At 42.8% G+C, this 72,089-nt stretch overlaps 1 protein-coding gene and 2 pseudogenes across 1 annotated transcript; 1 reads left to right on the plus strand and 2 right to left on the minus strand.

Annotated features, from left to right (window-relative positions):
* Positions 1-8,111: 8,111 nt before the first annotated feature.
* Positions 8,112-29,485, minus strand: LOC131481749 (vomeronasal type-2 receptor 116-like; annotated as a pseudogene).
* A 201-nt stretch (positions 29,486-29,686) lies between these two features.
* On the plus strand, positions 29,687-39,280 carry LOC101517538 (vomeronasal type-2 receptor 116-like). Its single transcript, XM_058671877.1, is given in 6 exon segments — positions 29,687-29,889; positions 33,207-33,498; positions 35,067-35,873; positions 36,531-36,758; positions 37,051-37,174; positions 38,322-39,280. Coding segments are annotated over 6 exon segments (2,613 nt in total).
* Positions 39,281-52,345: 13,065 nt separating this feature from the next.
* On the minus strand, positions 52,346-62,591 carry LOC131481750 (vomeronasal type-2 receptor 116-like; annotated as a pseudogene).
* Between the last annotated feature and the right edge of the window lie 9,498 nt (positions 62,592-72,089).

The raw sequence follows: 72,089 nt of genomic DNA on the forward strand, positions 1-72,089 counted from the left end.
TTTGACGACATCTCTTTGGTCTGTTACCTCAGGTGTATAAATTAACTTTAATACTCAGTCAGTACCCTGAGTTTAGGAAACACAACTGTCCTAAATAATTGCTTTGCGTGGCGCTGATTTTATAGGCAGGACTGAGCTTATTACCCCCTGCTAGCCAACACGTCTAATTCCCTCTGAGGTCGTCCTGGGCGAACTTGGTGGCCAGAAAGATCAGGGGGCTGTTGCAGTCAGCTCCAGGGACTACACAGATCCCCCAGGCTGCAAGACTATTACCATGGGCTCAACTCTGCGCAATCAACCAACAACACACCCACTCTGGATCTCCACTCAGGGTTCACACCTGCTATCCTGCCACCCGATATGGCTCCAGGTGGAGAACCGCAGCTGCTAGCTTTCAGCTCCAGGCACCACACCGACCCCACAGGGAACAGAGCCAGTGCTCCCCTCCACCCCAGCCAGATCCGCACAAACACTCAGAAAGGGGCCCATGTGCCGTTCTGTCAACTCCGCCCTGCACCTCTCCACACAAGGCGGCCCCCCGAGTCCCCGATTCCCTCCACGTGCAGCTGTTCCCAATCACCAAGCTCAAACTGTCAGGTCCCGGACTACACTCGCCCTCCCAACCCCGCACACAGACCCAGGCTCCAACCTGGCAGTCACAACGTCCATGCGGAGGCCACCGGCGGATGTCCAGCCGGCACTGGAAATGAATCGCTGGAGTTCGGACCACCGGAGCCCACGGCCCCGAAGGCTAGCGAGTCCCCAGCCGGCCACAAGGTCAGTCACGAGAGCTCTTTGTGCCAGGAAAGCCAGGTGTTCGCCTGCTACCACCGCCCAGCGCAGGGACTCCGAGTCTTAAGATTCCATTCTTTATGTTACCAGTCTAAGATGTTTTGTTGTAGCAACCCACAAATAAGATGAGGGTGGCATGAACTTCTGTCGCGGGCAGCAGAGCCGGCAATGTGGGCACGGCAAAGGTCCGGGGGTCCGTCGAAGGTCCGGGGGTCTGGCATAGGTCCGGGGGTCAGGTGGAGGTCCAGGAGTCAGACAAAGGTCCGCGGGTCAGGCGAAGGTCCACACTGGTTTTTCTAGGGTTCTCTTGAGATACTCAAAGGTATTCTGTGAAGTCCTTTGCCAAGTCCCAGTCTCACGTCTCTCAAGTTGGGGTCCACTCGATTCAAAAGCTGTATCGCTTCAAGTGCTCTCAGAAGCAGATGCCGAAGCAGAATTCCATGTCAAGGAAGAGGCAGCAGGGACCATTACAGATTTTAAAAGACCAAATACGAGTTCGAGATCAGGTGACCCAAGAGGCCAATTTTGCAGTCCAAGATCTGAACATCAAACACGTCCACGGATTTGGAGATCGTTCTGGACCCTGGAAGTTCAAGATCAAGGGGTCAGCAGGTTCTTCTCTGTTATTTTGAATGGTAGCTTGTTGGTTAGGTCTCCTTCCATCTTGCGGCCGTTTGCATACACTATGGCTGTTGATTTTTGTTCATTTATCTTGTATCCTGCCACTCTGCCAAATTCTCGTATGAGTTCTAGGGGTCTTTGTATTGAGTTTCTTGGTTCTTCTATATAGAGAATCATGTCATCTGCGAATAGTGAAAGCTTGACTTCTTCATTTCCAATTTGGATTCCTTTGATTTCTTTGTCTTGTCTTATGGCTTCTGCGAGTACCTCTAGGACTATATTGAATAGCAGTGGTGATAGTGGGCAGCCTTGCCTTGTTCCAGATCTCAGTGGGAAGGGATCCAGTTTTTCTCCATTTAGTATGATGCTGGTATTGGGTTTTTCATATATTGCTTTGATTATGTTGTGGATTGTTCCTTCTATCCCCACCATGGTTAGGGTTTTTAACATGAAGTGGTGTTGAATTTTGTCGAAGGCTTTTTCTGCATCTATTGATACTATTATATGGTTTTTGTTTTTCAGTGTTTGGATGTGATGTATCACATTTATGGATTTCCTTATGTTGAACCATCCCTGCATTCCCTGGATGAAACCTATTTGGATGATCTGTCTGATGTTTTTTTGTATTCTATTGGCTAGGATTTTGTTGAGAATCTTAGCGTCAACATTCATCAGGGAGATCGGTCTGTAGTTTTCCTTCTCTGTTAATTCTCTATTCGGTTTGGGGATTAAGGTGATATTGGCTTCATAGAATGAGTTTGGAAGAGTTGCTTCCTTTTCTATTGTTTTGAAGAGCTTGTAAAGCATTGGGGTTAGCTCTGGTTGGAATGTTTTGTAGAATTCTGTGGTAAAACCATCTGGGCCTGGGCTTTTCTTTGTTGGGAGCACTTTAATCACTGATTCTATTTCTGATTCGGTAATGGCTTTATTCAGGTCTTCTGTTGCTTCTGGGGTGAGTTTTGATAAGTGGTGGGAGTCTAGGAATCTTTCCATTTCCAAGTGGTTATCAGATTTGTTGGCATATAGTTCTTTGTAATAATTTCTAATTATTTCCTTAATGGTAGTAGTGTCTGTTGTTATATTGCCTTTTTCATCTTTGATGCTGCTAATTCTTGTTTTGTCTTGTTTTTTCTTTGTCAGTCAGGCCAGTGGGGTATCTACTTTGTTTATCCTCTCAAAGAACCAGCTTTTTGATTCATTTATTTTCTGAATGGTTTTTTAAATTTCTTTCTGATTTAGTTCTTGTCTTGTTTTGATAATTTCTTGTTTCCTCTTGTTTGTGGGGTCCTTCTGCTGTTGCTTTTCCAGTTCCTGGAGGTGTGTGCTTAATTCCTGCATTTGTTGCCTTTCTTGGGCTTTGACGTGTACGCAAATTGCAATAAACTTACCATGTAACACTGCTTTGGCAGTGGCCCATAAGTTTTGGACGTTTGTATCTGGGTTTTCGTTGGTTCCATAAATTTTTTTATCTCGTCTTTAATTTCTTCTCTAACCCATTGTTCGTTTAGCAGCATATTGTTCAGCCTCTAGGAGTTTACATGTTTCCTGGGACATTTTGAGTTGTTGATTTCCAGTTTCACTCCGTGATGGTCTGAGAAGGTACATGGTATGATTCTGATATTTTTGTAGTTAGTTAAACTTGCTTTGTGTCCTATTATGTGGTCTATCCTGGAGAAGGTGCCATGCACTGCTGAGAAAAAGGTGCAGTCTGTGGCCTTAGGATGAAATATTCTGTAGATGTCTACTAGGTCCAGTTGTTCTATTGTTTGTGTGAGTTCTGTGGCTTCTCTGTTGAGCTTTTGCTGCGTTGATCTATCTATTGGTGTTAGTGGGGTGTTCAAATCTCCCAGAATTATCGTATGTTCATCTATGTCTCCCTTTAAGTCCAAAAGCAGTTGTTTTACGAAGCTGGGTGCATCCGGGCTAGGAGCATAAATGTTAAGAATGGCGATTTGTTCTTGGTGGATCCTCCCTTTCAAGAAGATGTAGCGCCCTTCCCTATCCTTTTTGACGTTCGTTACCTTGAAGTTCGTATCATCTGAGAATAGGACTGCCACACCAGACTTTTTTTCTCGTCCATTGGCATGGAATATTTGTTTCCACCCTTTCACTTTTAGTTTCTTGGAGTTTCTTCTGGTTAGATGTGTTTCTTGCAAGCAGCATATAGTTGGGTCCTGATTTTTAACCCAGTCTGCTAATCGTTGCCTTTTGAGTGATGAATTTAAGCCATTTGTGTTGAGGGTTAATATTGAGAAATTATAATTATGCCGTGCCATATGCCTGTGTTTTTGAGGTTGTTGGTGATTGATTGTCGTTTCCGTGGATAGACATTATTGAGATCTCCCTGATTGCCATCCTTGCTTATGGCTTGCTTCCTTTTTCTCTGGGAGTAGCGCATTTCTAAGGAGATTTTGTAGAGTTGGTTTTGTGTTGGATATTCTTCTAATTTCTCTTTGCTGTGGAAGTATCTAGTTTCGTTCTCGTATACAAATGAAATCTTTGCTGGGTAGAGTATTCTTGGTTGACAGTTGTTCTCTTTCAGTACTTGAAAGATTTTGTTCCACTCCCTTCTTGCCTGGAGCATCTGTTCTGGGAAGTTGGCAGTGATTCTGATGGTCCTACCTCTAAATGTAAGCTTCTCTTTGGTTCGTGCTAACCTTAGGATTCTTTCTTTGTATTCACTGGAGGGTAGCTTGATTACCACGTGTCTTGGGGAGAATCGTTTTGCGTCCACCCTGTGGGGAGTCCTCTGGCCTTCCTGAATTTGGATTGGGTTCATGTTCCAGGTATTTTGGAAGTTCTCCTGCATAATTTCCTCAAGTACTGGTTTTATGCCTGTCTCTCTTTCCACTCCTTCTAGGAGCCCCATGATTCGGATATTTGACTTCTTGATGTTGTCATTCATCTCCTGGATCGTCTTGGTCGCCTTGTGTAGTTGTGACTCTAATTGGTTAATAATCTGCCTGCTTTCATTCTGGGAATCTTCCAAGTCAGATATCCTGTCTTCTGCGGCTGTAATTCTGTTGGCTAAGCTCTCAACTTTGTTCTTCAAGTCTAGGATCTCGTTTTTGAGTGATTTTGTTTCTGTGATTATGTGGTTTTTAAAATCTTTGAGCTCGTCCCATTTTTCATTGTCTCTGAAGAGTTTTAGAATTATTTTTATGAACTCCTTATCAGAGACGTCTTCAATTTCTTCATCTGTAATCTCTGCGATTGACCAGGCTTTATGGTGGCTTTTTGGGGTGGAGCAAGCTGCATCTAGGTCACTAACTCTCTTATTGCGCTTCATATTTGTGGCCCAAGATGTTGCTGAATTCTCTCTTGACCTCTGTTGCCACCTAGTGGGTATCCTGAGGTCTTGCTAGCCTAGGTTTTTGTTTTCCTTCTGGCCCAGGGAGTTGTTTTTGCTTCCCTTCTGGGTTTCAGGTTTCAGCGCCTTAGGTTTCAGCGCCTGGATTTTTTTGTTTTGTTTTGTTTTGCTTTGGTTTTTTGTCTGAGGCAAGGCTTTCCTTTGGCCTGGGTTGGCCCAGAATTTAGTTTAGCTGTGATCCTGCCGCAGCTGCTGGCAACCGCACTTCAGGGTCCTAGCGCCCTTCCGGTACCGTAGTGCTTCGTTATGGGGGAATGTGTGTTACTTAGCCGTCCCTGTCTTTGCCTGGGTCCCGCCAAGGTTATTAATATCGCCACCAGTGCTAGAGGTTTTAGCACTCCTGCAGTCTCCCACCGTCACTGGAGGGGCCTTGTGCCACAATCTCCCAAAATTGCCTGTATATTTTCTGTTCAAAACTCCTGCCGGCCTTTCCCCTGCTGGGTTCCCAACTCACCGTTTTCGAGCTGCGGTGCCGCTGAGCTGGCCGCTGAGCGCTGCCTTGATTTTTTTGTTGTTGTTATTTATGGTTGATTCTCCAAATTGAGTGGATCTTGTTGATTCCGCAGTGTCCTGTGGGATTCGCACACCTGTTTATACTATTTTTAACTAGAGTTGCTCCTTCTTCTGGCACTTTTTGGCCCTCTCTCTTTGCCTTCCCCTTTATATCAACCCTGCATGGTCGGCCATTTTTTCTCTCTCCAGGACTCTTAATTGACTGGGATGATAGTCTACCAGCTCTAACTTCGGACCAGAAATCGTCTCCCCAAGAAACTTTTCAACCCATCTGGACAATAAGTAGCTGGACTCTATGCTTGATATATGTTTGCAAGGAAAGAATCTTGATTGAATTTGAACTGTAATGCTGCATCAAGGTGGAGGAATCCACCAGGGGTGAGGGGAGTTGGGAGGGGTGGGGGGATTCCCAGAGCCTATGAAACTGTCACATAATGCATAATAATTAATAAAAAAATAATTTTAAAAAAAGGTGAGCTAGTTGATAATCACGCAGCTTGTACCTTACTGATCAGGCTTCCTACTTGGCTTTTCAGATAGACACACACATATAGAGACATAGATATAAATATAGAAAGTTTGGAATAGCCAGGGAAAAGGCAATTAGCCTATAACTGTACAGCCTGTACTTGCTGGTCAGGCTCCTAATCGCTTCTCCTGGACTTTACTAGGTATGATATAGAGCTAAATTCTTCCTCACTTATGGGGTTGTGGGGAGTTCCCTGTTCACCTGCCTAAAATTTTTCTATTCTCCAAAATGCAAAGTTCTATAAAACCATGCTTAATCACTATATACTGCAAAGTTTAAATTGTGACTTAATTTTCTTCTCCAAAAAACTTTATCCATTTATGACTGTTAATGCTAAATAAGATGTAACAGTATAGAAACTTTGATGTTCAGTTTGTACTCAGCTATTACATATCTGATGGATGTTAATACTGATGCTTCCACTGTTCATGTGCCATTCTGATTTAGGTAAAACTCAAAAACATGTTAGCTTGGGAAGAAAAAAAGGTTTATAGCAGCTGGTTGTGTATATACTAAAATTGAGATGTCAAGGAAGTAGTTACAGGATGTGCTTAAGAAGTTGCATTTCCTAACATGTAGGTCACTCAATACCATGCTAATTAACTTCATGATGTGGTTAGTTTCGATGTTTTCTTCTGTTGTTGAAAATGTGTAGTGACATCTCATTGGAGAAGATAATCTTCTACCAGCTCTACTTTCAGACCAAGGATGGGCTCCCAATGAAACTGCTGAATTTATCTGAACAATAAGGTGCTGGACTCTCCACGTGGTCCATAACCAAACTGAAGGAATCATGACTGAATATGATCTTTACTACTGTAATAATTGGTTTCTTTAAAACAAGCCATTATTCACTCTTCAGAAGTAGCCATTAGGTGACAGTCAGACCTCCAATTCAAAGTACAGATGGTTGCACACTAATCAGTAAACCATTCTTACTACATTTTATTTTCACAATTTATCTGTCACTGAATAGGAAAAAATCATCAAAAGAGGAACAAAAAACATAAAGATTCAAGACAAAAATTTCAAATATTAAATCCCCCTAAAACTGCAGGCTCTAAAACCTCATAAACAATCAAATAATAATCAAAAGCATATCTCTATGACGTTAATAAAATCATCCTATTGTTCCTCTAGCTAAACGAATATTAAAAGAGCTGAAACAACAACATTTTCTATGCTCTAAAGAATTGCAAGGACAGGCTAAACTTTAAGGTCGCTGTAACTATATAATTTTGCCATAGCAGTTTCTGCTCATACTCCCATCACTTTAGTTAGTTTGCTAAATTCTTAAAAAGCCATTTCCCAGAAGGCATGTTATTTGTCTGGGCCAGATTTCAGGGCAGTGGGCAATAAATTGTCCAGAAATGGCATAAGCTTAGTTGTGCTGCTGTGCAAAGTTAAAGGCCCACTCACCAAGACATCATCAATAACATTAATTCTCAAGCTCACTTTGCTTGCAAATGTCATCTCACAGGGACAAACAACAAATCCTCAATAGATTACAGAATTCTTAGGGGGATGGTTGAGTGTCCATGTAAAAAATGGGTGAGACCACATCAAGGTGGTCAGAGAGAAATCTGCCATGCCCTTCCAAACAACTGGAAGCTCCACTAGGCACTGAAAAACAGGGGAGCTCTTCTCTTCACACCTTTGTATCATCCACACCTACTGCATGGTTGCCAGCAAGATGTCTTAGCATTATGTAAACACTAACATTATCTACATAGGATATATGAAAGAGAAAGAAAATTCAGACTCTGATATTGCCAGAAGAGCCATGCTAAAATAAAGGGACATGGCAATTGTATTTTTATGCTGACCTGAGATTTGCATTATGCCATGATTGTTTTCACTCAACCTAGATTTTAAAACTCTAGCATTAACTCAGGAGTGTGTGTTTGTGTGTGTGGGAGAGAGAGAGAGAGAGAGAGAGAGAGAGAGAGAGAGAGAGAGAGAGAGAGAGAAGGTTAATGATAAAACAGTTCCCATTTTTGCATAAAATTTCTCCATTCCAATGCCTGTTTCTAAAGCCAACAATAGGAGTTGCACACGGTTGGGTGGCTGGAACCAGGATGTCCCAGAGGAGATCACAAGCACAGATCTAAGCCTGGACCAGACATTGACCTATGTACTCAGCTACGCGAACATTACTACCTTCAAATAGTTTTCAAGAAGAAAGACATTCTTATGATTCCATACGCGTGAATGCAATTAACTATCATTTAGAGTTGCAATCTCTTCAAAAATGATAGTGAAAACTGAAAAAATATCTAGACATGCTTAGGAACTGGTCTTTTTCATCAAGCTTTTTGAAGAATTCTTCTCAGGCTTTATCAGAATAATGTAGCACTTGGGGGCAAAAATGCAGCCCAGGAGACCCACACCAGAGGCCAAGATGGAGAAGACCTCCACAGCCACCATGACCTTCCCCTTGGTGCTGTGGTACACAGGCAGGAAGGTCACCCACACACTGCAGAACACCAGCATGCTGAACGTCAGGAATTTGGCTTCACTGAACGTGTCAGGCAGGTTCCTGGCAAGGAAAGCCACAGTGAAGGTGCCCCAGGGCCAAGGAGCCCAGGACGCCCAGCACACAGTAGAAGGCAATGATGGAGCCCTCGTTGCACAAGAGGATGATGTGTTCATGCTCAGAGTGTGCATCTGTGTCCACAAAGGGAGGCGATGTTGCCAGCCAGATGCCACAGAGAGTCAGTTGGATGAGGAAGCAGATGGGAATGACAGCGTTTGGGCCTTCTGACACCAGCAATTGCCTCATGGTCCTTCTAGGTTTCCTGGCCTTGAAATCCAGAACCACAGTGATGGTTTTGACCAGTACAGCAGAAACAGCCAGTGTGAACACAAGGACAAATGTGATTTGTCTTAGGAGGCAGGTGACTGTGTTATGATGTCCAATGAAGAGGAAGGAGCAGAGGAAGCAGGGGAGGAGTGAGATGATCAGGATGTAGCTGAGGTTGTGGATATTCGCCTTGACAATGGGAGTCGATTGGTGCTTCACAAAGGTCCCCAAGATGGCAGCTGTGAACACAGACAGGGACAGAGTCATGCATGCCAGAGCAGTACCCAGAGAATCCTCTAAGGCCAGGAAGGTCACCAGCTTCGGGAGGCACTGATTTCTCTTCCTGTTTGAGTATTCCTGCTCTGGGCACTAAATGCACTGCTCTGCCATGAAAATTTTCACTCTACTATAACCTTTTTTGTACAGATTGCTTGGGTGTTCTATTATGCCACACACGAGCAAGCTTCTGCATTTCTGACCATTGGAGAATTCTCATCTGAAGGTGAAAAAAATCCATTCAGGCATACTGTTCCTTGGTCATGGATTTAAACTTTTCAGTTAGATGGAGAATTAAATGATCTCTGATTTCTATGATATCCACACTCTAAACAGGACTCTAAATCTAACCTTGGACTCATTCTGGCGGTTCTTTCATTCAGAGGCTGGGATTAAATGGTTGAAATAAAGTGTAGCTCTATTGTTAACATGAGATTATTTGGTTAGTGATATTTTCATCACCATTATTGCATTTTATAATTATTAAATCTTTCCTTCTGTGTTCACGTGGAAGCATGGTTTATTCAGCTTTTTGGTTCACATCATGTATCAGGAATCTCAGAGTGTGGGACAACATATTATGTCTTGAAACAGATCACTAAGGCTTCTATAACATGAATGACACTATCAAGGACAGATTAGTAGGTGGGTGTGTCCCTGCTTCAATGAAATATCAATGAATTGTTGAGAGAGTTGTTACTTGGGTAACATTACTTTGTAGTCTTGCTTCTGTTTTAAATATTTTCACTGCTGGGATGATTGGCATTGGGACATTGAATGAAATCTCATAATTTGTCTATTGATGCATTCATCTATGATATTTTAGGCCATAAAGGTCTTTATCAATGAGTCATAGTTCACTTTCATGTTTTTCAATGCATTTGATAGTGATAGCTTATTCCTGAAGTCTTGAGCTTGTGCAAAAATATTAGGATGACCAATACACGTTTTGCCATGTTGCACATTCATTTTTCACTGTGTTTTATTTTTCTCTTGTTCTGTTTCTTGCCTCCAAAGAACAATCTTAGGTGTAGGCTCTGAGTACTTCGCATGTGCACAATGTCAAGGATGTAACCAAGAAGCAATGCAATAGTTCCCTAACTATTGCTATAGTATATGTGCAGTAGCTCCGTGTTTGTCAGTAGTGTATGAAAAAATGTTGATTTCATTCCTTCTATGAATCCACACAGTTCTGATAAACACCTGCTGCTACTTGTTTAGACCTCAGTGTGATCTACTCGAAGGACTTGGTTGAGACTGTGTCATGCAGCAGCAGATGGTAATGGAGGCTTCTTAACCGATCAATGTGTCAGGTGAGCACTGTCAGGTAGTAGGTCATATGCAATGAGGTGGCAATAGTAACTAAAGCACCTATATTGAGAGAGTGAGTGAATGTGTGTCTGGAGAACAACAGTACACTATGATGCCAATGCATATATTCTTATGACAATGGAGTTCTCATAGGTAAGTTATATGTTTTATACCTGTCTGATTGGAAATTTTGCCCTCTGCACAGGAAACACAAGTGTAGCAGCAGACAGCCCTTCCTTCCTCTGGCATTTTCCTGAATCCTGGCTCACAGCTCTGGCTACACACAGATGTTGGAGTCTGAGGCAGCATAAAGAAGCACTGGTCAGGGTTTGGCACATCACTACACACTTTGAGAAGATGCCACTGTTTCCCTCATCACCATCACAAGACTGGCCTGCATCACTATGCTTCTGCTGTCTTGGTCCTGTTAACAGAATGTAGAGCTAGAATTTAGTGTTTCTTGATGTTCATTCAAGATTTACAACTCATAACCAGATAGTGTTAGGATATTTGATCACATTCATTTCATTCATCTCCAGACAAATGTCTTTGGCAATTTTGTCTTTCTGTTGAACTGTTTCAATTGAAATGATACAGGTCTGGTTGTAGCCATGAAGTGCTTGAAGTAGTGTGTGCTGAGAAATGGTCACTGGGCTCTGAATCTTGGGAGGAATACCTTAGGTCTTTGGGAGTGCTTGGAGACAAGCCCCTGAAGGCAGGCACTCGTGGCCCTTGAAACATTGCCTATGTTACAGGCTCTGCCAGAGTGCAAACTTGGCATACTCCCCCTATTCTTGCTTTTGTCCTTGGAAAGGAACTGTAGCTTTTCACCTAGATAAGGAATGAAAGTTCATGAGACTTAGGTTGCAATTTAGAAGTAGTGACTTGTTGTTTATAACTATGCATAGTGTAAACTATGTCTCCGTGTAAACTTCCTAGAAGACAGATGTCCCTGGAGCCCTTTAATCCCAGGATTGCCTATTTTCGCTGGTTGTTAAGAGGCCCAGGGAGAATGGATGTAAGGAATGATGGCAGTATGCATTTCCTTGGACTCATGTAATTTAGTTCCCTGTGACTATTTAACATATCATTGCTGCACATCTGAAGTTGTGAGATCCTAGGTGATCCATGTCCATCCTTTTGAGCATGTCTGGAATTTTCCCCAGAACCATACCTCCTTGAAAGCAACAGGCCATTCTATCATGTCTTCCCTGATGAATAGGCCTTGGTCTTGGTCACGTCCACTTCCAGAGGAAAACTTTATCGATTGGAGACCTTCAGGAAAGTTTACAATGTTCTGAATATTAGAGTGTGCCTGATGAGGTGATGCTTTGTGGAGGGACACATCATCCCCAGCATTGTTGGTGAACTGTGCTGTCTTCAGAAGTGGATGTAGCTGGATGGGCAGCATATTTAGAAACAAGAAAGCAATCAAATTAGAAGTGGGACGTACATATATGCTAGGAAGTTCTTCCTTTGCCTTCACTTTATGCCCTGAGAGGGTAATTGCTGTAGGTTTGGTGGTCTGAGCCATCATTCTGCCATGGGTTCAGGTCAGGGGAATTTGCTGTCATGATGTCTCCACTGATGTGAACTAAACTTCATAAATGTTCCATTAGCTTATCTATGGTCACCTTCATAATCAATTAACTTACTCCTTTCCATGTGTAGGTAGCATGTCCCAAATTGTATGTGAGCTCTTATTGCAAGTAGGCTTAGAAATATTACACAGTAAAGCAAATTACACAGATACATACATGAAAATAGGTGAGCATGCCTTTGTGAGACATTCCATTTGTGTGAATGCCTCAACTAATTAGATTAGTACAATTTACTGTATATGCATGAAGATCATATTAATTCAATTCTCTCACATGGTAATAGGTTGTAATAAGGCAGGATTAAAATCCAGAGGAATCCATGTATAAATCCTCAGAGATGCATTGCAGTTACAAAAGCTCAAAGATCTCATATTTAGCGAATGGTCTCTTAAAAGCCAAACTGGATTAAAATGTAAGCTGTGAAAATTGCATTTCCACATTCAGATGTTGGAATTTAGGCTTCTGTTTCAGACCACATCTGAATTTCATATCAAGATTTATGGAAAAACTAAACATTACACCTTAGGCCATCCAGTTAAAAGAGAAAATCTTATGAAATGCATGAGGATTGACCTCAAACAAGATCTCTTTGGTACTACCTCAGACACAGAAGCAATAAATAAAACCATACACATGAGCTTCCTCAAGCTAAGTAAATTGTGTGACAGTACTCACCAGAGTGTAGCAACAATTCCATGAATTGAAAGGTAGACATCTTTATATGTGTTCAACCAGAAATGATATCACAAAAATACCACAACCTACAAAAACTCAATCATAACAAAAAGATGATTCCATTAATATGTGGGTTAAGGATATGAATAGACATTTTTATGGATGAAACAGAAATGACCAGAAATACATCAGCACAGTGAGATTTTGCCTCACCGTATTTACAAGTCTAGCAGGAAAAAAAAATGATAAACCCTAGTAATGGAAACACGCCTTGAGCAGTCCACATCAATGTTGAAATATGGACACATTCTATATGTCCATCCATATATGAGTGGATAAACAAAAGGTGGTGTATTATCATGGTGGAATGTTACTCAGCCACCAACAGAATAAAATCTTCATGTTTGAAACAATGCAATGAACTGGAGATTAGTAAACTTTGTGAAATGAACCAGACTCACAAAGGAAAACAGTCATAATTTATCATGTTTGTAACTGAAGATAAAACCTCTGTGGCAGTCAGATGATTTACAAAGCAGTTATAAATATTGCTTCCCTGAATATTGCCAGAAAATACAGCACACTGAGAAAGAATACAATTTCTTTCATGACTTATCATGCTGATATCAAAGTGAAACAATTTTAATGACATATTACTGTTGCCTGTTGCTGAGAGTATGTCCTGTTGTAGAGGAGGCTTACCTGCCAGGCAAGAATCATACGGTGAGCTCTGTCTTCCGGGAAAACCATTTTTACTTTCTCCAGAAACACCCGATGCAGTGCATGGGCCACTGCATACACAGCATTGTACACTAAAATAGCTGGAATCAGACATGGTCAGCATGTCAATGTGTCGTGGGAAAAATTCAAAGAAAACATTGGGAGGGCAGACATTTATTTGCCTACAACCTGACCCAGCAGGTAGGCAGTGAAAAAAATCAAATCACAATTCACCAAAGTGGAAGTCTTCTGGGTAGTGGGAAAGGATTCACTGTCTTGAGAAAAGTTTTGAGTCCTGGGATTTTTCCCCTTGTGGGGTGAGAAGGGAAAGCCCCCATGGAAAGATTGCACCATGTGATGTGTCTCATTCACAACAATGCCCCACTTGGTTGTCATGAGCCACACCTTCCTAAGGGTTAGATAGTATGCACCTAGGTGTTCCATGGTAAACAGGCCCCTGATGTTATCGCACAGGATATGCACATTTGCAGAGGAAATGCTGACCCTATGTGGGAAAGAGATATCAGAGTTTTCATACATTGTCCTTGTCTCAGGGAGCTTGAAGGCAAAGGCCAAGCAGACTCCTCTCTTTATCATCTCAGCTCAGATGTCCTGATTGAACTGTTCTCCTTTCATGTCATCAGACACCAAGAGTCTCACCCATATCCAGCCAAAATGCAGCAGCAGGGAGATCATGGCAAGGGTCAGAGAGCTGTTGCTGGTGGCCATCTGACAGAGTGAGGGGAACTGCTTCTCATCATTTAGCATGGAATCAAAAGGACCATAAGTGAGCTGAAAGAAAACCAGCATTACCTGTCATGACAAATATGTGAAAAAACATGTCTCACAAACAGAACATAATATTCTTATTGGGTGAGGAAAACCTCAAGTTGAGATGGCTACGATGTAACCTGTGGGCACAGAAGAGGGCAAGTTTCACATGAGAAACCTCATTTGTGTTATTGGAGGAAATGTGTGAATTCATCATGTCCAGGGTAAAAACAGATGGTGCATGAATTTTGGATACAAGAACCTGAGTTTATGCCTTATGAGGGCAGAAGCCAGGAGCCTGTTCAGGCAACCAGGTATTTGAGACACCCTCTGTTTGCAATATTTATTTTTGTTTCTCAGCTTTCAAAGATATACACAAACACACAGGCATACGCACACACAGGCACAAACATACAAACATACTGTTCATTTTGAATCAAACCTGTAATGTTAACTACGAATCTGATTTGAAATCTGCTTGGGTGGACATGAAGAGGGCAGAGTTAGGCAGAAGGCATGAGGGACATCTGATCTACCTGGAGCTGTGGGGTCCTTTGAAACTGTCACGGTCCTAGGAGAGTTCCAAATGGAAGCTGGATACTTGCACTTTATCACTTCCTGAAACATGTCAGAGTGACTTGGGAGGAGATGAAAATTTTACTCAAGAAAATTCACATTCCACTCACCTGTTGAATTTTTGTAGACCTCCAAAATGGTCCCCAATTCAGCAGAAAACACTGAGGTTGTTCCAGCAAGGACGACAACTGACTTACTCCGTGTCTGGCAGCTGTAGCTTGGAGTCAATCTATGGTCCCCTGTGAACCGGTACAGGGCATTCAACAGTGTGAAGCTGTTACTGGCCAAGGTACTTTACAAGTGGAAAGCCAAGGACTTGTTTGGGAGCAGGTGGTGGTCCCTATTGATCTCCTGGATGGCAAAGTAAAAGGCCAGCACATATTGCTAGTTCTTCCACAGTCACCTAAGCAGAGGGGCAGAAACACAGAGGAGGATCAGACCATGAAATTCAGTGCATCTGCACAGCAATGCTATTGAGCAACAATACACAGAATCAGGAGCCATTCTGGAGTACCTCAGCTCTGGTCCATGGAGCTGCAGAGAGGAGCTAAGCAGAGTTATACAGGATTTCAGAATGGCTCATGGACACCTCTGCTCATGCACCTCCATGAACCATTTAGGAAAACCTCAATGTGCCCCAACCAGGACAAACAGAAAGTTGAAAGTGTTTCTGTTATCCCTGATTTCTGGAATAGTTTCAATACATTCTGGCTTGTTGGTTCCTCCATTATATGAGAGTATTGTCCTCAGTAATAGATCCAACAAAAAAATCATGCTGAGCCCTTTCTGAAAGTTCACCATCTGTCACATTCAACTCCAGTGAAAGCAACTGTTTAATTAATATTTGCTGACAAATTAACATTTAGCTCATGATGTGAGAACATTCATAGCATTTGCTTCACTTTCTTTTACTCTTTTTCTCCTGCACTGAAATCTAATTTTTCAGTTTTATATTAGATTCCAAAATATTTCTCTTTTTTATTGTTTTTGTCTTGAGTGGAAGGATCATGTTTAACAATAATTCGGGATTGTTACAAGTTGGAGTGGGAGTTTTGTTATCTCACAATAGGCACCTTTTCTTTTGCTTGTATGAAAGTCTTCGTGTATTTTAATGCAGTACTCTTTTGTGAAAATATTGTCCATTTTAGAAAAACCGTGGCAAAACTCATGTGTGTCATTCTCAAAAAATTAAAATCAGAATGATGACATGAGGCATTGATTCTAGAATCCAATGCCTCAATGGAACAACATAAATTGCTCCACTGATTATTTTCTTGCAAACATTGAAGTTGTAGATGATGACATGCTTAACTTTGTACTCAGAATGCTGAAAAACACACTTTTCATAACACTGTCATGTGTAATAAATGTCCAAAATTATTTTAATGCCAAATATAGATCTAGATACAAAATTACTGTGAGAAACCAATACTACAAGGCACAGTCTGGAAAACACACAGACATATCATGCAGTGATTGGTGCCAGTTGCAAAAGATCCTAAATACTATGAATCAGTTCATATGAAATGTTTCTCAGAGGAGGATCCAAGACACACAAGGCAGATTGGTGGTATCCTGGGCACGATGGAAAGACTGAGGAATGGGGATGCACTGAAAACAGGCATGGGCATTGTGACAGTGATGGGCAAACTTCAGGCTGACAGCAAGTCTTTGTCATCAGATTAAAAGATGTTGAAAAGAGCCCATCTCAGCATCCAACAATGTGCCCCATAATTCCAACCAGTAAATCATACAAATAAAAGTTAGCATTAGTTTAATCCACAGAGTTGTGCAAACTAAGTGACACTTGAATTGTCCAACATTGCCTGAAGATGTGGGAATAAGACAAACAGAATTGGACTGGGTGTTTATGGACACAGTAACATGAAGTGCATCAGATATCGGAACATACAGCTCTAATGTAGTACCTCATATGGCAGTGTAGTTAAAGATGGAGTAAGAATTTTGTGGCACAGAGAAATTTCCCAGGTCTAGGCATAGAAAGTTCAAGGATGTGATGACAAATGCTGACACTGGCATACATTATCAACAAGTAATGTGCAGTTCACATTTGAGTTTATGTAGCCTTAACTTTCAGATAATTGGAGTAACCGATAAAGTTATTCATTTTATCCATGTTTCATGTTTCTTTGAAAATAATGCATATTCTCTGCTACTTGGACACAGTACGTGAACACAGCCTAATTGTGTTTTCAAATATAGTTTGTGTATTTGATTTATTTTTCTTTATTCAGTCGTGGAGGCTGTGACATTTTCCAGTGTGGTTATACATTAACGTTCTTTCTGCAATTCTGTTCTTTCAATTTACATACTTTATGTGCTATAACCACATACAGGATTAGATATCTTCAGGTAATTTGTTCTTCATGAAGGGACCATGTTTTTACATAGAAAAAGATTATATTAATAAGACATAGTGAAAAATTTATACAGCACTTCCCATAAAACAAGCACTCTTCTAATTCCTTATGAGGATTAGTGACTATACATCACTGTACTATTGTTATTAATAATTACCTTATTTTATTATCATCTATAATATATAATAATATGTACATTCATTATCCCCATGTTATGAATGAGAAAGAGACTGTGGTGTACTCTTCACTGACTTATAACTGATACAATCCAGATTTGAAACCATAACAGGAATGTTCAATACATTTCTGTATGTCAAGTAAAGCCTATCATGACCTGAGTGGGTGGTACAGTGTACCATGTGAATTTATGTACTAAAACTAGGCTTAGCATGCAGAGGGCCAAAACCAGCAACTGTGACTAGAGTAGAAGAGCTGAGGAGGGATAGGCCATGTTGTTTTCAGAGATATGATGGCTCCTAATCTTGCTGGATCACTGTAGGGATGTAATTTTCGATCAGTTGGCTGACCAGAGTCCCAGGAGGCAATGGTTGATACCCTCTGAGTAGAACAATTCAGGTAGAGATTTCATAAAGTGGTGATAGAGTTGTGGATAGGATACAGGCAAGTCCCAACTATAGTGAAGTACTAGGTAACTTATTGATATCTGAACTCTGAAGAAATCAGTTGAGGGAACAATTGCCCAAACCTGTAAATGAGAGGGTGACATTCCGGGAGTTTATTTTGAGGTCATGTGGCAACCAGTACTAGATTCTTCAAGATATAGTGAAGGCAGACTGAACACTTCATCCTGATGGAGTCAATGCCTGGGCTTCCCAATAGGCAGAACCCAAATCGAAATCCATGGACAAAGAGGTAACCTTCCTAGATAAGCAGGGTAGAAAATGTGAACCATTAGTAAATGAACTGAATCTAACCAGTAGCAGGTACGCTTTTTAAGTCTAAAAATCTTTTCTTATCAATCACCTGGGTGAAAAATTCCATGTACCTTCTGAGGAATTCTTGTCAGCTCATTGGCTGTCCTAGGATCCTCTCCAGTGTGTTGATGCTTCCATTTGAAGCCTAAAAGGTTTGCTACTAGTACCAGTGTTCTTCACGCAGGATGGTAAATAAGACTCTAGGAGGAAAAGTGTAGCAATTAAGCCCAAATCTTTGGATCCAGAAGAGGAATGCTTTGACCAGGCAATCTAGTGAAAGAGTTCTGTTGAACTTTAAGCTGTCATGGTTGCCATACTAACATATGTGAATATGCTATACCAGCATTAGTTAATCTTACCTGAATTATTTGGGGCTGTTTTTTTTTTTATTAATTATTTTGCATTATGTTACAGTTTCATGGGGGCAGGAAGAAAAACGTTTGATATTCAAATCTTCTTTCCCTAATTAGTTCTCTTGATGTTCTTCATACTTTAATTTTTTATGGTAAAGGGAGCAGCTGGATCCTAAGAAAGGCATGGTGAAGATGTGTCCAGACCTGTAGGCGTGAGGATCTGGATTGGTCCTTCAATTATGTGCTGGGAATAGTCCTGGTTGGGAATATAAGGGGATTCACCGGCTTGGTTGTAGTTGCCACTGGTAAGCATGCTGGGCAGAATGGGGCAACGATCTGGGCTGAACATGGCCACAGTGTCCTTTGGCATAGGTGTGAACTGGGTGTGAGAAGCTTCAAAATGTGCTAGAATCCTCTGGTGCTCATGAGACCCATGCTGGTTTAGTGTAGGATGGGCTGGGCTAGGTCTTGGCTCCCACTGAACCACAGGACAACTGAGTCAGGGGTGTGGACCAGGTGTCCCTGGGATGAAACACCTTAGAGTAAGAACCAGAATGGTTGTGGGCTGGTTGGGTGGGGCCATTGTTCTTGCCAGGACAAGAAGTAGACTAAACCTGGGCCGAGGACCCACTATTGTGCTTAAGATCTGTCATTGGGGGGAGAGCTGATAGAAGAGCTGGGGCAACTCCTTTGTCAGAACACAGTCCCTGCAGGTGAGCAGAAGAATGAAGGCAAATAGTCCAGACCAGGCCTGATTACAGTATATGCCAGCATACATGTGGGCATGCCAGGCTGGGTCTGTTCATAACACCTACTGGCAGATCTGAGAAGAAGCAAGGGGTGCAGGACAGGCTGTTTTGGGCAGCAGCACCCAGCAGCAGAATCTGGAATTGGGGACAGACCAGGCTGGGCTACAGCACCCATCAGTACACGTGAGCCTCTTGGGGGAGCATGGTTGAGCCTTGTAGGGGAGCTCTGGGGACTTCCCTGATTTGAGCCACTGCTCCTGCTGGTGAGTGTAAGATCTGCCCCTAGGGCAGACCTGGGTAGGCAAGGCTGCTACTCCTCTTGGCCTGCATGTGACCTGGGTTAGTGGGAGAGCCAGACTGGGGTAATTGACTGTACCCACTGATGGAGACTTAACATGAACCAGAGTAAGTCCATAGGACCCTGTGGAGCACATTTGGTACCATAGCAGAGGAAAAAGGGCAGAACAAATTGGTTCACTACCCCAGCAAAGCTTGACAGCAAATTTCTGGGTGAGTGGAGACTCTGAGGTGGACTATGTCAGCCAAAGGAACTTAGAAGGATCTACGAGATTAACAGCATGTCAGAACTACCAAAACCACTTGAACAGAACCCTCAGAACATGCTCCACATCAGGAACCTTGAGAAAATGTCAGGTGACCATTCTCCATACCTGGGTACAGAGGTGGTTGGGAGGCTGGGTTGGCTTCTCCCCTTATCTCTCCTATTCCCCTAAGATACTGGAAGACAAAAAGGATGATGTGGAAATAATGATCTTACCCACTTTCCCCTAATCCTCAACCCCTCTTAACCTAATCAGCTATTTAAACATTATCAAAAATAAGAGTAAAAAGTAAATACATAAAAGCAAAAATAAAAAAGAACCTAAAACTCCTCAAAGTATGCATTTTAAAGAACCAGCAATCTTTTAAAGAAAAAGACATTTCTTTTAAAGATTCAACAGACTAATGATAACTTTGAAAGGAACCTAAAGCAATGAGAAGTATTGGAACTTATAAGGCAGATGCCATGGCTACCTCAATTTTGAAAAATTTTGAAAAATATCTTACAAAAATGAAGACAAACATTTTTTTCAGTAGGACTTTCAAAAACCAAACTCGACACACTGAGCATTATGACAACACGGGGGAAACCACTAGAGTTTGTCATGCTGAATGAAAATGATGTTCTGTGGAGTTCAGGCAATAAAAAACATAAAACAAATAAATACAAATGAATATTTACTGTTTAACATAACCTTGTATGGAATTAAAACATTTTTTTCTAGTTGAGGGTGGGTACATCTAGGCCTTTTCTAAGTAAAATGCTCTTTTTTTAAGCCTATTTTTTTTTGGCAATCTTGATATAATTAGGATAAAAAGATTCAAACACTACAGGAAGATGGGCAAGGCAATTAGTTCCCTATTGCTTCCTTAATATATCTGATATAAAAAAGGAATTTTAAGGGAGAAGCCCCACCAAGTCTCACACCCAGCCCAGGTCCCAGATGCGGGCCATGCTCCGAGGGTCTTGCTCAAGAGGTTTTGATAGTTCAACAGTTCTGAATTGCTGCCACTCTCACCACTCCAAGCATGATTAGGTTGTGGCAGAATCAATTGACTGACATAGTCCATCATACAGTCTCTGCTTCCCCAGTATTTTCTTTTTTATTATTATTAATTATTTTGCATTATGTGACAGTTTCATAGGCTCTGGGAATTCCCCCACCCCAGCCCACACCACTCCCCCCCCCCGGTGGATTCCTCCACCTTGATGCAGTGTTACAGTTCAAATTCAATCAAGATTCTTTCCTTGCAAACATATACCAAGCATAGAGTCCAACTACTTATTGTCCAGATGGGTTGAACAGTTTCTTGGGGAGACCATTTCTGGTCCGAAGTTAGAGCTGGTATAATATCATCCCCCTCAATTAAGAGTCCCAATATAACATCAACAGCAATTTGCAACATTATGGAATTGACATGGTTTTGAGTAACCAGTATGTTAAAAAAAAATTAAAAAAAAAAAAGCAAGTCCTAACCACAACCTATGATTAGCTCATTGACATTTCAATTTTAGTTTATATACAGGACCAGCTGCTATATACCCTAAAATGGCTATAAGGTACCATTCAGCTGTCTCATGTCTATTTCATTTTAGTATTTAGTCAGTTGTTGTGTTGAAGTATAATTTTGCTGATCTTGGCAGATTTTGGGATAATCTAGACTGGCTTGTAACTCTAACAAGACATTTGTCGACATTTAAGGTGCAGAACATATTTTTTGGGGGGGGGTGTGTGCAGGGAAATGCTCAACACCACGGTGAGGAGTAACTAATCTTTGTGTCCCACCCAGCGAGGCATTAACCAATCCATGCCAGCTCTTTCCTGTCAGATTTCAGGCTCTACTTTCTGTTGTTTGTGTATTTATTTTAGGTTTCTTCAGTTTGTATGATTGTTTGCTGTGAGGGGTTTTCAAAAGATCCCGATGGTCATTGCGAGGAAGGGTGGGGGTCCAGAGGTGGATCCAGGCTCGGACCAGAGAAAGCTCTCCTCCATGGTCCCAAATGACATTTATTGTTCTTCTGTGTCTGCGGACCGCTCAGAGATTCAGGTTTTCTTTCCAATGACATTGGTTTCTGTGCGGTAGTGTTTGGACTTCTTCCATCCCCTGTGGAAGCTCCGGTTGGGGGTGGGTGACCTCAGAGTACTCGGCCTCCGAGGGCATCCAATTCCCTGTGGCCTCCTTGGCAGTTGGGATATAGTCCTTGTTGCTCGTATTAATAGTTTGTGGTGAAGGTCTGGGAGTCTTCATGGTTGGGATCCAGGCTTCCTCCTTACCCCCTGCTCCACTCTGGAGTGCCCCCCTGCTCCACGCACATGACCTCCTGTTAAGAGGTTGTCAGGATCGCACCTGATTCCCCCCTCATGCATTGGTGTAGTAGTTTTATTGTTGTTTAGTGCCGCTTTGAGTCTGTTGTCTATGAATTACCAGATTTGATCTTGATAGACTATATTGTACTTTTTTCTCACTCTTTTTATGGTCCTGAAAGGCCTTCCTGCACTCCCTCCCCATTACAGGTTAACATAGTGTATTGAGGGTATAGTAGGTTTTACAGTTTTTCGATGTAGATCATAAATATTCTAACATTAATTGTTGGTTTATAGATTATATCACATTATCTTATTGCATTGGATACAGGTTGTTAGAGATTGCACTAATATTACAATATACAGGTACTATCTTTCAAGTTGTCATGTTTTCATCTCAGATTAAGGCAAACATGTGGTATTAACCTTTTGGGATTGGTTCATTTCTCTTAGCATGATGGATTCCAGTCGGGCCCATTTGACCACAAAGAACTGCATTTCGTTTTTTTTAATAGCTGAGTAGTGTTCCATAGAGTAGATGAACCAAAGCTTTCTTATCCAGTCTTCTACTGATGGGCATTTTGGCTGCTTCCAGGTTTTTGCGATTGTAGATTGTGCTGCTATGAACATAGGCGTGCATGTTGGTTTCTTGTGTAGGAGATGTTTTGGATATATCCCTAGGAGTGCTATTGCTGGATCATATGGTATGTTGATTTTCAGTTGTTTGAGTATTCGCCAAACTGATTCCCATAGAGGCTGTACAAGTCTGCAGTCCCACCAGCAGTGGAGAAGGGTTCCCTTTTCCCCACATCCTCACCAGCAAGCGTTGGTGGTATTATGTATGTGTGCCATCCTTACTGGAGTTAGGTGATACCTCATTGTAGTCTTCATTTGGATTTCCCTTACTGCCAGGGAACTTGAGCATTTTTTCATATGATTGTTTGCCATTTGGGTTTGTTCTTTTGTGAAATATCTGTCCATTTCCCATGCCCATTTCTTGAGCAGTTTTTGTTCTGGTATTTTGGTTTCCTCTGTAGCTCTTTGTATATTCTGGAGATCAGCCCTCTATCGCCTATGTAGTGTGCAAAGATCTTCTCCCATTCTGTAGGTTGTTTTTTTACTTTGTTGATTGTTTCTCTAGCTGTACAGAAGCTTCTTAGTTTGATGAGGTACCAATTGTTTATTTTGGTCTCGATTTCTACTGCTTTTGGAGTCTTTTTTAGGAAGTGAGGGCCTACCCCTAAGTGTTGCAGTGTGTTTCCAACAGTTTCTTCCAAAAGCTTGAAGGTTTCTGGATGTAGGTTTAGGTCTTTTATCCATTTAGATTTGATCTTGGTGTATGGTGAGAGAAGTGGGTCTATCTTTTGTTTCTGCAGGCTATCAACCAGTTGTCCCATCAGCATTTATTGAACAGACCTTTCCATTTGCTTGGGTTGTTTTCTGTCTTTTTGTCAAAGATTATTTGGCTGTATCTGTGTGGGTTTCCTTCTGTTGTTTCTATTCTGTTCCACTGATCTTCCTCTCTATCTTTGTGCCAGTACCAGGCTGTTTTGATAACCACTGCCCTGTAGTATGTCCATACATCCGATACTGTGATTCCCCCTGTTAACTTCCTGTTCTTCAGAGTGGTTCTGGCTATTTGTGTTTTTTTTGTGTGTTTCCAAATGAATCTGTGTATCATTTTTTCCAGTTCAATGAAGAATGCTGTGGGTAATTTGATTGGGATTGCATTGAATGTATATATTGCTTTTGGTAGTATAGACATTTTGATGATATTAATTTTGCCTATCCAGGAGCATGGAATGTTGTTCCATCTTTTGAAGTCTTGTTCTATTAGTTTTTTGAGTGTTTTGTAATTTTCTTAATAAAGGTCTACACTTTTGGTTAAATTTATTCCCAGATATTTCATGCTTTTCTCTGTTATTTTGAATGGTAGCTTGTTGGTTAGATCTTCTTCCATCTTGCGGCCGTTTGCATACACTATGGCTGTTGATTTTTGTTCATTTATCTTGTATCCTGCCACTCTGCCAAATTCTCGTATGAGTTCTAGGAGTCTTTGTGTTGAGTTTTTTGGTTCTTCTGTGTAAAGAATCACGTCGTCTGCGAATAGTGAAAGCTTGACTTCTTCATTTCCAATTTGGTTTCCTTTGATTTCTTTGTCTTGTCTTATGGCTTCTACAAGTACCTCTAGGACTATATTGAATAGCAGTGGTGATAGTGGGTAGCCTTGTCTTGTTCCAGATCTCAGTGGGAAGGAATCCAGTTTTTCTCCATTTAGTATAATGCTGGTATTGGGTTTTTCATATATTGCTTTGATTATATTGTGAATTGTTCCTTCTATCCCCACCACGGTTAGGGTTTTTAACATGAAGTGGTGTTGAATTTTGTCGAAGGCTTTTTCTGCATCTATTGATACTATTATATGGTTTTTGTTTTTCAGTGTTTGGATGTGATGTATCACATTTATGGATTTCCTTATGTTGAACCATCCCTGCATTCCCTGGATGAAACCTATTTGGATGATCTGTCTGATGTTTTTTTGTATTCTATTGGCTAGGATTTTCTTGAGAATCTTAGCGTCAACATTCATCAGGGAGATCGGTCTGTAGTTTTCCTTCTCTGTTAATTCTCTATTCGGTTTGGGGATTAAGGTGATATTGGCTTCATAGAATGAGTTTGGAAGAGTTGCTTCCTTTTCTATTGTTTTGAAGAGCTTGTAAAGGATTGGGGTTAGCTCTGGTTGGAATGTTTTGTAGAATTCTGCAGTAAAATCATCTGGGCCTGGGCTTTTCTTTGTTGGGAGCTCTTTAATCACTGATTCTATTTCTGATTCGGTAATGGCTTTATTCAGGTCTTCTGTTGCTTCTGGGGTGAGTTTTGGTAAGTGGTGGTAGTCTAGGAATCTTTCCATTTCCAAGTGGTTATCGGATTTGTTGGCGTATAGTTCTTTGTAATAATTTCTAATTATTTCCTTAATGGTAGTAGTGTCTGTTGTTATGTTGCCTTTTTCACCTTTGATGCTGCTAATTCTTGCTTTGTCTTGTTTTTTCTTTGTCAATCGGGACAGTGGGGTATCTACTTTGTTTATCCTCTCAAAGAACCAGCTTCTTGATTCATTTTTTTTTTTCTAAATGGTTTTTTTAATTTCTTTCTGATTTAGTTCTTGTCTTGTTTTGATAATTTCTTGTTTCCTCTTATTTGTAGGGTCCTTCTGCTGTTGCTTTTCCAGTTCCTGGAGGTGTGTGCTTAATTCCTGCATTTGTTGCCTTTCTTGGGCTTTGACGTGTACGCTAATTGCAATAAACTTACCACGTAACACTGCTTTGGCAGTGTCCCATAAGTTTTGGACGTTTGTATCTGGGTTTTCGTTGGTTTCCATAAATTTTTTGATCTCGTCTTTAATTTCTTCTCTAACCCATTGTTCATTTAACAGCATATTGTTCAGCCTCTAGGAGTTTACATGTTTCCTGGGACATTTTGAGTTGTTGATTTCCAGTTTCACTCCATGATGGTCTGAGAAGGTACATGATATGATTCTGATATTTTTGTAGTTAGTTAAACTTGCTTTGTGTCCTATTATGTGGTCTATCCTGGAGAAGGTGCCATGCACTGCTGAGAAAAAGGTGCAGTCTGTGGCCTTAGGATGAAATATTCTGTAGATGTCTACTAGGTCCAGTTGTTCTATTGTTTGTGTGAGTTCTGTGGCTTCTCTGTTGAGCTTTTGCTGCGTTGATCTATCTATTGGTGTTAGTGGGGTGTTCAAATCTCCCAGAATTATCGTATGTTCATCTATGTCTCCCTTTAAGTCCAAAAGTAGTTGTTTCGTGTAGCTGGGTGCATCCGGGCTAGGAGCATAAATGTTAAGAATGGCGATTTGTTCTTGGTGGATCCTCCCTTTCAAGAAGATGTAGCACCCTTTCCTGTCCTTTTTGACGTTCGTTACTTTGAAGTCCGTATCATCTGAGAATAGGACTGCCACACCAGACTTTTTTTCTCGTCCATTGGCATGGAATATTTGTTTCCACCCTTTCACTTTTAGTTTCTTGGAGTTTCTTCTGGTTAGATGTGTTTCTTGCAAGCAGCATATAGTTGGGTCCTGATTTTTAACCCAGTCTGCTAACCGGTGCCTTTTGAGTGAAGAATTTAAGCCGTTTGTGTTGACAGTTAATATTGAGAAATTATAATTTTGCTGTGACATATGCCTGTGTTTTTGAGGTTGTTGGTAATTGATTGTCATTTCTGTGGATGGACTTTATTGAGATCTCCCTGATTGCCATCCTTGCTTATGGCTTGCTTCCTTTTTCTCTGGGAGTAGCGCATTTCTAAGGAGATTTTGTAGAGTTGGTTTTGTGTTGGCATATTCTTCTAATTTCTCTTTGCTGTGGAAGTATCTAGTTTAGTTCTCGTATACAAATGAAATCTTTGCTGGGTAGAGTATTCTTGGTTGACAGTTGTTCTCTTTCAGTACTTGAAAGATTTTGTTCCACTCCCTTCTTGCCAGGAGCATCTGTTCTGAGAATTCTTGCCCAGTATTTTCATTGTCAGCATATAGCTGAGGTGGGTGATTTACTTGTTCTGTCTGTCATTTCATGGTTTGGGTTCTGAGTCCAGAAGCTTGATTGGGGAGATCCCCATAGAAACTTTGTTTGAGGTGTTCCCAGACCAGATTCTTGTATGTACTAGCAAGTATAGGGCCCAGTGCAGTCCATTTCCCTGATCAGCTGGTGGTTGCAGTTGCTGGGTAAAATGCTCTTAAAAATACATCAAACTGTTGCTCTCAAAACAGAGAGAAGGCAATTCAAGAGAAACTGAGCCCTTCCTACAATGTAAGTCTTCCTAGCAGAATGTTATCTATACCAGTAGTAGAGTTGACAGAAGTCCTATCACGGGACTACCAAGCCTCTTCAAAATCAGAGACCACAAACCAGTGGATCAGAGCAAGCAAAACTTCTATCCAGATAAAACCAGGGTTGATGAGAATTTAAATCAGCATCCAAGTCATATCTACAATGAGAAATGGTAGACACACCCTCAAGGGGCTTTTTAAACTGCCTCTCAACGCTAGAGAATGGAGATTTCATACCCTGTGGCCTATACATTGCATGCGAAATAGATAACCCAGTGACTGCTAGTCCCTCACAACACCACATAGAATAGAAGTTATTGAAGAGATCCTTCTTGTTCCAGTGGCTAAAGGTTAAACCAAGCCCCTGGAATAACTACCCTACCTTCTACCATCTTCCCAGACTAGACAGAGGGTTAGCCACATCAAGTTAACCTACAGAGCCACAAAGCCTACTGTGGAGTTGTCAAGGGATATCTCCACCATGTGACACATGTAAAAGCATCAGCGTGAATAAACTTTCTATTACCACGCATATATACAATTATATTTCCATATACATTTCTGTCAGCCTGCACTTTATCCACTGGAGAGATGATAGGACCATCCCTTGATGAGAATATCCACTGTCTTCCTGTGTAAAGAAGCCAGAAGGGAAGTCCCTGCATTTCCAATGAAGCCATAGGCTGTGAGCATCTCCACACTGAGGGAGCAAGGCCAGTGGTACAGGAGGACTTGAGGCCAACTTTTCTCCACCTCAGCCCTCTCTGGTGAGTAGAGAAACCCACAGGGATAGCAAGAACATCCACCCATATCCCTTTCCCTTCATGTCACTTTGACTTCATCCACCTTCTTCTTTTTCTGTATCTGTGGTATGCAGGTAGGCAAAAGGAGAAACTCCACCCCGCCTCCCACCCATCCCAGAGCCCTTGACTTGGGGCATGCTCTGAGGGCACTGTTGAAGTGATTCTGATAGTTCAATAGTTCTGAATTGCTGCCAATCCTGCCATTCCATTCACAATGGAATCTCTCTTAGATACGCTGGCTGACATAATCCGCCTCAGAGTCTCCATTTGCCCAGATTTTCACTGCCAACACATGGCATGTTCTCCATCCTCTGATGTGGCACCAGGTGTCTTCTGCAGGTTCAAATGGTCTGCCATATCATCCATGTGCACCTGGATATGCTGTCCACTGCTCCGTCTGAGCTTCTGAGGAGGCTCAGCTTCTGACACCTGCACTCCATAGTCAGACCATGGAACCTGCACTTCTCTTCATGGTTGGGGTTCTGATTTCAGCAATTGAGTTGGGTGAACTCCCAAAGAAACTTAGTCTGAGGTGATACCAGACCCGATTCGTGTGTGTGCATGCCATTAACAGAATTTGGCACTGTCTGTAGCCCAATCAGCTTATGCACATGCTAGTGATTGCAATTGCTGGGTCAGTTCTATTTCCAGCCCTGTCTTCCAATGAACCAATGGGTACTGCCATCCAGCCTGCTCCTGCCAACCACACACTTGGCCCTCACTCAAACCAGTGGGAGCTGTAGTCAGAGTGACCCACAATAACCCCCACCATGCTTCCCCCTTACTTAAGTCCCATGCTTGTCAGTATGTAAAGCAGACTGGTCCAGTCTGTCCCACATCCCATTCAGCTCTCATACATGGCCATGGGCATTGAAGCTTAGTCATGTGAGGGATTTTCAGAAACAGAGTATTGGTCTATTATATAAAGTCTAATGATTTCCTCCTTTTTGAAGATTTATTTATTTTTATACTAAAGGTGGATATACAGAGAGGATTAGAGACAGAGAGGAAGATCTTCCGTTCGTTGACTTACTCCCCAAGCAGTCGCAAAGGCTGAAGCTGAGCCATTCCAAAGCCAGGAGCAAGAGCTCTTCCAGGTCTCCCATGCGGGTGCAGGGTCCCAAGCTTTGGGCTTTCCTAAACTATATTCCCAGGCCACAGGCAGGGAGCTGGATGGGAATTGGGGCCACTGGGATTTGAACCGTCATTTATGTGGGATCCCGGCACTTTCAAGGAGAGGAATTTAACCAGTATGCTATCATGCCGGGCCCATGATTTCCTTCTTTTAGAGAGAAATAAATAATAAGAACTCCAAAGCCATCCTTTTGTAACACTCAGTATTCTGCTTGTAAGCAGTTCTCCATGAAGCTATACCCTTTCATCTTGCATATTGACATTATATTGGATATTTAAGCATTTGTGCAAACATCACTGCTATGTACATCCATAACTATTTCACCACCCCATAGCCTGCCCGTCACCCATGAAGCAGGCCCTGGTGAGTCCATGAGACCACAGTTAAATCCTATGATCTGCCTCCTTCAACTTCTATAGATGAAGAAGCATGAAATGTAAACTTCTCTGCACATGCCTCATAATCTATGACTCTAAATACCATTTTCCCAGCAGGCACTGCAGACAAGTGAAAGATGTCAGCCAAAGTCACGAGGACAGGCTGGGGCATGCAGAGAGGAAACAATGATTGCCATCAACCCCTCGCTCCATATGCAATGATGCATTTGGCTGCTCCCTCCATCTCAGCATCAACTCTCCCTAAAATCGCCAAGCCCACTCAGCAGTGTACGGCCCACACCTCCCATGGTTCCTGTGAACACAAGTTCACAGAGCTGCTGTCCAAGCCTGAGATGGTCTTCAGGGCCCTATTGGTCCATGGTGCAATCAAAGAGAGCAGCAAGCAAGGAGAGTTCACAACATGTTTTTCTAAAGTGTGATTCCCAGAACGGATGATGACAGGTGTATAGCTGCAAGGCATGACAATCCCTGGAGTCTCCCATGTGAGAAATTCAGGGCTGCAAGTGTATGCTGAATATAGGGCCAAAGAGGTGACATTATGATAGTGGAGATCAGCTAGACTCTGCCCTAAAAGCAGTTTCCACTCTATCCAATCCCCTATTCATCGAACCTGCACCCACACTCAGTATCTGTGTCTCCACCACAAGGGAATCCTGACAAGATGTGGTCTGTGAGCATCATCTTCCTGCTCGTGCCTGTGCTACATGTATCACAGGGTATGACAGATACTGATTGCTTCACATACCGTAAGCCAAGTGTGAACAGACATGGGGACCTGATGTTGGGTGGCTTTTTCCCCCTTTACTACACAGGAAGAAACAGCAGCAGTATCCAGCTCACACTTTCTTACTCTTCTCGGTCTTGGTAAGTTCATGGTCTTCTTAAATGTGGTTGTGACTGTGAGGAAGTGTATGTGACAATCCTTTCTGGCAATGGTGAATAATGTAGCTGTGACAGTAATGTTTACCAAGGAAGGCTCAGGTTCTATCCACATTTGTTCCTTCCATCCCTTTTGTACTTATTTTATATTTGCCTATTAGTCCTGTGTGGACAATGGAGTGACATCACCATTTCTGAGTCTGCTGCATTGGTTAGATGTCCCAGATGCAATGCTGGGAATCTCAGAGTTAGAGTGCTGGGACCTCACATCCTGTGCTGCCAGCACGCATGGAAAGGGCACTTGGATGTCCTGAGACGCTGAGATGATGTTATGTGATCAACGGTAGTTATTAAGGTGTCAGATGCCTGTTACTGCTAACAAGAGTGTGGTTATGTGGCCTGTGGTGGAGCTGTGTGTTTCTTGATTTGTACCATCAACCCAGAATGGGTTTATCCTTGTATAAAATATGGAATGCTTCAAGATGAAGGTTTCAAATGCTAGAAGTAATAGAAATAAAGAGGTTCAGTTTCCCTGAGGGTTTACTATGACCCTGAAGATTCTTTTCTAATAATGACATAATAGCTGCATTAATCCTTGGTTTAACACATCTGTGCAGCCTGTATTTCTAGAACTGAGATTCTGTGTCAATGCATAATGAGGACATTGGGACCAGCAAGTCTGTGCCTGCATCCTTGCTGGTAGCCACAGTGCAGGATGCTTCTCTGTATTGCTAAGAAGGCAGTGATGTCAGAAATCACTTTTTCCATTGCAGCGTGCCTGCCATTGCTAATGTCTTAGGACTCCCTGCATTTCATCTCAGATCATTGCCATACATGTGAGGAAGTGGTATGTGGGGCAACTGAGGGACGAGTTGGTTGTCTGTGAAACTACCTTTCACTGTGTAACCTGTAATCTTTCCTAGCCTGTGGCTTCACATTCTTGCTGTCCTTTCTCACTGTCTGCTTGAGTCTTCCTCTCTTGTGAGGGTGATGGAGTCTCCTCTCTCAGCTGTGCCATGTGGGAGTAAGTGAGGACCTGTCTTGCTCATGATCTCTGTGTGACATTCTCCAGGCCATGCCACACAAAGATAAGACTGCTCTCTGCCTTTGCACCTCAGTTATAAACGTGTCTGGCTAACTTGCTTGTGCAGATCTAATAACCATCATGTGCTGTCACACCCCAGAATGGCAGGTGCCTCAATCTCACCTAGGCCATATGGACCCTGATTGGTAAATTGTCCAGGAGTTGGACTCCAGTGCAGTTAGTGTACTTCCCTCCAAGTTCTGGACCTCGTGTATAAACCACACTGATTGAATCCATGTTGGGCACTAGATTTGATATTTAGTTTGTGTGACTGCAACAACCTGGTGATGAAGTTAATTTCATAAGTTTCACATAGCTCTCAGATTGAGGTAATTGGAGTGAAGTACTGAGTACTGAGTAATGAGATAGTCTTTAATCAAGATTCTTTAATACCTACCAAATCATTGCTGATTAACCTGTAGATTTTCCTAATCCTTCCCCAAATCCCCATACTCTTTTTCAGTGTCTCTATACCCCTCCTTCTCTCCCCTTGCCATGGGACAACCAATGTGCCTATGGCTCTCCTGTTCTTGTCTGTGATGAACACTTGGGGTGAAGTGACTCAGAGTGAGAGCTTACGTGCTTTCTCTATGTTCAGTTTGCAGCAATATTTGGTGTGTTTTTCTCAAATATCTTCTGATCTATGTGTGCTTCTGTGATCAAAATGGTGGTTGACTCAAAGAATGACTCTGCAGGTGCACAAATTAACCTCTGACAACTTAGCCTTTAGAAAAAGAGTGAAGGTAGTGAGCCTCCAGCTGGCAGCAAGAGCTAAAAATAACCCTGGGAACAAGAAGTACGCCCATCAAAATAAATAATCTAAATTAGTAGGACCACATGATGAAAAGGAAATATTGTTTCAATAAGTTAGATTTATTACTCTATTAATTAAGTTGAAACTATAGATGGGCAGAATTTCCTGGCCAGATTGATTTTTATCTTCAGGAAATCCTGTAGAGAATCTGAAAAGCTAATATGTTTAAGTGTGTATAGAATACTACCATTTACCTAGAGGATATGATGATGTTTTAAATTGCAAATATATAAACTTAAAATCCTGCATGACAGGATCTTGAAATGCTCTTTCATTAAAAGCAAAACACTGTCAATTAGAGATCTGTGAAACTCTAAGTGTGGAAAGCAGACATGAAAAACTCCTAATCAAGCAAAACTGAAGAAAAGAAACCCCATAATTTTCAGTGCAACTGAAACATAATTTTATGTGCAACTAAAAGACAGGTTGTATGAACATATTATGTTCCTACAAATTATTGGCATGCAGACATCCATTAGCATTCAAATGATGGAACATGTTTCATAAATTAGACAAATCAAACAGACATTTCAGGAAACTAGAGCCAAGAATCCATAGTGAGAAAACAGACCGTCTGTTCTCTTAGGAACATCAACTATGAAAGCCGTTCTTACGTTCAAAGAAGTCATATTTTCACCTAAGATATATGCTGTGATTATAAAGTAGATTGAAAATATAATATATCAAACATTAAAGGAAGAGAGAATAGGGCAGATTGAGGGAAAGAAGGAATATGATCATCATCTTAGAATTGTATCTATGAAAACTTAAAATAGTTTTTTTTTATATTAAGCAAAAACTTTTAAAAAATATTTGGGAAAAGAAGGAAGCATGTAAGAGTAATTATGCAATGAGAAATGAAAATTCAGAACAGAAAATTAAATAAATCAAACTAAGTGAAGATTCTTCATGATGTACCCAACTGTTTGTAAATCAAATGACCCTTCTCAAGAAGTATAACAATTGATCTGTTCAAGTGAAACTTTAAGGTGGAGGATTGCAGCAAGACCAGTGGTAAACACATCAGGTGCAGCTGCTTGCAGAGGCATGTGTCCTGTGATTTTAGAGTGCCAATGAGTCAGGTGGTTTTCAAGTGACCCTAGAGATCACTGACAACAGAAAGGCTTGCGCTTGCCTGTGTCCCCAGGTTTGAACATATTGAGGCTTACCTGGAGAATTGGTGAACTGTTATACCTGCTGGAACCACTTCCTTCAGAGGGTCCAAAGGCCACTCTGACATGCTCTGGAGCTCTGGGAACCTTCGTCTCAGCTGCTCCATGTGCCAGAGCTGAGGCAGGTATGGAATGGCACCTGAGTCTGTCTGTTGCTGCTTCAGGGCTAGACTGTATTATTGCTCTGAATTCCATGGTGTGATCTTTCTCTCTGATGTTGGTTCATGTTTAGGTGGCTGTGGAAGAACTACCAATATGTGTTGGCTTTTTACTTTGCCATCCAGGAGATCAACAAGGATCCTCACCTGCTCCCCAACTTGACCCTGGGATTCCAGTGGTACAATGCCTTTCCCGGTGAGCAGTTCACCTTATGGAGCCTCCTATACTGGTTGACTGGGAACACTGGGAATTTACCTAACTACATCTGCCAGACACAAGGAGTGCAGCTGGCCACCATTGTTGGAACCGCTTCAGCACTGTCCATTGAATTTGGAACCCTTCTGGAACTCTACAAAACCCCACAGGTCAGTGGGTTTTGAATCTGAAGAGAGATGTTTGAATCTTTCTAACCCATTTGCAATGAAGATGGCCCAGTGTGCACATCTGACCATGTTGTGGAAGGATTCATGCATTTTGGGGGACATGTGATTAATCCTAGTGCAAGCAGAATGAGATAGGGGAAAGAGCAGTGAATATTGAGATTCTGCTTAATTTGCTGCCTAGTTTCCCCTTATGATACTTCCAATTGCTGGTAACTATGCTGTTTCATGTTGACACCTGATGGTTTCTAAATGATGTGCCCATCATGCTGAAGTATCTTGTTGAAGAACATTGTCTTAGGGGTCACCCCAAAATTATTACAGCTGGGGATATAGACTTTGACTTCTGCTTGTGTCTTGGAAAACATTGATTCTGAAGGTGTGAAGTCATATTTTAAAAGACACATTTATAAGTCTAGTTGGAACTCCAAAGGGAGAGATAATAAGAAAATGCATATAGGGGTCTTTGATCCACTGGTTCAATGCCCACAGTCCCACAGTGGTTAGGTCTGACCCAGGCACAGCCATGTGGCATGTGTCACTTGAGTTGTCCAATGTGGCAAGAAAGGTCCTAGTTCTTCAGTCATACATGACTACATTTAAGGACATATTAGCAGGAAATTGGGTCAAAAGCTGATTAGCCTGGATTGGAATGGGTGCTCTGACACGGAATATTTGCATGAAAATCAGCAGGTTAACACACAAGTCCATGGGAGTGTTGAGACTATATTGAAGTAGGTAAGTATTCTTGAGTACAAGGGCAGATATTCTCAGCATTTCCAGAGACCATGCCACATACCCACCCATGTTTCAGATGTGTACTCCTTCCCATCTTTGTTTTAGAAGGAGAGAGGCAAACAAAGAGCACCCATCTTGTGGTTTACACACATGCATGACAGATGTGTAGAGCCAGGAACACATGCCAGTGAACATCATGATACAATTAGTTAAGTCAACATTACTGCCTCCCCAGAACTACCTAGCATCTCAGAAAGATGTCACCAAGGACCCAAACATGAGCAAGAATCAAGACATGTGTCTGTCAGACATAGGTTACCTTGCTATTAGAAGAAAATTTGCATTGCAAAATTGCTCTGTCCCTGTCCAGACAGGGTGAATGAATATCTATGAATGGTAGCATTAATTCCCAGCAGTAAGCAGTGAGCTCCAAATATCAGGTATTAACACAGTAGAGATTTCTGTCTGATTCAGAGTCAATTCCAACAGTGACTACTCTGCACCACCAACGACAATCCACTAGGAGATGGGAAAGACCATGGTCTTGGTCTCAGAACAGGTCACAAAGAGGAAACAGAATGGATGTATCTTCTTTAAAGCTATGAATGGAAATTGTATGTATTGACCTGAAGAAATGGGCACCCATATATGTTCTTCTTTGTGACCAGGACAGTAGGATGTTTCATTTCTACTGTACACTTCCTCTCCATTAAATATTGAATGGCTCAAGTCCACCCTGGGATAATTGTTTTCATTCAAATCCGGATGTATACCCAATTCAGACAGAGGTTGATCTTGATTTTCTGTGCTTTCAGCTGACCTTTGGTCCTTTTGATCCCATGCTAAATGATAAGAAGCAGTTACCATCCCTCTATCAGATGGCCAGCAGTGACAGTTCCCTGAGCATTGCAATGATGACCTTGCTGCTGCATTTTGGCTGGACATGGGTGGCACTCTTTGTGTCTGATGACATGAAAGGAGAGCAATTCCTGCAGGACATTCAAGCAGAGATGCTGAAGAGAGGAGTCTGTGTGGCCTTGACAGTGAAGCTCCCTGTCACCAAGAGGCTGTATCAAGAGAGTGATCTGACTTTCATGAGTAGGATCCAAGCTTCGACTGCAAATGTGCACATCCTCTATGGTGATGTAAGGGCCCTCATTAACGTGGACATTTCAGTGGAATTCTTTCTAACCATGGGGAAGGTTTGGGTGATGGCATCCAAGTGGGACATCGTTGTGTATGAGACAGACCACATACTGCACTCTTTGCATGGAGGCTTCTCATTTTTCCCCCACAGGGAGGAGATCCATGGCCTCAAAGATTTTCTCAAGACAGTGGAGCCTTCTCTCTTCCCAGAGGACTTTTACTTCAGTAAATTATGGCTCTTGCATCTGGACTGCTCACCAGCAGGGTCATTTTGTGGACGCATTGGAAACTGCTCACCAAATGCATCCTTGGGGTTTCTTCCAGCACACATTGACCTGATGACCCTCTCTGACTCCAGCTATTTAGTCTACAATGCAGTGTATGCTGTGGCCCATGTTACTCACACAATTCTTATGGAGAAAATGGAGCTGGGATCTCTGGGAGAAGCTGCCCAGCCAGTGATTCTTCCCTGGCAGGTATATATTGTCATTGATACATCATATATAGATATTCCATATATCCATATATGTGATTTTTTCTGAAATTTTTACATTAGTATCACAAAGTATGGGATTTCAGATAATGTTCTGATTATGGAGAAGTAGGGTAATGTCATTTACACGGTATGCACAGTGGATCAATATATTACTGGAGTATCATCTTCATAGTTTATATTCACTGAAAATCAATTTCTAAAGATTAGGGAAACATGATATTTGTCTGTTTTGGGCTGTTGTATTTACAGCAGCTAGAGGTCTCCAGTTCACTACATTTTGTTGCAAATGTTGACCCAATATGACAGCAGTAACTTTACCTATAGTCCATGTTGAAATCAGACACTTTTGAGAGGATAGAAATGAATTGCATACCGTTTCTTGAAATGATAGGATATGGACTGTGAGCTATTAAGCCCACTTACCTGCATAAGTACAAAGGGTTTTTACTTACAAGTGAGCTACAAGAGTTCAGTTTATCTAAACTCAGGAAATGTTTGAGCATGCAGAGAAAAGCCATGCCCTTTCCCATAAGAGAATCTGGAAATTGAGCACAACAAAGAAATCTTGTTAAGCACCAGTGCCCTACCATAACTAACTTGGATACTCTCCCTGTCTCCAATTCTGCCTGTCCTCCAGCTCCACCCAGTTCTGAGGAAACTCCAGTTCAGAAACAGTGCTGGAGATGATGTATCCTTGGCTGACCCAAGGCGTGGCGTGGCACGTTATGATATCCAGAATGTTGTGAATTTTCCTGCTGGACTGAGCTTGCTGGTGAAAATTGGAGAGTTTTACTCCACTAGTTCATATGAGCAGGGGCTGTTGATCCATGCAGACCTGATAGAATGGCCTGTTGCCTTCAAGGAGGTATGATTCTCTTTGGATGTATGATACCTCCTGGTACGTCTGAATGGAGCTGCTTGAAAATATTTTGAGGTCAGTACTACTAGGTTCTGTTTTGGTACTTTGGAGAGGCTTAAGGAAGCAGCAATGGCCATGATGTGATGCCTGCAATGGGTGCATTGGGAACACCTCCAATACAGGGGGAGAGGATTCAGTTGTGACCTTCAAGTGAAAGTGAAATGTATGTTGTGAGAGAGAATACACTGACATGCTTTGGAATGGTTGATAATGCCCACTCTTTCTCTTTCCCCTTCAGACTCCTCAGTCTGTGTGTAGCCAGAGCTGTGGTCCAGGATTCAGGATCTTGCCACAGGAAGGAAGACCCATCTGCTGCTACACCTGTGTGTTCTGTCCAGAGAGAGAAATGTCCAATCAGACAGGTAAAATATGTAGAAATTCCAATGGATATAGCTTTACTTTCCTTATCCATTCTCCATAAAAAGACAACAAAAGAGATTTACTGGCAGTGTGTGGATAAACTGCACCATGGTTTTGAATGTACGTATACATTTGCTCATGCAATCTATCTCTTTAGGTTCATTGTAGGCACTTCTGTATTTGTCTGGCATTCCTTAGAGTATGGCAGCCTTAGCACTCATTCAGAATGGTATAAATGCCCGCCAGAAAAGAGTCCTCATATGAATGATGTAGGTAAATAAATTGCATTCTAACTAAAAAAATGTCAGTGACATAATCACCAGTTTTCCAATAGCACATGGAAACTTAAATACAACATGTTTTACATTCCAGTTCAGAAACATATGGAATAGTTTCTGCTTGTGTGAATATTACATTTACATGAGGATGGATCAGAGCTATGTTTTAGGGAATTATCACACACTTAACAGTACTTTGAGTATATAATGAATTCTTTTAAAGTAATGATATTCCTTAACTTGAAAAATAGAATATCTCCATCAGTAACTTGATGAAAATCACAAAACACCCAGATTTCCTACCATTAAAACATCTATATTCAAATGCAAATTTTGTTTATTCAATAAACTAAAAAAAAAAGCGTCACATAGAAAAATGATCAAAAGTTTTCCAAGAGAATGAAGATGTTAAATGAGGACGCACATGTTCTGTCATTTGCCATATGAGGATTGAGAGCATTGGTTTTAGTAAGGTTGCCATAAGCATTTGGGCTTGCTTCTGTCTGGGAGAGAAGGCTTTAAAGTTGATGTCCTTAGGCAATACAAAATGAGAACACAGGACTTGACATGAGGCAGACTTAAAGGAGTGGATGAGGTAAAGGTTGGAAGAACCCATGAGCAAGGGATCCTCTTGTGTCACAAAATGAGCCCACCTTAGCACATGTCAGTTAAGATCTCTTTGAATGTGTTTCTTCCCATCAACAGATGAGCACTCTGCCTAGGTTAGAAAGGTAGAAACTGGCTCTAGTATGCCCAGTACACATCACAATTGATCTGTATTTTAGGGGCATAGTAGAGCTGATCCATTTTCACAACTGGGAATGATTCTGAATTACCACAACAGACACCCTGACTCTTTCTCTTCCTGCAGATGCAGTGCATTGTGTCCATTGCTCAGAGGATGAGTACCCAAACAGGGAGAGAACACAGTGTTTCCCTAAACTGGTGACTTTCCTGGCTTTAGAAAGTTTTCTGGGTACTGCTCTGGCCTGCATGGCTCTGGCCCTCGCTCTCCTCACTGTTATCGTGCTGGGGGTCTTTGTGAAGCACCAAGACACACCCATCGTCAAGGCCAATAACCGCAACCTCAGCTACATCCTGCTCATCTCACTCCTCCTCTGCTTCCTCTGCTCCTTCCTTTTCATTGGCCGTCCCAACACAGCCACCTGCCTCCTAAGACAAACCACATTTGCTCTCATGTTCACACTGGCTGTTTCTGCTGTGCTGGCCAAAACCATCACTGTGGTTTTGGCCTTCAAGGCCATGAAGCCTGGAAGGACCATGAGACGATTGCTGGTGTCAGGAGCCCCAAAGGCTGTCATTCCCATCTGCTTCCTCATCCAACTGACTCTCTGTGGCATCTGGCTGGCAACATCACCTCCCTTTGTGGACACAGATGCACACTCTGAGCATGGACACATCATCCTCTTGTGCAACGAGGGCTCCATCACTGCCTTCTACTGTGTGCTGGGATTCCTGGGCTCCTTGGCCCTGGGGACCTTCACTGTGGCTTTCCTTGCCAGGAACCTGCCTGACACGTTCAATGAAGCCAAGTTCCTGACATTCAGCATGCTGGTGTTCTGCAGTGTGTGGGTGACCTTCCTGCCTGTGTACCACAGCACCAAGGGGAAGGTCATGGTGGCTGTGGAGGTCTTCTCCATCTTGGCCTCTGGTGTGGGTCTTCTGTGCTGCATCTTTGTCCCCAAGTGCTACATTATTCTGATAAAGCCTGAAAAGAATTCTTTGAAAAGCTTGAAGAAAAAAACAAGTTCTAATTGTGTCTAAATATTTTTTCCAAAACATTCACTGTCATCCTTGCAGCGTCTGTAAACCAAATATGACACTTAACTGCATTTAGGTGTATAAAATACTAGGTCCTTCCTCCTATATACTATTTGTGGGTAGTACAGATACCCTAGCAGAATATATGGGATCCATGTTTGGTCCTGGCTCAAACTTGTACCTCTGAGCACCACTCGTAAATCCTGGTTCCGGCCACCCAGCCTGGTTTGACTCCTATTGTTGGCTTTGGACACAGTCCTGACACAGGCATTGGAATGGAGAGATGCGAAGCATAAAATGGGATATGTCTCTGTTTCGTCACTTACATTCTATGTCTCTTTCCCCCAGAGTTAATGTACAGGCTGAGAAAGTCTTAACTGAGTAAAAACAATCATGGTGTTATCCAAACCTCAGATCAGCATGAAGATACAATATTCATGTTCCTTTATTTTAGCATGGCTCTTCTGGCAATGGCAGAGTCTGAATGTTCCTCTTTTCACGTATCCTACGCAAATAATGTTAATGTCAATGTTAATGCTAAGACATCTGAATCATTCAGGCTTTACATTCCAACACACCACCCCTGTTGAGTGTTTTTCATTTCTTAGCTGACACAATGGTTTAAGTGAGATTTCGCTCCCAGGTTGAGTTCAGGGGTCACTTGGTCTTCTTCTTGCTCCTTTTCAAGTTCTGCCAGAACATTCTCTTTTCATAGTGAATGCATTGTCCATGTCTAGAGGACACTGGTTGCAAAATTTTATGTTCCTCAGCAGTATACATGGTTTTACCTTTGCTTGAAGATTTCTTCCTTTGATTAAACATAGTGACACTGGGCTGTATTGGTTGATATGAAAATCTCACAGCCACGAAGAGCTGTTTTCAGCTGGAACAATGAGTAGCAGGAAAGTACCGCCACATCCATGGTGCACTTCCTGATTTGGTACAGTTTGTTCAAATGCATGGACAGCAATTTCCTCTTTGTGGACAGAACAATTTTCCATCACCCCATAAGTAAATTCTGTACACTATACAATCACAACGACCTCAGGTCATGCAAGTAACCACTTTCTAAGTTCTCCACTTTCTAAGTCATAGTTCAAATACATAGTTAGCTTCTTCATGAAAGCAAGGGCAAGAGCTAAATTAGTTGAGGAAATTATATCAAGTCCAGACAATAGCAATGAGGTATCTGTTAGAAAAAAAATCTTAAAGGGTGCTTCATCTTGTAGTATCTATTTTTACCCACAAAACAATACTTGGCAGATATTTTATTCTTACTTATATGCAATCCTTAGAAAAGCAATTGGGTGTGCAAAGGTTTCAGAAATTTAATTATGTATTTTGGAAAATCTGAGTCTTTCAGTACCTGAGGACTTAAATTATAGCTGTTTCAGCAATGAAATGCAGTTATGTCCTGAATAATGCACAGGTGACCAACAGACACGCTTTAGAACAGCACAATAATAAGTTTTTAAAAGGACCGCGTGTGATAGTGTAGTTGTTAAAGTCATCGTTGTTCACACCCCGGGATCCCATATGGTCACCGGTTCTAATCCCAGTGGCCATGCTTCCCATCCAGCTCCCTGCTAGTGGCCTGGGAAAGTAGTTGAGCACAGCCCAAATCCTTGGGACACTTCACCCCCATGGGTGACCTGGAAGAGCTCCTGACTCCTGGCTCTGGATTGGCTCAGCTCCAGCCATTGTGCTCATTTGGAGAGTGAGCCTTTCGACAGAAGATCTTCCTATCTGTGTCTCCTCCTCTCTGTATGCCTGCCTTTACAATAAAAATAAATAAACCTTTAAAAAATAACATTCAAAGTGAAATTTGAAATTTTGTTTTTGTGCCAAACATGATCCTTATGGTAAAAAAAAAAAAAAAAAAAGAACATTGCATTCTCATACAAGAGTCAATTAAAGAGAAAGAAAACAAAATGTCATGTCCTTTTAAATTTTCCATGATGTATCAATCACTTATTTTTCTTGCTGGGCCTTATAATATTATGTTATCTTTAACCAGAATGCATGAAATTTGAGCAATGTATTGCATGCATTTGCAAAGTTTGACCCGATTAAACTGGACTTTCATTTCATTTTTCAAAATCTGAAATGATTCCTGTGGCTTACACTTGTGAGACCCACAAAAAGCAAAGTGGAAAGTGGTAGGTGCATGCCCGCTGGACTGAAGTAGCTGAAGTGCTAGGATTGTCCTCCATCAGGTGGCAAACAGGCTTATATGGAAAAGCTTGCCCAAGACTCCAGTATTAAAAGCCCTCTTGCAGACAGTTAACACTCAATCATTGATGGAGTTTACATCACTCCCCATTGATTGCACAGATGCCCCACCATTTTCAATATGTGATCATCTTGATAAAGTGTAACTTGAGTTAATGATTCTGATTGTGTGTGTGTGTGTGTGCGTGTGTTAATCCAGCACTAACTCTCTAAAACTTCCAACCTTCCCAAAATGAACATAACAGTTTTTTCTCCTGGATAAAAACTTCAGAGTTGATACTTCTGGTTGCTCTAGAGGAGTTAGGAGAGTCCAAAGCAGGTGTTTGTTCAGAGGTGTTTTTGCTCATCATGGACACTGGCAGGCGCACAGCCTCAGGGCACGGTGATCCCCTGAGTTCTGATCACAAGGACAAGAGGCCATGGCCTCACTGATGGGATAACCTCTGAAGCATCTCCCTTTGGACTTGTGTCCCTGTGTGGCTCTGCAGACACGCATACAGTATCTACAAATAGAAGGCATACAGCAGGACTGGAGATCGAAATGGGGTACCCTGCATACTGCTTTAGTCTCTCCAGAACCAGCTGAGAATGCACACAAAAAACAAGCTTTGATTCTCCTACTATCTGAATGTGCTTGGGGCTTGAACCATATAATGGTTGCTATACCACGCCATTGCCTGTGATGTTTCTGTGCCTGCTTCTGAATGGCTGGGGCAGTTCCTAAGACATCCCTGCGCAGTACTGCTATAAGCCATTGGACTCCAGTATTGACGCTGATGGAGACCTGCTGCTGGGTGCATTTTTCCCCTTTTACTACGTGAAACCAGAAGAAGCCAGGACTCGTTTATTATTCCTAAGCCAGCCAAATGATGAAGTAGCAGCAGACAGGTATGCCCAAGATTGAGTTGTTTGTGAATTGTGCTTCTGTCTGAGTGTGAGTATCTGCTTGTGTCTGCCTGTGTTTACTCACTGTTCACAATTCCTAATAATGTATACAGAAGCTGCAACAACACACAGCAATAAAGGCTCGTGTGTCCTCCCTCCCTTTGCCTTTAATACTCTTCCATTCTCACGTTGTGTTTGCTCTCCCCATGCCTTCAAACACAAATTAATGAAAAAAGTCAAGAGTAAGAAATGGAGGGTGAAAGAGAAGTTGTGTTGGATTTTGTTGAAAGCTTTTTCTGCGTCTATTGATACTATCATGTGGTTCTTGTTTTTCAGTTTTTGGAAGTGGTGTATCACATTTATAGATTTCCGAATGTTGAACCATCCCTGCATTCCAGGGATGAATCCTACTTGATCCAGATGAATGATCTGTCTGATGTGTTTTTGAATTCTATTGGCTAGGATTTTGTTGAGTATCTTAGCATCAATGTTCATCAGAGAGATCTGTGTGTAGTTTTCTTTCTCTGTAGGATCTCTGTCCAGTTTTGGGATTAAGGTAATGTTGGCTTCATAGAATGAGTTTGGAAGGGTTGCTTCCTTTTCTATTGTTTTGAAGAGTTGGTAGAGGATTGGGGTTAGTTCTGTTTGGAATGTTTTGTAGAATTCTGGAGTGAAGCCGTCTGGTCCTGGGCTTTTCTTTGTTGGGAGATCTTTAATCACTGATTTAATCTCTGCTTCAGTTATGAGTTTGTTCAGTTTGTTTGTTGCCTCTGGGCTAAGTTTTGGCAGGCGGTGTGAGTCTAAGAACTTTTCCATTTCTTGGTGGTCTTCTGATTTGTTGGAGTATAGTGCTTTGTAGTAATTTCTAATTATGTTCTTAATGGTTGTACTGTCTGTTGTTATGTTGTCTTTTTCATCTTTGATGCTATTAGTTCTTGCCTTCTCTTGTTTTTTCTTTGTCAGTTGCGCCAGTGGGGTGTCTATTTTGTTTATCTTTTCAAAAAACCAGCTTTTTGATTCATTGATTTTTTTTTTGTTTTTGTATTTCTATCTGGTTGATTTCCTCCCTTGTTTTGATGATTTCTTGTTTCTTGTTGTGTGTGGGGCTCATATGCTGCTGCTTTTCCAATTCCTGGAGGTGTGTGGTTAGTTCCTGTATTTGGCGCCTTTCTTGGGCCTTGACATGAGCTCCAATTGCGATGAGTTTGCCCCGTAGCACTGCTTTGGCCGTGTCCCACAAGTTTTGGAATGTTGTGTCAGAGTTTTCATTGGTTTCCATAAATTTTTTGATCTCATCTTTAATTTCTTCCCTGACCCATTGTTCGTTTAATAGCATATTGTTCAACCTCCAAGAGTTTCTATATTTCCTTGGGCATTTTGAATTGCTGATTTCCAGTTTCATTCTGTGGTGGTCTGAGAGGGTACATGGTATGATTCCTATCTTTTTGAAGTTATTTAGATTTGCTTTGTGTCCTATCATGTGGTCGATCCTGGAGAAGGTGCCATGCATTGCTGAAAAAAATGTATAATCTGTGGTCTTAGGACAAAAAGTTCTATAAATATTTACTAAGTCTAGTTGTTCTAATGTTTGTATGAGCTCTGTTGTTTCTTTGTTGAGTTTTTGTTTTGTTGATCTGTCTATATTTGTTAGCGGGGTGTTAAGATCGCCCACTATTATTGTGTGTACATCTATGTCTCCCCTTAAGTCTGTAAGTAATTGTTTCACGTAGCTAGGTGCATTGGAATTAGGTGCATATATGTTCACGGTTGTGCTTACTTCCTGGTGGATCAATCCCTTCACCAATATATAATGTCCTTCTCTGTCCTTTTTGATGTCTGTCAGCTTGAAGTCTAGGTCATCTGAGATTAGGACAGCTACACCAGCCTTTTTTTCTTGTCCATTGACATGAATGTCTTTTTCTATCTCTTCAGTTTAAATTTCTTAGAGGCTTTTCTGATTAGATGTGTCTCTTGTAGGCAACATATAGTTGGGTACTGTTTGATGATTCATTCCGTTAATCTATGCCTTTTGATTGGTGAGTTTAGTCCATTTGTGTTTAGAGATAATATTGAGAGAAATTGATTTTGGGCTGCCATGAGTGTGTGTAAGTGTGCAAGTGTGTATTTACGACTATTAGAGTTTCTGCTTGGTTGACTTTCCTTGTATGGATTTTAGTGGGGAGGTCTTCCCATTTGCCATCCTTGATTTTGGTTTGTATTTTTTCTTTCTGGGTTTAGCACCTTCCTGAGGAGATTTTCCAGAGCTGGTTTCGTGCTGATGTATTCTTCGAGTTTCTCTTTACTGTTGAAGTATTTGATTTCATTCTCAAATACAAATGAGAGCTTTGCTGGGTACATTATTCTTGGTTGGCAGTTGTTTTGTTTCAGGACTTGATAGGTTTTACCCTATTCTCTCCTTGCTTGGAGCGATTCTTGTGATAGGTTGGCTGTGATTCTGATTTACCTTCCCCTGAAAGTAATCTTATCCTTTTTTTCTTACTTGTCTTAAAATAGTTTCCTTGTATTCACTTGAAGGTAGCTTGAGGACCACATGTCTGGGTGAGGATCTGTTTGGATCGAATCTGTTGGGGGTTCTTTGTCCTTCCTGGATTTGTGCTGGATTTATATTTCCAGTGTTCTGGAAGTTCTCCTGTATTATCTCATTGAGCACCCGTTGCAAGCCTGTCTCCATTTCCACTCCTTTGGGAAGGCCTATTATTCTAATGTTTGATTTTTTGAGGTTGTCTTTTATTTCCTGTATGGACCTATTGGCTTTCTCTAGATTTGTCTCCAACTGTTTGATGAGCTGCTGCCTTTCATTCTGATTGTCTTACAATTCTGATATTCTGTCCTCTGCTGTGTTCATTCTGTTGGTTAGGCTTTCAATTTTGTGCTCTATATCGAGGATTCCCTTTTTGACTTGGTTTATTTCTGCAACGACATGGTTTTCGAATTCCTTGGACTCTTCCCAGCACTTCTCACTGTCTGATGAATTTCATCACTAGTTTCTTAAAGTCCTTATCTGGTATTTCCTCTATGTCATCATCTTGCATCTCAGATATTGAGATTAGTTTTTTTTTAATTATTTATTATTTAACTTCATTAATTACATTGTATTATGTGACACAGTTACATAGATACTTGGGTTCTCCCACCCCTCCCCAAACCCTCCCACCATGGTGGATTCCTCCACCTTGTTGCATAACCACAGTTTAAGTTCAGTTGAGATTCCCCCATTGCAAGCGTATACCAAACATAGAGTCCAGTATCTTATTGTCCAGTCAAGTTCAACGGCTTCTTAGGTATACCCTCTCTGGTCTGAAGACAGAGCCAGCAGAGTATCATCCCAGTCAATTGAAAGCTCCAACATACCATCAGCAAAAATTTACATCATTATGGAATTAATTGACATAGTAATGAGTAACCAATATGTTAAAAGTAAATGCGAGATCTTAACCACCTTCTGTGACCACCTCACCTATACTTCAATTTAGTTTATACACAACATATAACATTCAAAACATAACATGTTATACATAACATCATATCATCTTAAATTAAGGCAAACATGTGGTATTTAACCTTTTGGGATTGGCTCATTTCCCTTAGCATTATGGTTTCCAGTTTGGCCCATTTGGCCACAAAGAACTGCATTTTGTTGTTTTTAATAGCTGAGTAGTATTCCATGGAGTAGATGTACCATAGCTTTCTTATCCAATCCTCTGTTGATGGGTATTTTGGTTGCTTCCATGTTTTTGCAATTACTGATTGTGCTGCTATGAGCATAGGAGTGCATGTTGGTTTCTCATAAAACAAGTGTTCTGGATATATTCCTAGGAGTGCTATTGCTGGATCATATGGTATGTTGAATTTGAGTTGTTTGAATATTCTCCATACTGATTTCCATAGATGCTGTACCAGCTTGCAGCCCCACCAGCAGTGGAGTAGGGATCCCTTTTCCCCACAATCTCGCCAACAAGTGTCGTCGGTGCTTTTATTCATGTGGGCCAGTCTTACTGGCGTTAGGTGGTACCTCATTGATGTTTTAATTTGGATTTCCCTTATTGCCAGGGAACTTGAGCATTTTTTCATATGTTTATTTGCCATTTGGGTTTGTTCCTTTGTGAAGTGTTTGCCCATTTCCCATGCCCATTTCTTGAGTGGCTTGTTTGTTTTGACATTTTGGTTGTTTTGTAGCTCTTTGTATATTCTGGAGATCAGCCCTCTATCACCTATGTCGTGTGCGAAGATCTTCTCCCATTCTGTGGGTTGCTTTTTTACTTTGTTGATTGTTTCTCTAGCTGTACAGAAGCTTCTTAGTTTGATGAGGTCCCAATTGTTTATTTTGGTCTTGATTTCTACTGCATTTGGAGTCTTTTTTAGGAAGTGAGGGCCTACCCCTAAGTGTTCCAGTGTGTTTCCAACATTTTCTTCCAATAGTTTGAAGGTTTCTGGATGTAGGTTTAGATCTATTATCCATTTAGATCTGATCTTAGTGTATGGTGAGAGATGTGGATCTATCTTTTTGTTTCTGCAGGCTATTAACCAGTTGTCCCAACAGCATTTATTGAACAGACCTTCCCATTTGCCTGGATTGTCGTTTGTCTTTTTGTCAAAGATTATTTGGCTGTACCTGTTTGGGTTTCCTTCTGGTGTTTCTATTCTGCTCCATTGATCTTCCTCTCTATCTTTGTGCCAGTACCACGCTGTTTTGATAACCACTGCCCTATAGTATGTCCAAAGGTCCAGAACTGTGATTCCCCCTGCTAACTTCCTGTTTTTCAGGATGGTTGTAGCTATCCGTGGTTTTTTGTGCTTCTAGATGAACCTTTGGATCATTGTTTCCAGTTCCATGAACAATGTTTTGGGCAATTCGATTGGGATTGCGTTGAATGTATATATTGCTTTTGGTAGTATAGACATTTTAATGATATTGATTTTACCTATCCAGGAGCATGGGATGTTACTCCATCTTTTGAGGTCTTGTTCAATTTCTTTTTTAAGTAGTTTGTAGTTTTCTTCAAATAAGTCTTCTACATTTTTGGTTAGATTTATTCCCAGATATTTCATACTTTTCTCTGTTATTTTGAATGGTATCTTGCTGGTTAAGTCTTTTTCCATCTTGGGGCTGTTCGCATACACTATGGCTGTTGATTTTTGTTCATTAATTTTGTACCCTGCCACTCTACCAAACTCTCGTACAAGTTCTAGCAGTCTCTGTATTGAGTCTCTTCTACATAAAGAATCATATCATCTGCATATAGTGAGAGTTTGACTTCTTCGTTTCCCATTTGGATTCCTCTGATTTCTTTTTCTTGTCTTATGGCCTCAGCGAGTACCTCTAGTACTATGTTGAATAGTAGTGGAGAAAGTGGATATCCCTGTCTTGATCCAGATCTCAGTGGGAAGGGTTCCAGCTTTTCTGCATTCAGTATGATGCTGGCGTTGGGTTTTTCATATATGGCTTTAATTATGTTGTGGATTTTTCCATATATGCCTACCTTGGTTAGGGTTTTTAGTAGGAAGTGGTGTTGGATTTTGTCGAAAGCTTTTTCTGCATCTATTGATACTATCATGTGATTCTTGTTTTTCAGTTTTTGGATGTAGTGTATCACATTTATGGATTTGCGAATGTTGAACCATCCTTGCATTCCAGGGATGAATCCTACTTGATCCAGATGAATGATCTGTCTGATGTGTTTTTGAATTCTGTTGGCTAGGATTTTGTTGAGAATCTTAGCATCAATGTTCATCAAAGAGATAGGTCTGTAGTTTTCCTTCTCTGTTAGTTCTCTGTCTGGTTTTGGGATTAAGATAATGTTGGCTTCATAGAATGAGTTTGGAAGGGTTGTCTCTTTTTCTATTGTTTTGAAGAGTTTGTAGAGGATTGGGGTCAGTTCTGTTCGGAATGTTTTGTAGAATTCTGTAGTGAAGCCGTCTGGTCCTGGGCTTTTCTTTGTTGGGAGGTTTTTAATCACTGATTCAATCTCTACTTCAGTTATGGGTTTGTTCAGGTCATTTGTTGCCTCTGGGCTAAGTTTTGGCAGGAGGTAGAAGTCTAAGAACTTTTCCATTTCTTGGTGATCTTCTGATTTGTTGGAGTACAGTGCTTTGTAGTAATTTCTAATTATGGCCTTAATGGATGCGGTGTCTGTTGTTATGTTGCCTTTTTCATCTTTGATGCTGTTAATTCTTGCCTTCTCTTGTTTTTTCTTTGTCAGTCGGGCCAGTGGGGTGTCTATCTTGTTTAGTTTTTGGTTGTATTGAGAGGGAGTGGTTGATCTTTCTTCTGGGTGATTGCTTTTTCTGATACTTCTCCTCATCGTGTTTTTGCTTCTTGTTGTTTTGGGATTTTAGCGTCTGACTTGTTTGTCCACAACCATTGCCCTCAGTGCAGTAATCTGTAGGAGGTGTGATCTAGCTGCTGCTGTATGGGGTGCTGGCATAAGCGTTATATTTCTTACTCTATTGGGGACAGCAGGTGATGGTGGGGTTGTTGTTGGGTTGCTTCGTTTGCGCCTGGGTTTATATTTCTGCCACCTGGCTCCATTGCAGCTAGTTGGTTAGGAGTTGTTCTACGTGTGCCAATAGGGGTGGAGTGTAGATGATAGAATTTGTAACCTTGGGCTTCTTGTCTTTGCTCTGGGTAGTTGTATAGCTTGCAGTTCTACACCCAGCCTAACCCTCACAAATGCTTAGCCTTGTTGGAAGCACAATGCGGTGGCCCTGCTTGCCTGTGCTTCTTCTTGGTTCAGCAGATCTGTTGGGTGGCGCCAGCACCTCTGAGGCTCCAGCTGAGTAGAGCAGGGGGGTGCTGCCCAAGTCACCAGCTGCTTGCTGCTCAGAGTTTGTAATTTACAGCCCTGAGCTGAGTCACGAGGCTTTGTGGGCCAGCCCTAGTGCCAGGCCCCTTCCCCTGCGGCTCCCTCTCAAAGGCGTTGCCCCACTGAGATTCACTTTGCTGAGCCGCACCTGGGCTCTGGGTCACAAGCCTGGCACAGCGGGGACTTCCGCCTCAGTGCCGAGCCAATACACTCCTTCAGGGCTTGAGGTTAGCACAGCAAGGGCCTCTGCTGCTCGAAGCTTGAAATCCCCAACCCCAGGCTGGGTTTGAAATTTCTGTGGGCCTCAGCGCTGAACTCTGCTCTCTGGGATTCCCACTCAGAAGTGCTGCTCCGCTGAGAGGCGCAACACTGCCTCCTACCACCAGGCAGACGGGCTTTTTTGAGCGGGCTCCCACTGGGAGAGCCTGTCTGGTTGATTCTGCTGAGCCAGCTCTGGTTTGGGGTCGCCAGCTGAGCCCGGCAGGGCGTACTGCCTGAGTCACCAGCTATTTGCTGTTCAGGGTCTGTAAATCACAGCCCCGAGCTGGGTCAGGAGGCTTTGTGGGCCAGCCCAAGTGCCAGGCCCCTTCCCCTGTGGCTCCCTCTCAAAGGCATTGCCCCACTGAGGTTCACTCTGCCGAGCCGCGCCTCGGCGCTGGGTCACAAGGCTAGCACAGCGGAGGTTTCTGCCTCAGTGCCGAGCCGAGAATCTCCTTCAGGGCTTGAGGTTAGCACAGCAGAGGCCTCTGCTGCTCAAAGCTTGAAATCCCCAACCCCGGGCTGGGTTGGAAATTTCTGCGGGCCTCAGCTCGAACTCTGCTCCCAGGAATTCCCACTCAGAAGTGCTGCTCTGCTGAAAGGTGCAACACTGCCTCCCGCCACCGGCAGGCAGGTTTTTCTGAGCAGGCTCCTGCTGGGAGAACCTGTCTGGCCCATTCTGCTGAGTTTGGCCTCTCCAGCTGAGCCCATCAGGGGATTCTGCCTGAGAGAAGCTACTTTCTCAGTTGCACTTTCTCAACGGTGGAAGCAGAGCCCTGAGAGGCACAGAGCTGTGAGGGGCACGCAGCCGTGCCCCTACTAGTTTGCTCTTCTGCCCAGGTCGTGAGGTTCTGCAGAGTGTTGCCCAGCCTCTGGAGCTCAGGCTGAGCCCAGCAATAGGATCAACTGGATTCTCCCGCAGCCAGTCCACTGTTCAGAGCTGATATGGGGATTTCTGAGCCCCAGTCCCACAGCACCACTCCAGTTCCCTCTGCACTCTCTCAAAGCTGCTGAGCAGTTGGGAGGCACGCTTCTGGGAAATCTCCCCTGCTTGTCCTCCACTTCTGCAGGGGATGATGCCTCCTATGATCAGTCCAGCAGCCTCCTCTCGGGGCTCCTGCCCTCCAGTGGACTGGTGCGCCTGTCGGTGTGGGCGCCTATCCTTCCAGCGGCCTCTGTTTTCCCTGGGACGGTTGAGACTCTGCCACCTTCCCCCTGCCTGGGATCGTGACTCACCAAGTTTCTCGCAGCGTACTGTATTTTCTTTCCCATTTTTTGCGGCTGTTCCTTCACGCTGTGTAGATCTTCTTGCTTTAGTGAACTCCAGTGACCTTCCCGCTCTTCTCCCTACAATTTTCTGTTTCCTGGCCTGTTTCTCCACTGTCTCGTTTCCGCTCTTTCCCTACTCCACCCTACACCAGCTCTCTATGGTCAGCCATCTTTCCCCCGATCGAGATAATGGACTTTTACTTGGCATGATCATCAAAGGGAATAATAATTTTTTTAAATGGCACGTTTTTAGTGAACATTGGACTTCACAGACAGCTTTGTACCAACTACGTACACATTGAACTGCAGCTGTTTCTCCTTCTTGTGCCTCCCCGTCCCCATAGGAGGAACTCCGTAAATCACAGTGCCTGAGTGGCCCTGCTACCTCCTTCTGGCCACCTCCAGGGACTGCCCAGCTGTGAACAGAGAGCCAACACTGTGTGCTGACAGCGCCTCCCTGTGGTCACACACAGATTCAGTGAAGCTGTGACTGGTCCAGCTTCACTGCCTATTTTGGACTTTATCTCCTACCCAAAGGAGAGATGGTGAGAGCCCCAATTTGGTGGTATCTCGTGAGCAAAGGATGCTAGGAAGTGATTGGATTTAGCTCACAGATCTCTCTGCTATATTGCTGTACACTTAGAAACTTTTACTTCATCACTGTTCTCCATTCATACTGTTCAACCATTCACATATAAGGATTGGCACTGTGGGCTAACAGGCTAATTCTCTGCCTGCCATGCTGGAATCGGCTCCGGTTCATGTTCTGGCTGCTCCACTTCCCATCTATCTCTCTGCTTGTGGCCTGGGAATACAGTCGAGGATGGCCTAAAGCCTTGGGACCCTGCACCCCAATGGGAGACCCAGAGGAAGCTCCTGACTTTGGATTGGCTCAGCTCTGGCTGTTGTGGCCACTTGGGGAGTGAACCAGCACATGGAAGACATTCTCTATCTCTGTAAAAATCTGCCTTGAATTAAAAACAAACATTAGAAAAAATTTCTGTATGTATAAATATTGAATGGGGACCATGTTCTTCCAGTGCACAAAACATGCTGTCCTAACTGTTCAGGTGTAGGAAGCCCTGAAGGGACACTAGGATGGCCACTGGGCACATTCGGCATTTTCTGGGCCTGGCTTTCACCCGGTGTCCCTCATGGCCACTGTTGGAATCTTGCCTGCCTGCTGCTGGGCTTGCCCCATTTTGTGATCACCCGGCAGCACGTTAAGCTCTTCAACTTTCACTGTTCCCCAAAACAGACTTGCTTGCCATGGAGTGTGTCTCAGAGAACCCTGCCTGTTTTGTTGTAGCAATCTCCTTATTTCTTCTGCCCTGAGGAAGCTGGGGAATTATGGAAGGCCTGAACACAGTGAGCTTTTCTGGTTCTTTGCATGCAAATACTGATATCTCTACCAAAATGTGCAACAGATAAGAGGAAAGGAAACGTGTTTAGGACCCCTCAGCATGAGGGAAATGCCAATAAAAACCACACTAGCATGCTATCTCACTCCAGTTAGAGAGGATATCATTCTCAAAACCAAGTGTAGCAAATGCTGGCGAGGAAAAGGTACCCCAGGAGACCATTAACAGGGATGGCAATTGGCATAACCACAGTGAAGACAATATGGAAACGCCTTGAAAAACTATCAGTGGCTCTTCCACAGGACCTGGCCATTACAGTTCTGGGAAATGTGCCCAAAGGAGAGAGATCCACCATAGGAAAGAATCTCCAGGGCTCCCACGATCTCAGCAGCTCGACCAACAATTGCTAGAAGTCCAACACCAGAAGACTGACATATGCACTCATCAACAGAACGGATGCAACTAGAAAACTTTACAGGCAATGCAAGGTCAGACTTGAAAGACAAAATGTCACTTTTTCCCTGAAGGGTGGTATTTAACGTGCAGAGTATGGGAAAACTATTTTCAATGCATTTGACTGTAATTGACATCTTTGGATTTAATGATTGCTTATAGTCCTTAATTGTATTCCTGAACAATGGTCTCTCTACATTTTACATGGTGGAGTTCACTTGCTGGAGCACAATGCCTTTGAGTATAAAGCAAATTTAACATGTAGCACTAAATTTAACAAAATAAGAAGAGGTGGCCTGGAGCAATAACATAGTGGCTGAGGTCCTCATCTTCAATGTGCTGAGATTCCATATGGGTGCCGATTCTAATCCTGGTGGCCCTGCTTCCCATCCAGCTCCCTGTCCGTGGCCTGGGAAAGCAGTGGATGACAGCCCAAAGCCTTGGGACCCTGCACCTGCATAGAAGACCTTGAAGAGGCTCCTGGCTCCTGTCTTTGGATTGGCTCAGCTCCAGTGGGTAACAGTTGCACATGTACATCACATGCGTGTACTGCCTGTGGACCAGAGGGGCAAGGCTAACACTCTTGCAACTGAATGTGTACAGACACTGTGGAGGAATGTGGAACCCTCCTGTCCCGGGGCTCTTCTTCATGTGGAATCCTGTCCAGGTGAAGAACTCAAGATGGAAAACATGTTTCCTTGCCAACATCAGAAGCTCCTGGTGCCAACATGTCATCCAACTGCATGAACAGCAATACCCAAGGGAGGAGTACCCCTGAAATATGGGCCTGAGACCTTGTTAAGGAACCACTTCTGTAATCCAGGTGGCCATAAAAGGGGTCAGGTAAGATCTTGCAGGAACATTCCAGATTGAAACCTCCCAAAGACCATAAGTGGAGGAAGCAGTTGCACAATTGTTCCTCATGCCCACACTGATCTCACACCAATTTTGGGTGTGGAAAAACCTACAAATACATCTCTTTCCCACTTATCGTGAAACCACAAATCACTTTTATCGGGTTTATTTATTATTCTTGGGAAGGCAGATTTATAGAAAGAAAGAGAGAAACAGAAACACATCTTCCTTCTGCTGCTTCATTCCTCATGAGTCCTCAATGAATATCCATGTCAAAATGAGTTGTAGACATGAAGACAGCTAAAAGATTTCTAGAATTCTCATCAAAATCTTTGTCAAAATTCAAACCTTATAATTGAAAATCTGACATATTTAAGACAAATATTTGTTGAAAAAATATTTACTTTTATTGGAATATCAGATATAAAGAGAGGAAGAAATACAGAGAGGAAGATATTCCATCCACTGATTCACTCCCCAAGTGGCCGCAAAATGTCTGGAGCTAATCTGATCCGAAGTCACGAGCCAGGATTTGCTTCGGGGTCTCCCATGCAGGTACAAAGTTCCAGGGCTTTGGGCCAACCTTATCTGCTTTCCTAGGCCACAAACAGGAAACTGGATGTGAAGTGGGGCCACGGGACACGTATCGGCACCCACGTGGAATAATGGAGCATGCAAGGGGAGGACTTCAGCCACTAGGATACTGTTTGTCAGGCCCAAGAAATCCCCATTTGTCTTTGTCTTTCTTCTCTGTCTAAATCTTCCATTCTCACCAACATAGATGAATTTTTCAAATGAAAATCTGTCACCTTTTGGAGCCACTCACTCCATGCCACTGTGGAACATCCCCATTAAATCATTGAATTAAGGAGCAATGAAGATGTTCCAGAACATACCACACCTCCAAGATCTTGTCACCACTCGTCTACCTTTACAATTAATGTGCTGCATACAGAGACCAGCTCCAGCTCTTGCAGCTATTGCAGGTGTTTGAGGAATGGAGGAGTGGGTTGAAGATCTCTGTGTATCTCTTCCTCTCTTTAGCTTTGACTTTCAAAGAAGCCCATAGAAACAAAAGCTCATGACCATAATTTGAATGTAAACAGGGTTTTTAAGATACATGAACATTGTCTTCGCACATCACCAAGTTAACTGCAGATTTGCATCTTTACCTGGGTTTTACCCTTGAACAATGGTATCACCTTCAATCAATGTTTCTTGACACATTGCTCTCAAGTACTTCTCTCCTCATTTATTTATTGCAATAAGCAGAAAGTTTATGAAGAAGAAACATATAGGAAAACTTGACCATACTTAGACATGCTGTGTTTAAACTGTCATGAAGGAGAAAACAAAATGCAGAGAATGGGAGATGCCCAAAGGCATCGCAGAGAATGCTTGGCTTCAAAAAATACTTAGAAGCAGGAGCAACAACAACAGTACAGAGGAAATCATTGACAACAGGAATAAAAAGTAGATATCTCTGCAGAGAGAGAAGCATGTGCCAAAAAGCGTCCTAAAGCCTACTCATCAGTAACAATAGATGTGCCCATCATTGCCACATTGAGATACTCCCTTACAAATGCCAGGTAGATACGACAACATTTACAAATGAAAAGCAAGGACATCACAAATGACTGGGATCATGCAGGGATATTCACAACCACATACACTGAGGGTGGAAAGCATAAAGCTCCAAAAATTGGCATCTTCTTCAAGGAAATAGACGTGCATTTCACCTATAACCTAAACATTCCAATTTTAGGAGTATTAATAAGGGAACTTATAACACCCATTAAAACTAATGTTTATGCACCAGTGTTCGCAGTAGCCAACCTAAAACAAATTTGCAAACAAACTCCATGGCTACAAGCAGAGAAACAAAACTATATTAACCCATACAACAAAGTGATTATTTTGTCATGAAAAGTATGAGGATTGCTTGGGAACACAGAGATGGCACTGGAAAATAGAATGCTAAAGGAATAAGGCCAACCTTGTTATTCTCACAGTGCTGGTTTTCACTGAGAGGGAATACTCTTCACAGCCAAAATCATTGAAATAAAAAGCAGATTGGTGGCTGAATGACAAGCAGAAAATAGCCACAGCTTAACAAACAAGAAAACTTTTCACAACGGGATAGAGGTGAAGGTTACATAATGACTCACAGATTCTCACCAAGGACCATCAGTGAGCACCAAGGACTACATCCCTACTGCCATGGAGACCACAGGGAGTTGGAGTGCCTTCGAAGGCCAAGAACTCTGAGGTCATCCACTCCTGCTTGGATTCACCACATGGGATGAAAGAAATCCAAACCCTCCTCGCAGGATCCAAGGGTGTCAAAACAACAGCTAGGAGCCCTGAGCAGTCTGCAGAAACAGAAGAAAAGTAAACTTCCTTGGGGACTCAGGAGACGAGTCTTCTCTGGTCCTCACATGGTCTCAAACTTGGGTCCCTATCCTCTCTTGCACTGACCATCAGGATTGCTCCAGAAACGCCTCAAAACCAGAAAACAAACAAACAAATCTCTAGAATAGGTAGAGAACAACAAGGAAAGCTTGGAATCAGACAGGAAACAGTCAGCGTGGATTCACTTATACCTTACTAGGTGGGACACAAAGATTGGTTACTCCTCACTAGGGTATTGAGGATTTCTCTGCACACCCCTCCTAAAACTGTTCTACATCTTAACTGTTGACATGTGTGTTGTTAGAGTTATAAGCCAGTCTTGACTACCCAAAAAAAAGGGGGGGGGGAAGCCAAGTTTAGCAAAATTATGAATCAATGCTATATAATGCTAAATATTATAATGGAAATCGACACAAGACAACTGAATAGCAATCTATAGCCATTTTAAGGCGTAAAGAACCTGGTCATGTATAAACTGAAATTGAAATGTCAATGAAGGAGTCACAGGATGTGGTAAAGAACTTGAATTTTTTTTAACATGTTGATTACTCAATACTCTGTCAATTAATTACATAACATTATAAATTGTTGCTGATGTTATGTTGGGGCTTTTATTTGATTGGGATGACACTCTGCCGGCTCTACCTTCAGACCAGAGATCATCTCCCCAACAAGCCATTGAATTTGTCAGGACAAAAAAATGCTGGACTCTATGTTTGTTATATGCTTACAATGAAAGAATCTCAACTGATAAAAAAATGCAATATTTGTTACCAATGCCATAATTTCTTCAGTTTCAAATAAGAAAATGTTATATCAATGTCACTTAAATATGGGAAATGTTCCCCTAAAGGTAGTGCAGGACAAATACTTCCTGAAGCTAGAATAAAGAAACAGAATGAAAATATGAAATTGTCTGTGTTCTTAGAACTGGTATAATTGTAAGTAAAATTGGTGCTAGAGAATGAGAATATTATTAATTTTTGATAATAATATTTATTTTTAAGGAGTTTGTAGACAACACAAAAAATAATGAAAAGCAATTAAAGTCAAAAAAGCAAGAGCTTACAAATATTGACTAGAATATATAAAGATCAATGGAGAAGAATAGGGAGAAGTGAGACCTCATGTATTTATGAAATGAAAAATAATGAATGTTTTTCAGCTGGAATAAGAAAGACAGAAGGCAATAAAAAGGACTGAGATATCTAGCCAGCAGTGCGATGTGCTTTTATCTTGGAATTCATGGCTGGCAGCACTGTGACACTGAACTGCTTTTCAAAAGAGTGACAGACATGATCACTAATGAGCTTGAATCACCTCAGTCTATAACATCAGGAAGCAGGGACAGAGTTGTGTGAACTTAGGTTTACAATTCTAAAATGTGAAAGAGCCTTAGGAGCTGATCTTAGAATGACTATTACTGAATCCTACCCAAGAGTTCTTCTCAGGCTGTAGGAGAATGATATAGAATTTGGGAACAAAGATGCAGCACAGAAGACCCACACCAGAGGCCAAGATGGAGAAGACCTCCATGGCCACCATGAACTTCCTTGGTGCTGTGGTACACAGGCAGGAAGTTCACCCACACACTGCAGAACACCAGCATGCTACACGTCAGGAATTTGGCTTCAATGAATGTGTCAGGCAGGTTTCTAGCAAGGAAAGCCACAGTGAAGGTCACCAGGGCCAACGAGCCCAGGAATCCCAGCACACAGTAGAAGGCAGTGATGGAGCCCTCATTGCACAAGAGGATGATGTGTTCATGCTCAGAGTGTGCATCTGTATCCACAAAGGGAGGCGATGTTGCCAGCCAGATGCCACAGAAAGTCAGTTGGATGAGGAAGCAGATGGGAATGACAGCCTTTGGGGCTCCTGACACCAGCAATCACCTCATGGTCTTTCCAGGTTTCATGGCCTTGAAGGCCAGAACCACAGTGATGGTTTTGGCCAGCACAGCAGAAACAGCCAGTGTGAACACAAGGGCAAATATGATTTGTCTTAGGAGGCAGGTGGCTGTGTTGTGATGTCCAATAAAGAGGAAGGAGCAGAGGAAGCAGATGAAGAGTGAAATGATTAGGATGTAGCTGAGGGTATGATTACTGGCTCTGACAATGGTAGTGTCTTCATGCTTCACAAAGACCCCAAGGATGGCAGCTGTGATAACAGAGGGACAGAGCCGTGCAAGCCACTGCCATTCCCAGGGGATCTTTGAAAGCCAGGAACGTCACTTTCCTGTCCATGCATTAGCATACTGGTGATCAGGATTTATCACACACTGGTCCATATCTGGTGGGAAAGGGGAGAAGCCTTCAGCTCATGTCCAGTTGGTTGTCTCTGATTCACAGGCCCCTCTCTGAGCCCAGTTGGGTGACTATGCCTTAACTATTGTTTGAGAGAGGGCATTCCAGGAAAGGATTAGGAAGAAGTGGCAATTAATAAGGCCTACTACCCCAGTGTTTGGGAATCACTCATTAATTTACCCTACTTGGTATCCTCTGTGCGGACGAGAACACTGTATTCTCAGATTTTCATAAAGTCTACTGGTTTAGTTCTCGCTGGTTTAAAAAATATGCCCTAAACTTTTTCGTCATTAAACTTTTAAATTCCTTGTTCATGTTTTCTTCAGCCTTGGAAGGGAAGACCTTGGAGGTAAAGGTTTCCATGGTCATATGTATGCCATACACTCTTGTTGAATCCTCATGTGCGGCATGAGCAGACAGCCTCCCCTGCCTTATTTTAATGTTATACTTCTCTCCCATACCTCACATCCTACTCAACCAACCAACCATGCTTCCAGAGCTAATATGATGGCGTGGTGAGTGGTGGGGTTTCAGTGTCAGTTGGTGAAAGCGCCTGACCATATTTAGTAGCAAGTATGAGAAGAAATGCACTAGGAGATTGTGTAGGGAATATGGGTGGGAAGCAGAGTAGAGGTGAAATCCCAGTTCCGTATTGCTGATAATGTGCATTTTATTCACTTTCTGTAAATACATGCATGTTTAGAAGCAGAGCATCTCCAAAGTGATGACCTGGGTTACAACAATGTGGTTTCTAACTATTGCCATAGTCCTCCCTGTTTTCATTGATATTGTGCTGTTGCTGTTCAGTCATCAATCACAGATAAGTGCTGATTTTTTGAAATCATATTTCCTATCACTTCTCTGCCTTTTGGCTAAGATGAAGTGAAATCATTTTTCCTGTAGTTACATTATTATTAGCATGGCTATTTCAAGAATGAACAGGCTGAATTCTGGGATGTGCACCAATGCGGACCCATCTAAAGGTGCTTTTCCTTATTTTGGAGTATGTGTGTGAGCACATATTTCTGGAATAATGCCTTACAAACTTCGTATTGCTGAAGTGACCAGGTAGGATTCAGTCACACCAGATTAATGGTTCTCAACCCATTTTTTCTATTTTCAATCGGTCTTGAAAGAATGAGCAATTTTTTCCCTTGTGAAAGTTAAAAGTCACCTCTACACTGCTGACCAAGCACAAATATTAGAACAGAGTTTCTAAAATGACTGTAAGGCTCTTTGACATGTCCAATGCTTTCTTGATATATTTCAGAATGTTTCTCCACAGGAATTTGCAGTTTCATGTAGATTCTACAACATGTTGAACAAATTTATCACTATAATATGACATTGACATTTCAGAATCTTTACAGAGATCCCTGAAATGTTGGTCTGCATCAACGGACTCTGACACACACACACACACACACACACACACACGGTATCCTTACCCTTTCCTCCTGAACCATTGTCCTGGTGCTTCATAATATTACTTGTTTTGTACAAGAATCCACCTGACATGGTTGTCTTAGATTTTCTTCACTTTCTTTCACATTCACATCCCGTCTCTGGGGTCTTTGTTGAGTGTGCTCTCACTGATCTACTTTGCAAGGTACACTTAGTGCTTGGATGGTCTGCCTGCCCCTTCCATATTTGGTGTTCTGTTCATATTTCATGTCACAATTCACCCTCCTTGTCACCCATACCAGCCTTCCTTTGTCATTCAATCTCTTCTGCATGTTCTTGGTAGCAAAAGAAGAACACTGCAGCAGGGAGAGCTCCTTCATTAGGAGGATTGTTCCTGATTATGTAAATTAATTTCTTTCTGCAGGTAGCAAGAATTTTCTCTAGTGTTATCCCAAGTCTTCATATTTCTTTGGGGCAAATGCAAGAACAGCAGACAGGTTAAGAAATTCTTCATGAAAAATTCATGAGCTTAATGGTCACATCGGAAATCTCATTGTCTGGACAGAGGATGCAGTCAAAACAGAAGGTGGGCTCTCCCTCCCAGGTGGTCCTACTGAACCCAGGGCCACAGCTGGTGCTGCAGACTGAGTGTGGGGTCTGTGGAAAATGATGTATCTGTTGCTCATGGGTGGAGCTGGTCATAAAAATCCTTCAAGGAGAGTGATTTAGAGTTTGGGAATCCTACACACTTCAATTGAGAATATTTGATTTCTAATACACTGAGTGTATGCCATGTTGTGCATGCCTGGAGGCAAGGAAATAGATTTACAACCTACAGGGAACAGTTGTGTATACTTTCATACTTCAGAGGATGAGAACATGAGAAAATACTGAAGTGGAAAAGGGGGTAGTTTAAGGCCCCTCGGGGATTTCTGAGGCCATGTGGCACTGAGTCACACCCTGATGGTGCCACAGTTTGCAGAGGAGGGCCACATGATGAACTCACCTGTGTGATCTCCGTGGCCAACTCCTCAGAGAGAGACAACTGTTGGCCTCGTGGATCATAGAGGAGAAGTGCCCCACTTTCACAGTATGGCCAAGTCCTTCAGGAAAATTCCAGAAGTTGAGGATGTCGTATGCTGCTGCCAACTTTGTTTTCTGGTCCAAATTGACAGGGTCACCAGCAGGATTTGTAAATTGGAGGCTCTTGAGAATAGAGTGCATTTCCTGCAAGAAACACATTATCCTCTGAGAAAGCTGACCACGTGTGAAGACACAGGCCCAAGTGTGACAAAGCCTCTGTCTGTGACCACTGCCTCTCAAACAACTGCATCACACAAAAGAAATAACACATGCTCTGACTGCTAGATCTGAACTGAGTGGATGGGAAGCTGAGCTCTTTGCAACCACAGCCCTGGTACTGACCTTGCACCAACTCTCTGGCCCATGCCACATGGCTGGTGATGGAGACATCTGCTCATCTGTCCCTGCACCACCTAGACATTGAACACCTACAGGATGACTTGTGAGAATGGAACCAGAGGCTCCTGTGGGGGGATACTCCCACATGAAGGAGTCCATAGAGATATATGTCAGCTGGAGCACCTGTCAGGGCAGGAAGACAGCATACTTGCCAGTAGGAAATCATCACCTTCCCACCAGTCCCTGGTGGCTATGCTTCTGACTTGTGCTGAAGCATCTTGTGCAAAGACAGGGCCACAGCACATTCTGCAATATATATAGTAGCTCCCATCACTCATTGTCTTGTAAAAAAAGGTACCAGGCAAGCCATTCCAGAGAGGCATCTGGGGGAGAGCCCTGATGTGTCCTGCTGTCAGCTTCAGAAATGGAGCAATTAAAGGCCTGAGACCAGAACAGGGCAAGGTAAATGTCTTCTGGGTAATTGGCAGGGGTTGCTGTTCATAGAAAGGTTTGGAAACTTGAGATCTCACTGTGGTGGTGAGAGAGGATGAGTGTCCCATGGAAGATGTTAAGCAGTAAGTGTTGCACAGTGCTGTCAAATTCCAAGTGAGAACTTGTAACCCATACTTTCCCCATTATCAGAGAGCATTCCAGGTAAAATTTCAGGATCTTAAATGATGCCTTGTCACCCAATAGAATAACCACATTAGTTGCTGATGCTATGATGCAAAATATAGGTGCAAAACTAATGGAGTTTGAAAACTCTGCTCCACTGGGATCAGTTCCACAAAAGCCAGGCAGAGGCCAGGCAGAGGCCATGCTCCTGCATCTGTCCTCTCAGATCAGACATGAATGACATACCTTCCTTGTGCTCTGAGATGGCCAACCCCACCCATGTACAACTGAACTGCAGCATTAGGGAGACCATAGAGAGGGCCAGAGATGTGTCCCTTGGGGCCATCTGATACATGGAGGGAAACTGGGTGCTGTCACTCAGAAGAGGATCAAAAAGGCCAACTGTGAGCTGAGGAGGAAAAATGGATCGACATGTGAGTGACAGCACTGCTGTAAAGCACCACTTCCATGTAGCAGGCATTATGGTACACAGAGTGCCTGAAAGATCAGAATATTTCAGTTTCCATTCCTCTCTCAGACTGAGACCTTTCTGGGTTATCAGTCATCAGAAGCATATGTCCAAAGAACCCCCTGGCTCCTTCTCAGTTGGAACTTGTGCTGCCTCAGAGGATCCTGGAGATCCTGCACACTCCAGTTCAGGGCACCCACTCTGGGGTCGGGATGTATATCCATTTACATACACCCTGTAGGTCTGAGAAGTATGTCCCAAGGAAATGGGTTTTGTTCTCCCCCCTTTCCCATGCACCTTCACCTGTGGGATTCTGTACCGTTCCAGCAGCATCCCCGTGCGCACCGAAACTCCAGTCTCGGATATGACTGCCACAGCCTTGGCCCCTCTTCTGCATGTGTAGTTAGGGATGCATCTGTCCAGCCCTGTCAGCCACGTGAGTGGATTCTTCAGTATCCTCATATCACTGTGCATGACACTGTAGAGATGAAATCCTAGGGTGATGTTGGGCAGAAGGTGGGGGTTCCTGTTTATCTCCTCGACAGCAAACACCAGGGCCAACACCTGATGGGTACTATTGGATTGAATCCTGCACATAGGTGTTGTGGATATTTGTACAATTGCAGCTTTCTGAATAATGGGTCAAAACAAAAGGCAGACCTGAGTTGCCCATGGTCCATGCAAAAGTCTTCAAGGGATATGAGGAGGGCATGGCAGACAGCATACCTCTGGGAAGCTCAGACCCAGCACAGCAACACACAGGATCAGGCTCAGATTCTGTTCTAGAATGAATCTGCCTGAGAGGCCTCAGGGGACAGTACAAGTGCCTGTGTCCCTGCCACCCACGTGGGAGAGCTGGCTTGTGTCCTGGCTCATGGCTTTTCCCTGGCACAGCCCCCACATCTGCAGGAATGTGGAAGGTGAGCCAGCAGATGAGTGAGCTTTCTCGTCTCTTGCTCTGTCTGACTTTCACACAAAGAAGGAATGTGGCATTCTGTGCTGCAAAGGACAGCTGCTAGGAATTCCTACACAATGTTGCTGACACAGCTACTCAAATGAACTTAGTTTTCCATGATTTAGATTGATAGGAGCAAATGGGCCTAATGGCTAACATACTAGGATAGTGCAGTACATACGGTTTACATCACTTTGTATTTTTTTTTTATTTTTTTTTATTTTTTTTTTATTTTAAATTCATTAATTACATTGTATTATGTGACACAGTTTCATAGGTACTGGGATTCTCCCCACCCCTCCCCAAACCCTCCCACCATGGTGGATTCCTCCACCTTGTTGCATAACCACAGTTCAAGTTCAGTTGAGATTCCCCCATTGCAAGCATATACCAAACATAGAGTCCAGCATCTTATTGTCCAGATAAGTTCAACGGCTTCTTAGGTATACACTCTCTGGTCTGAAGACAGAGCCAGCAGACTATCATCCCGATCAATTAAAAGCTCCAACATACCATCAGCAAAAATTTACATCACCATGGAATTAATTGACATAGTAACGAGTAACCAATATGGTAAAAGTAAATGCGATTTCTTACCCACCTTCTGTGACCACCTCATTGACATTTCAATTTAGGTTTATACACAACATATAACATTCATAACATAACTTGTTATACATAACATCGTGTCATCTTAAATTAAGGCAAACATGTGGTATTTAACCTTTTGGGATTGGCTCATTTCCCTTAGCATTATGGTTTCCAGTTTGGCCCATTTGGCCACAAAGAACTGCATTTTGTTTTGTTTAATAGCTGAGTAGTATTCCATGGAGTAGATGAACCATAGCTTTCTTATCCAATCCTCTGTTGATGGGCATTTTGGTTGCTTCCATGTCTTTGCAATTACTGATTGTGCTGCTATGAGCATAGGAGTGCATGTTGGTTTCTCATAAAACAAGTGTTCTGGATATATTCCTAGGAGTGCTATTGCCGGGTCATACGGTATGTTGTATTTGAGTTGTTTGAATGTTCTCCATACTGATTTCCATAGAGGCTGTACCAGCCTGCAGCCCCACCAGCAGTGGAGTAGGGTTCCCTTTTCCCCGCAACCTCGCCAACAAGTGTTGTTGGTGCTTTTATTCATGTGGGCCAGTCTTACTGGCGTTAGGTGGTACCTCATTGATGTTTTAATTTGGATTTCCCTTATTGCCAGGGAACTTGAGCATTTTTTCATATGTTTATTTGCCATTTGGGTTTGTTCCTTTGTGAAGTGTTTGCCCATTTCCCGTGCCCATTTCTTGAGTGGCTTGTTTGTTTTGACATTTTGGTTGTTTTGTAGCTCTTTGTATATTCTGGAGATCAGCCCTCTATCACCTAAGTCGTGTGCAAAGATCTTCTCCCATTCTGTGGGTTGCCTTTTTACTTTGTTGATTGTTTCTCTAGCTGTACAGAAGCTTCTTAGTTTGATGAGGTCCCAATTGTTTATTTTGGTCTTGATTTCTACTGCATCTGGAGTCTTTTTTAGGAAGTGAGGGCCTACCCCTAAGTGTTCCAGTGTGTTTCCAACATTTTCTTCCAAAAGTTTGAAGGTTTCTGGATGTAGGTTTAAATCTTTTATCCATTTGGATTTGATCTTAGTATATGGTGAGAGATGTGGGTCTATCTTTTTGTTTCTGCAGGCTATCAACCAGTTGTCCCAACAGCATTTATTGAACAGACCTTCCCATTTGCCTGGGTTGTCGTTTGTCTTTTTGTCAAAGATTATTTGGCTGTATTTCTGTGGGTTCCCATCTGGTGTTTCTATTCTGCTCCATTGATCTTCTTCTCTATTTTTGTGCCAGTACCAGGCTGTTTTGATAACCACTGCCCTATAGTATGTCCAGAGGTCCGGAACTGTGATTCCCCCTGCTAACTTCCTGTTCTTGAGAATGGTTCTAGCTATTCGTGGTTTTTTGTGTTTCCAGATGAACCTTTGAATCATTGTTTCCAGGTCTGTGAAGAATGTTTTGGGCAATTTGATTGGGATTGCGTTGAATGTATATATTGCTTTTGGCAGTATAGACATTTTAATGATATTGATTTTACCTATCCAGGAGCATGGGATGTTACTCCATCTTTCTAGATCTTGTTCAATTTCTTTTTTAAGTAGTTTGTAGTTTTCCTCGAATAGGTCTCCTACATTTTTGGTTAGGTTAATTCCCAGATACTTCATGCTTTCCTTTGTTACTTTGAATGGTATCTTGCTGGTTAGATCTTTTTCCAACTTGGGGCTGTTAGCATACACTATGGCTGTTGATTTTTGTTCATTAATTTTGTACCCTGCCACTCTACCGAACTCTCGTATAAGTTCTAGTAGTCTCTGTGTTGAGCCTTTTGGCTCTTCCATATAAAGAATCATGTCATCTGCATATAGTGAAAGCTTGACTTCTTCATTTCCCATTTGGATTCCTTTGATTTCTTTTTCTTGTCTTATGGCCTCAGCGAGTACCTCTAGAACTATGTTGAATAGCAGCGGAGAAAGTGGACATCCCTGTCTTGTTCCAGATCTCAGTGGGAAGGGTTCCAGTTTTTCTCCATTCAGTATGATGCTGGCATTGGGTTTTGCATATATTGCTTTGATTATGTTGTGGATTTTTCCATCTATGCCTACCTTGGTTAGGGTCTTTAGCAGGAAGTTGTGCTGAATTTTGTCGAAAGCTTTTTCTGCATCTATTGATACTATCATGTGATTCTTGTTTTTCAGTTTTTGGATGTGGTGTATCACATTTATGGATTTGCGAATGTTGAACCATCCCTGCATTCCAGGGATGAATCCTACTTGATCTGGATGAATGATCTGTCTGATGTGTTTTTGAATTCTGTTGGCTAGGATTTTGTTGAGAATCTTAGCATCAATGTTCATCAAAGAGATAGGTCTGTAGTTTTCTTTCTCTGTAGCATCTCTGCCCGGTTTTGGGATTAAGGTAATGTTGGCTTCATAGAATGAGTTTGGAAGGGTTGCTTCCTTTTCTATTGTTTTGAAGAGTTTGTAGAGGATTGGAGTTAGTTCTGTTCGGAATGTTTTGTAGAATTCTGTAGTGAAGCCGTCTGGGCCTGGGCTTTTCTTTGTTGGGAGGTCTTTAATCACTGATTGAATCTCTGCTTCAGTTATGGGTTTGTTCAGGTCGTTTGTTGCCTCTGGGCTAAGTTTTGGCAGGTTGTGTGAGTCTAAGAACTTTTCCATTTCTTGGTGGTCTTCTGATTTGTTGGAGTACAGTGCTTTGTAGTAATTTCTGATTATGTTCTTAATGGTTGTAATGTCTGTTGTTATGTTGCCTTTTTCATCTTTGATGCTGTTAATTCTTGCTTTCTCTTGTTTTTTCTTTGTCAGACGGGCCAGCGGGGTGTCTATTTTGTTTATCTTTTCAAAAAACCAGCTTTTTGATTCGTTGATTTTGTGTATGGTTTTTTTTATTTCTATCTGGTTGATTTCCTCCCTTGTTTTGATGATTTCTTGTTTCCTGTTGTGTGTGGGGCTCATCTGCTGCTGCTTTTCCAATTCCTGGAGGTGTGTGGTTAGTTCCTGTATTTGGCGACTCTCTTGGGCCTTGACATGAGCTCCAATTGCGATGAGTTTACCCCGTAGCACTGCTTTGGCAGTGTCCCACAAGTTTTGGAATGTTGTGTCAGAGTTTTCATTGGTTTCCATAAATTTTTTGATCTCATCTTTAATTTCTTCCCTGACCCATTGTTCGTTTAATAGCATATTGTTCAGCCTCCAAGAGTTTCTATATTTCCTTGGACATTTTGAATTGCTGATTTCCAGTTTCATTCCGTGGTGGTCTGAGAGGGTACATGGTATGATTCTTATCTTTTTGAAGTTATTTAGATTTGCTTTGTGTCCTATCATGTGGTCGATCCTGGAGAAGGTGCCATGCACTGCTGAAAAAAATGTATAATCTGTGGTCTTAGGATAAAAAATTCTATAAATGTCTACCAAGTCTAGTTGTTCTAATGTTTGTACGAGCTCTGTTGTTTCTTTGTTGAGTTTTTGTTTTGTTGATCTGTCTATAGTTGTTAGTGGGGTGTTAAGATCACCCACTATTATTGTGTGTGTATCTATGTCTCCCCTTAAGTCTGTAAGTAGTTGCTTCACGAAGCTAGGCGCATTGGAATTAGGTGCATATATGTTCACGATTGTAATTACTTCTTGATGGATCAGTCCCTTCACCAATATATAATGTCCTTCTCTGTCCTTTTTGATGTCTGTCAGCTTGAAGTCTAGGTCATCTGAGATTAGAATAGCTACGCCAGCCTTTTTTTCTCGTCCATTGGCATGAAATGTCTTTTTCCATCCTTTCACTTTAAATTTCTTACAGGATTTTCTGGTTAGATGTGTCTCTTGTAGACAACATATAGTTGGGTGCTGTTTGATGATCCATTCCGTTAATCTATGCCTTTTGATTGGTGAGTTTAAGCCATTTGTGTTTAGAGATAATATTGAAAGGAATTGGTTTTGGGCTGCCATGAGTGTAAGTATGCAAGTGTGTATTTGCGACTATTAGAGTTCTTGATTGGTTGACTATTCTTGTATGGATTTTAGTGGGGAGGTCTTCCCATTTGCCATCTTTGATTTTGGTTTGTATTTTTTCTTTCTGGGTTTAGCACCTTCCTGAGGAGATTTTCCAGAGCTGGTTTCGTGCTGATGTATTCTTCGAGTTTCTCTTTACTGTTGAAGTATTTGATTTCATTCTCGAATATAAATGAGAGCTTTGCTGGGTACATTATTCTTGGTTGGCAGTTGTTTTGTTTCAGGATTTGATAGGTTTTACCCCATTCTCTCCTTGCTTGGAGCGTTTCTTCTGATAGGTCGGCTGTGATCCTGATTTCCCTTCCCCTGAAAGTAATCTTATCCTTTTTTCTTACTTGTCTTAGAATGGTTTCCTTGTATTCACTTGAAGGTAGCTTGAGGACCACATGTCTGGGAGACGATTTGTTTGGGTCGTATCTCCTGGGGGTTCTTTGCCCTTCCTGGATTTGTGCTGGATTTATATTTCCAATATTCTGGAAGTTCTCCTGTATTATCTCATTGAGCACCCGTTGCAAGCCTGTCTCCTTTTCCACTCCTTCGGGAAGGCCTATTATTCTAATATTTGATTTTTTGAGGTTGTCTTTCATTTCCTGTATGGACCTATTGGCTTTCTCTAGATTTGTCTCCAACTGTTTGATGAGCTGCTGCCTTTCATTCTGATTGTCTTCCAATTCTGATATTCTGTCCTCTGCTGTGTTCATTCTGTTGGTTAGGCTTTCAATTTTGTGCTCTATATCGAGGATTCCCTTTTTGATTTGATTTATTTCTGCAGTGATATGGTTTTCGAATGCCTTAGACTCTTCCCAGCGCTTTTCACTCTCTCTGACGAATTTCATCATTAGCTTCTTAAAGTCCTTATCTGATAGTTCCTCTATGTCTTCATCTTGCATCTCAGATATTGAGATTAGTTTTTGGTTGTATTGGGAGGGAGTGCTTGATCTTTCCTCTGGGTCATTGCTTTTTCTGATACTTCTCCTCATTGTGTTTTTGCTTCTTGTTGTTTTGAGATTTTAGCGGTGATTCAGCTGAGCCGGCTCTGGTTTGGGGTCTCCGGCTGAGCCCAGCAGGGCTTACTGCCTGAGTCACCAGCTGCTTTCAGGGTCTGTAGATCACAGCCCTGAGCTGGGTCAGGAGGCTTTGTGGGCCAGCCCTAGTGCCAGGCCCCTTCCCCTGTGGCTCCCTCGCAAAGGCAGTGCCCTACAGATTCACTAATCTGAGCCGCGCCTGGGCTTTGGGTCACAAGGCTAATACAGCGGGGGTCTCCGCCTCAGTGCTGAGCCGAGACTCTCCTTCAGGGCTTGAGGTTAGCACAGCAGGGGCTCCTGCTGCTCGGAGTCTAAAATCCCCAACCCAGGCCTGTGCTGGGCTGGAAATCTCCGTGGCCCCAGTGCCAAACTCGGAAGCGCTGCTCCGCTGAGGGCTGCAACACCGCAGGCAGGTCTTTCCGAGTGGGCTCCTGCTGGGAAAACCTGTCCGGCCAGTTCAGCTGAGCCCGCTCTGGTCTGGCCTCTCTAGCTGAGCCCAGCTGGGGACTCTGCCCTGAAGAAGCCACTTCCTCAGCTGCACTCTCTCAAGGGTAGAAGCTGATCTCTGAGAGGCACAGAGCCCTTGAGGTGAGATATGCCCCCACTAGTCTGCTCCTCTGCCCAGGACGTGAGGCCCTGTCGAGCGTTGCCCAGCCTCTGGGGCTCAGGGCGAGTCCAGCAACAGGATCCACTGACTCTCCCACAGCCAGTCCACAGCTCAGAGCCGATACGGGGATCTCTGAGCCCCAGTCCCACAGCGCCGCTCCTGTTCCCTCTGCACTCTCCCTCAGCCGCTGAGCAGCGGGTAGGCAAGCCTCTGGGAAATCTCCCCTGCTTTTCCTCCACTTCTGCAGGGATGATGCACCCAATGATCAGTCCAGTAGCCTCCTCTGGGGGCTCCTGCCTTCCAGGGGACTGGTGCCCCTGTCGGTGTGGGCGCCTATCCTTCCAGCCGCCTCTGTTTTCCCTGGGGCGGTTGAGCCTCTGCCGCCTTCCCCCTGCCTGGGATCGTGACTCACCAGGTTTCTCGCGGCGTGCTGTATTTTCTTTCCTACTTTTTGCGGCTGTTCCTTCACGCTGTGTAGATCTTCTTGCTTTAGTGAACTCCAGTGACCTTCTCGTTCTTCTCCCTACAGATTCGCACCTCCTGGCCTGTTTCTCTGCTGGATCGGCTCCCCTCCTTCCCTACTCCACCCTACACCAGCTCTCTGCAGTCGGCCATCTTTTTCTCTCTCCATCACTTTGTATTAAAAATTTTCAAGAGCAGTGGTGACAACAGAACCAATGCACATGTATCTGGTAACATTCAGAACATGAATCGGTCAACAGTATCTCCACACAGACATGTGCTACAGCATCAGGCCATGGAGCAGGTTGTACACACATGGTTTGTACATCTGGCCTGAGAGTGCTCTCTGGGCCAACTTCCTAAGCACCTGCCCGCATGCATTTGATACCTATGCAAGAACCTCCCTGTCTCTGCAATGGACAGGAAGTAACAATGTCAGAGTCAGGGCACAGTCCAGCACCAGATGCAGTTTCAGCTGCTTCTGTTTTCTCATGGGAAATCTCACCTTACCCTGCTGGGCAGAAGCTCTGAATGCTTACAACAGAAGGAAAGGGTTTTGGAGGGCTGGACAGGGTGCTCTCAAAATGCCCACCCAGGGGAGTGGGCTCTGCAAACAGCAACGGGGGAATGAAGGCATGTGAGAGGCATGTGTGAGAGGTGCTAATCCAACAAGCTCCCCAGTATGAATGAGCCCTTGGGTCCTCCCACCTGTTCACTAAACACAGCAGCGTGTCAGAATGCAAACACCCCCTCGGCTTCCAGTCCTGACATGCAGAGAAACAATAGATCCACTGAGACAGAGGGTGAAGCTGAGCAGGCATTGTGTGAACACACTGCAATCCCATCCCAATGCTGGTTTCCCCGCAGCACCTGGGAGTTTATAGGACTAACACATCTGGAAACAGGCAATTTACAGGGAATACCTCTCTTGAGGGTGACTCTGTGCAGGCGATTCTGAGAGATTGCTTTCTTTGGCTTTATGATAAATGTATAATTGTATGCATTGACCCTTGGTTTACTTCTCACACAATAATAGAAAATTGCACATTTCTCCTTGAAAATAAATGCCTGTGAGTTTCTATTGAGTATAGCAATAGCCCAGATAAAAATAGCAACCTTGAGATCCCACAGGGCTGGATACAGAGAAAATTCATTTATCTTTGTTCCTGGAAGATGCCATAGAAACCCAGGGAGTTCCAAGTGCAGATCCCACATGCCAGACACTGGCTGCAGTGGGCACTGGGGAGGGATGGAGAAGCAGTGAACAGCACTGACCCTGACTACCAGCCCACAGGGATACCTTCTCCCCAGAGCAAGATGAGAGCAGTTTCAGTGTCCTGGTGCCTGAGATGACTGTGCCAGGGGGCATTATGCTGTCCACCCTGAGTGCACATGGCCTGGGGAGGAAGTTTTGGGAAGTGTGGCAGTGTTCGGCACCCACTCTCCTTCAAGAAGCTAAGTGCCCCCTGACCTCTGTAGGATTGCAACAATCCTGGGGCCAGAAACAAATCAGCTGCTCTCTCAGACTCTGGGAACTCTCCTCTTGGGGAACTTCTGCCCAGGCTATGATGAGTAAAAGGTAAGGAGCATGACCATAGGTTTGGGCCCTTGCCTGTCTGACTCAGTGTCCCTGAGTAGGTTGGGTTCTCCATGGCTCTGAGTCCACTTGTGGCAATGAACCTACTGTTTCTCTGGTCTAAGTGAGGTCAGAGGCTGCAAGCACACAAGCCAGCCATGACATTCGTGCCTTCCACATGTGCTCCCAGCCAACACCAAAACAAATAACTGTCCTTCCCTTGTCCAGGAAACCCACAGAGGCTACCCCAGTGTGCAGTGCTGAGCAGGAAATTGGGACAGTTCATGTAGAGAAGCTGAGTGACTGACAGCATGTGGTTGCCAATGCCGCACTGGGAGAGCCCTGGGCTGAGGACTGTGGAGCTCAAAGCACAGGGAGGAACAATACCCTTCCTCCTGAAGCACACAGAACTTCTTTCCCTAGAGTGCTGTGTCCATCAGACCCCAACTGAAGCCCCCATGTTTTTTGGAGAGAGTTAAGTAACACCCCACGCAGGGATATGAACTACATTCACCTCACAGCTTTCAGGGACGTGACAGATAACCAGCAGGACTTTCAGATTCAAAGGTGTAACCAAAGTATGCCTAACCATCTGAATACGGGATTCTCTTCAGGAAAGAACGGACTTGTGTAGATGTAATATAAACAGACGGGGAAGCAGGCAGAGAGCATCAGATCTCCATGCATGGAAACGCCGCGGTACACTAGTGGACAGCATTTGGAGAGATTCACCTGGCATACAAGGCAGGGAAGCTGCAGGATGAGAAGGAGAAACATCAGAAGAAGCATCTGGGATTTTGTGTAAAATGCTAAGAAGCAGGGGCAGGAAACAGGCCAGGTGGGGAAGGTGCACATGTATATCATGTGTGTGTGCTGACTGTGGGATGGAGTGGCCCGTGT

The sequence above is a fragment of the Ochotona princeps genome, chromosome 13 (genome assembly GCF_030435755.1).
Source record: "Ochotona princeps isolate mOchPri1 chromosome 13, mOchPri1.hap1, whole genome shotgun sequence".
Taxonomy (NCBI): Eukaryota; Metazoa; Chordata; class Mammalia; order Lagomorpha; family Ochotonidae; genus Ochotona; species Ochotona princeps.